At 38.8% G+C, this 72,089-nt stretch overlaps 1 long non-coding RNA gene across 1 annotated transcript; it reads right to left on the bottom strand.

Moving 5' to 3' along the window:
- Window positions 1-43,346: 43,346 nt before the first annotated feature.
- Window positions 43,347-48,520, bottom strand: LOC122228159. The gene is made up of 3 exons (XR_006206454.1): window positions 48,370-48,520; window positions 47,755-47,816; window positions 43,347-43,441 (listed from the first exon to the last, which is right to left on the bottom strand). It is a non-coding gene; the product is annotated as an uncharacterized LOC122228159 (long non-coding RNA).
- Between the last annotated feature and the right edge of the window lie 23,569 nt (window positions 48,521-72,089).

Raw genomic sequence — 72,089 nt, 5'->3', positions numbered from 1 at the left:
CTCCTTCCACTCCTGCTCCTGCTCACCTCCAGTCCATTCTCTGTTCAGGAACCAGAAGGAGCTTCCCACACCGCCCGCCCCCCCCGCCCCGCCTTTAACTTGATAGTTCCATTTTCTTTTTATTTATTAATTTGTTTGTTTGTTTGTTTATTTTTGAGAAAGAGAGAACACACAAGCAGGGGAGGGGCAGAGAGAGAGAGAGAGAGAGAGAGAGAGAGAGAGAGAGAGGGAATCCCAAGCAGGCTCTGTGCTATCAGCGCAGAGCCGGACTAGGGGGGCTCAAACTTTCTGTGAGATCATGACCTGAGCTGAAATCAAGAGTCGGGCACTTAACCGACTAAGCCACCCAGGTGCTCCAGTTCCATTTTCTTTTTAATTAATAAAATTTATTTTTTAAAGTAGTTTTAGGTTCACGGTAAAATTGAGTGGGAAGTACAAGGAGTTCCCATATACCCCCTCTCCCTACCCATGCACAGCCTCCCCCACTGTCAGCATCCCCTACCAGGGTGGTACATGTGTTACAATCAATGAACCAACACTGACACATCATAGTCACCCAAAGTCCATATTTTACATTAAGGTTCACCCTAGGTGCTGTGCATTCTATGGTTTTGACAAATGTATAATGACATCCACCATGACATGGATATCCACCATATATCCACCATTTGTCATATCCACCATGACAAATGTATAACGACGTATACCCACCACTATCAGATAGAATAGTTTCACTGCTCTAAATATCTTCTGTGCTCTGCCTATTAATCCCTCCCTCCCTACTAACTCCTGACAACCACTAGCTGTTGACTGCTTCTGTAATTTTGCCTTTTCTAGAATGTCATATAGTTGGAATCAGATCGGCTTTTTTCACTCAGGAAGATGCATTTTAGCTTCCTCCATGTCTTTTCTTGGCTTGACAGCTCATTGATTTTTAGCACTGAATAATATTCCATTGTCTGGATGTACCACAGTTTATTTATTCATTCACCTATTGAAGAGCATCCTGGTTGCTTCCCAGTTTTGGCAATTATGAATAAAGCTGCTATAAATATCTGTGTGCAGATTTTTGTGTGGTCGTAACAATTCATTTGGATAAATACCAAGGAGCGTAATTGCTGGATTACACGGTAAGAGTAAGTTTAGTTTTGTAAGAAACTGCCAGACTGTGTTCTATAGTGTCATTTTACATTCCCACCCGCAGTGAATGAGAGTTCCTATTACTCCACATCCTCACCAGTATTATTTAGTGTTGTCAGTGTTTTGGATTTTGGTCATTCTAATAGGTGTACCACGGTATCTCGTTGTTGTTTTAACGTGTAATTCCCCAATGATATATGATGTTGAGTATGTTTTCATGCGCTTACTTGCCTTCTGTATGTCTTCTTTAGTGAGGTATCTGTTCAGGTTTTTGGCCCATTTTTTAAATTGAGTTGTTCATTTCCTTATTGTTGAGGTTTAAGAGTTTAAGGTGTTAATAAATACTAGTTGAGCAAGTTGAAACCTTCAGCCCATATCTACATAATCACATATACATTAGAACAATATAAGTTTGTTCCAAATGAGACCTGTCAGTCTTTTCAGTACTACAGCTCATTCACAAGAATAGAATTAATATATAAAGAGTAATTTTTATATATGTAGCTAGTAATTAGGTAACATAAAACAGTATTTTATTCTGGCTTTCTTACTTATAAAATGACTACAGTTATAACAAAAAGTCAGATAATACTCATTTTTTTCTTTGAGATAGATATTCTGGAGAAAAGAAAATTATTTCCAATTATAATGCTATCATTAGATGTCTTGAGCCTCCTAGAAAACAATTCACGAAGAGCCCACCAGCCAGCTTTTTGTTAATTGTATAAGGAGTATGGCTCCAGCAACTACAAAGGTGGTATTTTTGCCCGTGGAGACAGAAAAGGAAACTAGTTGGTGGAGCATAGTTTTCTTTGTTCTGGCTTTATTTCACTCTCTGATACCTTTTATATTTTCCGTAAGCATGTGGATGTATAATCCTCAACAAGTTAACTGATCTTTGGAATGTGGATACCACTGAATTTTATTTTTAACAAGGATGAAAATCAAGTAGGTATTATATTAAAATGCAGTTTTAAAGAACAACTTTAAAGTTTTGTTAAATGTAAATATATCTTTGAACTATGTACTTGAGAACATAGAGGCTCAACAAGCCCCTGCTCTTGGAATTGTTCTTGGAATAGGGAGAGGGAACAGATTCTAATGAGGCTCAAATCATGTGGGAATTCTGAAAATAGCTAAGAATATGGTCTTACTGTACATGTTCTTTTTAAAAGCTATCATTATAAAGAACTTATCAAGCTGAACATACAAAAAAACAACCCAGTTAAGATATGGGCAGAAGACATGAATAGATACTTTTCCAAAGAAGACATCTATACGGCTAACAGACACATGAAAAGATGCTGAACATCACTCATCATCAGGGAAATACAAATCAAAACCATACTGAGATACCACCTCACACCTGTCAGAATGGCTAAAATTAACAGCACAAGAAACAACGGGTGTGGTGAGGATGTAGAGAAAGGGGAGCCCTCTTGCACTGTTGGTGGGAATGCAAACTGGTGCAGCTACTCTGGAAAACAGTATGGAGATTCTTCAAGAAGCTAAAAATAGAACTAACTTCTGATCCAGCAACTATGCTATTAGGTATTTACCCAAAGGATACAAAAGAACAGATTTGAAGGGGTATATGCACCCCGATGTTTATAGCAGCATTATCAACAATAGCCAAACTATAGAGAGAGCGCAACTGTCCAAGGACTGATGAATGGATAAAGATGTGGTGTATATATATATACAATGGGATATTACTCAGCCATCAAAAAGAATGAAATCTTGCCAATTGCAATGATGTGGATGGAGTTAGAATGTATTATGCTAAGCAAAATAAGTCAATCAGAAAGACAAACACCATATGATTTCACTCATATGTGGAATTTAAAAAACAAAACAGATAAACATGTGGGGAGAGGGAGGAAGAGAAGAGAGGGAAACAAACCACCAGAGACTCTTAATGACAGAGAACAAACTATGGGTTGATGGAGGGAGGCGGGTGGCAGATGGGCTAGATGGGTGATGGGTACTAAGGAGGGTACTTGTGATGAGCACTCGGTGTTATACGTAAGTGCTGAATTACTGAACTCTACTTCTGAAACCAATATTGCACTCTATGTTAAGTAACTAAAATTTAAATTTTAAAAAAGGCGGGTTGCTCTGTCTCTCTCTGTCTCAAAAATAAACGTTAAAAAATTTAAAAAAAATGGGACGCCTGGGTGGCTCAGTTGGTTAAGCATCCGACTTCAGCTCGGGTCACGATCTCGCGGTCTGTGAGTTCCAGCCCTGCGTCGGGCTCGGGCTGACGGCTCAGAGCCTGGAGCCTGCTTCCGATTCTGTGTCTCCCTCTCTCTCTGCCCCTCCCCCGTTCATGCTCTGTCTCTCTCTGTCTCAAAAATAAATAAACGTTAAAAAAAATTTATAAAAAAAGGCGGGGCGGGGGGGAAGCTATCTTTAGTTGAACTCATAGAAATAGAGAATAGAATGGTGGTTACCAGGGGCTCGGGCTGGGGAGAACTAGAGAAATGTCGTTGAAGGATACAAATTCACAACTAAAAGATGAATAAGTTTTGGAGCTCTAATGCCCAGCATTGTGATTACAGTCAACAATGTTGTATTATAAATTTCAAAGTTGCTAAGAGAGTGTATCTTAAATGTTCTCACCACAAAAAAGAAATGATAACTATGTGATGTGATAGAAGTGTTAGTTAACACTTTGGTGGTAGTCATATTTCAGTATATGCATCAATGTGTTGTACAATTGTACAATGTTACATGTCAGTTATATCTCAATTTTAAAAAGCTATCTTCCATAAGGAAATATTATGCTAAAGCTTCAATTTAGCAGCATTCTAAATAACTTTTAAATATGTTTCTATAATTTGGGGGACAGAGATGGATTGATCTATATTAAAATATTTCATTCATTCATTTATACATTCACCAAATGTTTACTTGAAACAAAACATGTGGCAGGCCCAGGTCAAAGGACTTGGGATAAAACAGAAAAATATCCCTGCCCTTGTGGAGATTATATTCCAGTAGGGGAGACATCCAATTTACCATCAATATAGAAATAAGCAAATTATGTAGTATTGAGCCAATCAAAATATTTATCGAGCACATACTAGAAACCCAGCAGTAAACAAAACAGGCAAAGATGTTTATCTCTATGTGGTCTGCTTTCTGGCAAGGGGAGATAGGTAACAAGCATAATAAAAAAGTAAATTATATAGTATGCTAGAAAGAGTTAAAGCTAGTAAGTTTAAATCCAGAACAGAGGAAATAGTTGAAATAAATCGTCTTTCCTTCTGAAAGTTTTTAGTTTCTGCATAGTCTAAAAGCAAAAACTGCTCAATTTTTAAAAAAATATTTTGGAAAACAAACAAACTTGTCCAGTTGTAAAATCTCTTTTGTTACTAGCGGGTAGATTCATTCAGTCATGAATACCTTTATTCCGAAAATATGTATCAAGTGCCCATTCGGCACAGTAGACCGCAAAAAACAATATAGACACAGTCCCTGCCATGATGGGCTAATACTTTATTTCATCCAAGAATTTCATGGAGACCAAATGGATCTGAAAAAAAAAATTTACCCTAAAGTTTATAACCACTCTTTAAAGACTTATTTTATGTTTGTTTGGTCAACCAAAAATCTCCCGAAATCCAAACCACTGCTTCTAACTGGAGAGATGGAGAAAGGGAACAGTCTTTGCTGCTGCTAATATTGTTTCATTTTCACTGCAACAAGGAAACCTCTCCTGCTCTTAAACCAAGATGTGTGAACTGAACCATGGAGGAAGGTGTCAAGGAAGGTATTCCCAACTGCATACTTAGGGGAGTCCGGGCGAAGAAATTGTAGTTTCTACAAGAATTTTTAAGTACCACCTCTGTGGCCTTCTTACTGAACACTACGTCCACATGGACTATGGTCCACATAGTCTTAATGTCCCAAAGTCCAAATAATGGAAATGATTAAGAAAGAAAATGTACCGTATCTGATATCTTAACATGTCCTAAAATGCTCTGAAGACATTTATGGTAGAATCTGTTTTTTTTGCTGGCCTACAATGTCTTCCCCCTTCTCCTGGTTCTAGCACCCCACTTTTCCTTTGGAAAACAACCCTGCTTTATTCCACATGCCAGGACTGCCAGTCAAGTAACCCAACTCCCTTGGCCAAGCAGTGTGTCTGGGGACCTGAGCCAGACCAGGCTGATTCTCCTGGGATTTGAATCCTGAGCAGGGTGACTCAAGGTCAGAAAATATTTCTAGCCAAGACTTTCCGATGGTGGAGCCCTGAAGAAGTGGTTCATTCACTCCTGCCATCTGGATCCCCAAGCTTACTGCACTACCCCCATATATCCTTCCAGTAAAATTCCTTTTACTTAAATATGCCTGGGTTGACTTCTGTTGCTTACAAGCAAAGAATTTTATTAGACCTGCCCACATATATAGATTGGAGAGTTTAATATAAATAATCATTGCACCTTGAAGAAGAAATTTGTGGAAAATGGCAAAAATGAGAATTGATTTTGTTTTCCCTTAAGTGTCATCCAGTTTACTCCTCAGGGCACAAGAGCACAGTTTAAATATAGATTCAAAAAGCATAATTTTTCTTAATGTATTGAGAAAAATTGTACTTTTATAAAAACACTATTTTAAAATAGGAATTACAAATAAGCTTACCTTTTTATATAAAACTGTTAATATTCAAATAAATTTTGTCACAAAAATAGACTCCGACCTCCCAAATGAGATCCTTACTGCAAAAATAAAATGAGTCACTGTAATAGCTCTATGTGGTTGCAATTGCTGTAGTTTCTTTACCAACAAGTACATATATGTATATGTGTGTGTAGACAGACACACACACACAAATATATATTTACAAAAACAATATTTACCTGTTTGACATTTAGGTACCGATTCCTTGAGGATGGAGAGTTTAACTATGATTGGAAATCCTCCCATTCTGTTACCTATTCAGCTCTCTGACCGTTTCCTAATTTATAAAGGGGAAGCAAAGCAGATCCAAGGGCACCTGATTCAATATAACCTTGATCTGGCTGCTGATTTTTAAATTTACTTCTGGTTTTAAATCTGGCCTAGTACAATATTTAGGTAAACCACGAAAGTTTTGCTAACTTCAAAATATAGTACTGATGATGAAAATATAGTCCAGTAACAGTAACACTCATTTGATGACCTATATCTTTTTTTTTTTTAACGTTTATTTGTTTATTTTTGAGACAGAGAGAGACAGAGCATGAACGGGGGAGGGGCAGAGAGAGAGGGAGACACAGAATCGGAAACAGGTTCCAGGCTCTGAGCCATCAGCCCAGAGCCTGACGCGGGGCTCGAACTCACCGACCACGAGATCGTGACTTGAGCTGAAGTCGGACGCTTAACCGACTGAGCCACCCAGGCGCCCCTGATGACCTATATCTTTAAGGATGGTACCTTATAATTTTCAAAACTTTTTGTTTATCATACCCATCAGATTCCAAGCAAGAAATAGAAAGTACTCAGAAGGTTCAATAGGGAGACTTTAATAAAGAGACTGATAACCGAGTGTGCACAGTTTGTACACAAAGCAAACAAAGGATGTTGAGAGAGTCAGACTCGCAAGAGTAGGTAGAAGACATTACTTCTCCTAGAACCTAAGGGCTAAGGGGTGGAAAGAGTGTTATCAGAACTCCACGGAAAGTCAAAGCCAAAGAAGAAGGGTCACACAGCTGCCGCCAAAGCTGTGGGGTGGAAACAGTGAAAGAAGGCAGAATTATCTTGCTCCTTCTTCCCACCTTCTGATCCACTGCTAAAGCCAATCAAAAGCCAGATGGCAAGGGAGTCCTGGCAATGCAGTTAGTAGGAGACAGCAAATCCTTAGGGCACAGAAAATCAGAGAAGGGGGGTAAATGTCTCTGGGCGTGGGGGAGGGATGGAGAATAACCAGCCACATACATTAACTCAGAATGGAACAGGCTCAGAGAGATTAAGCGCCTGATTAAATTTACACAGTTCATAATCCCTGATCGGAGACTTTTGAAAACAAGTTTCCAGACCCTCCAAAGCCAGTGTTTTTCCAATATGCTTTAGTTAATGGCTCAGGTGCTCATGATTGAGGAGGATTGTGTTGCTTGGGTCTGAAATAATATTTTGTTTCTAACTGAGCTACCTCAGTGAAGATCCCTAAGAAGGTCCTTTGTTACACATCTACCATGAGAATGTGGCCTACAAAGTAGATTGTCTGATAACCTGGTGGACACAGTGATGATGACTGTCCTGTCCTGATGAGGTCAATGGAGACACTGGGAGTCATGGGGGCAACAGAGAGGAATGAGGCAGCAAAGAGGGGAGCCCTAAGGCTATCAGGGAGGAGCATTGCGGTGTGGGTAAGAGCCTGGCCATAGCAGGCAGCCAGCCTGAGTGCTGAATCCACCCGTTCTCTCATTATCTGGGATAGTGGGTAATTAATCTGCGTCTCCATTTACACACCTATCATTGAGGGTAAAATACCTACTTCATTGAGTTGATATGAGGACTAAAATGATGCCTAGAAAGGGCTGAGCATGATGCTTGACACAGTAGCTCTAATTGACACTCATGTCTACCGTTCACTGGGCTCTTGCTACCCACAAAACAGACTTCGCATGATTCTTACTATCCCTCATCTTACAGATGTGGAGATGGAGGCTTAGAGAATGATTTGCCAAAGACCACAGAGCTAACACAGGTGTCAGGATCGGAATTTAAGAGCACATGCTTCTACTCCATTACACAGTTTCAGACAAGGTGGCGTCCCGTGGTTTTCCTAGTGGGTCTCAAGGCAGAAACTTTAAAAATGTGCCGAGCACACATTTTTCTTGAAATTTTCCAGGTTGGTGTAATGTGAGGAACATGAATTATACACCCTTTTCTGGTTATTGCTTTCATCAGTTCGTTGTGTCCATTGTTAACATTTCAGGGCTAGCACCAGCAATGTTAGTGTTTTTTTAAATAAAGCACATCATGCCCTTGAGGGATACGCCTTTCACCAGGGGATAATTGGTTTGGAATCCTGATGCCATTATTTATCATCACGTGGAGGTGATTTGCAAGGAATATGGCTTTGATGCTTGAGGATTGGCTTTGTGCCAAGAAGTCATTGTTGGGGATTCTGGCTGTTTGATGTTAAGATGCAATCTGCCGAGGAGCTGCCTGGGCCTATTAATAGGAGTTCAAACACAGTGTCACCAGCTTAACTACAAGGGCCTGGACAGAGAGCCTGCATAACAATTCTGAGCGAGCCAGGGTGTCATTGCACAGGACAGTGTGACCTCAGCACCATGATAAGGACTCACGAAGGCATATGAAACATGCCAGCACTTCCCTCCACACTCACTCTCACTCAAACTCACTCTTTCGGGCACTGACAAAACAGGGTACGCCACAGTTAGGTGTCTGTCTTTCCCACAGGACAGAGCTCCTTAGAGGCAGGGATTATGTCATTAATTCGAAAAGCATTCATTGAGTGTCTCTTGCCACTGTCAGGCATTGTATGAGGAGCCAGGAACCTTATTCATCTTTGCACCCAGCACCTCATACAGAGGCTAGCACATGGCAGGCATTCAATAAGGGTTGTGGGTAAAATATTGCTCACTGAGGAGGCTCAACATAAGCACTGTCACATGAATGTGATGTTTTTTCAAAATTTCCTGTAATACCCAGGCTTTTTGAATTAGGAAAATCAATCAACTTATGACAAATAGAACTGATTTTTTAAAGTTTATTTATTTTTAGAGAGAGAGCAGGGGGCGGGGTGGGCAGAGAGGGAGGGAGAGCGAGAATCCCAAGCAGGTTCTGCACTGTCAGTGCAGAGCCTGATGTGGGCCTTGAACTCACCAACCATGAGATCATGACCTGAGCTGAAATCAAGAGTCAGACACTTAACTGACTGAGCCACCCAGGCACCCCTAACAGAACTATGTAATACTTTCTTATTTTTCTTGTGGTTAAAAGCCAAAGAATGCCAGTTGATTAAATATTTGGTTATTTAACACTTAAGGCATATTTGGTGATATCAATTAAAAAATAAACTCAATACCTAAACAAAACATAAATCATTCATTGCTATTGTCTAAAAGGGAATGTGTATCTAACAGCTACCATTAAGGGGATCAAGAGCTTGGATTGATAAATGCTTTCCCTCTTACCGATATTACTTTTTATAGTGAATTAACGATACATAATTATGATGAGACCGCTAGACTACAGTCAATCATTTAAAAAATCATAAAAAAGAACCCCATATTAATGAAATGTTGTTTGTGAAAGCAACAGAAACTAAGACTGACTAAATGCAACATAAAAAAAATTATTTGAAAGATAACGATAAACCATTAACAAAGTGAAAAGCCATCCTATGGATTGGGTGAAAGTATTTGCAAATCATGTATCTGATAAGGAGTTAACATCCAAAATATATAAAGAACTTATACAACTCAATAGCAAAGGAAAACATATCTGATTAAAAGATGGGCAGAAGATCCAAATAGACATTTTTCCAAAGAACACATATCAATGGCCAATAGGCACATGAAAAGATGTTCAACACCACTCATCATCAGGGAAATGCAAATCAAAACCACAATGAGATGTCACCTCACACCTGTCGGAATGGCCATTATAAAAAATACAAGAAATAACCAGTATTGTCGAGGATGTGAAGAAAACGGAAACCTTGTGCACTGTTGGTGGGAATGTAAACTGGTACAGCCAATGTAAAACAGTATGAAGGTTCCTCAAAAAATTAAAAACAGAATTACCATATAATCCACATTTCTACTTCTGGAGAAAACAAAAACACTAATTCAAAAAGATATATACACCCATATGTTTATGGTAGCTTTATTTACAGTAAGTAAGATATGGAAACAACTTCAATATCCATCAACGGATGAATAGATAAAGAAAATGTGATACATATATATATACATATATATACATATATATACACATATATACATATATATACATATATATATACACACACAATGCAATATTATTAAGCCATAAAAATGAATGAAATTTTGCCATTTGCAACAATATGGATGGACCTTGAAGGCATTATGCTAAATGAAACAAGTTAGACACAGAAAGACAAATACCATATGGTCTCATTTATGTGTGGAATCTTAAATAAACAAAAGCAAAAACAACCAAGCTCATGGATACAGAGAAGAGGTTGGTGGTTGCCAGAGGCAGAGGATGGGTATGGGCAAAATGGGTGAAGGGAGCTAAAAGGTACACACTTCCAATTATAAAATAAGTAAGTCATGGGGGGTGTAATGTATAGCATGGTGACTATCGTTAATACTATACCGTATAGTTGAAAGTTGCTGAGAGTCAATCTTAAAAGTTCTCATTACAAGAAAAAATATTTTTGTAGCTATGTAAGGTGACAGATGTTAAGTAGACTTCCTGTGTGATCATTTCCCAATGTATACAAGTATTATGCTGCGTGCCTGAAATTGACACAATGTTATATGTCAATTATATTTCAATTTTTAAAAATCAAGGAAAAGAAAGAAAGAAAGATAATAAGTAGCTCTTAAAAGAGAAGCTCTTAAAAAAAATGTCAGGAACCAAAGGGTATTAGATAGCAGGAAGCACAGTGGGGTTGTGCGGCAGAAGCTGTATGGATATCCTGTCACTAGACCCTGGCTAACCCTGCCCCTCTGTGCAGAATGTCTAAACTGTCTCTGTGACATGGAGGTGGAGCCTATGCAGGCTGAGCTAAGATCACAGGACCGCAGCCCAGATTCCAAGGCACCGGAGCAGTGAAGATGTGGCCCCTTGAGCTTCGTAGCAAGAATCTGGGCTCTGTCTCCCATAAGCCTTATCCATTGGGACAGTCATAAAAGGCTATACCCATTATATAAACTGAGTGATTTTATTTATTTATTTATTTATTTATTTATTTATTTATTTATTTAATTTTAAACTGCATGATTTTATAACAAACCCAAATTATATTGTTTGTTATAATACCTTGTGATAAAAAATTAATGTACAAAAATCTGATGCAATAGTATAAAAAGAGATAAGTTGGGGCACCTGGGTGGCTCAGTTAGTTATGGGTCTGACTTCGGCTCCCGTCATAAGCTCACTATTCGTGAGTTTGAGCCCCACATCCGGCTCTGTGCTGACAGTTTGGAGCCTGGAGTCTGCTTTAGATTCTGTGTCTCCCTCTCTCTCTGCCCCTCCCCTGCTTGTGCTCTCTCTTTCTCTCTCTCTCTCAAAAATGAATACACATTAAAAAATTTTTTTAAATACATAAGTCAGTAAGGTTGAATAATGCCTCCCTCCCTACCCTGCAAGGATATCCACATTCTAATCCTCAACACTTCAGAACATGCTGTTTATATAGCGAAAGGGACTTGACCCATGAGATTAAGTTAAGGGTTGAGATGGAGAGAATAACCTGGATTACCTGAGCGTGTCCCATGTAATCAGAGTCCTTCTGAGAGAGAGCAGAGGGACTAAAATCAGTACAAAGATATGTGATGGTAGAAGTAAGAGGTTGGAGAGATGTGAGTAAGGGGTCCCAAGCCAACGAATGCAAGAAGCCTTTACAAGCAGGAAAAGGCAGGAAATAGATTCCTCTTAGAGTCTTCAGAAGAAACCAATTCTGCTCACACTTTGACATTAAGCTTCTAAGACCCAATTTTGGCCTTTTGACTTATAGAACTATAGGAGAATAAATTGTGCTGTTTTAAGCCACTAAGTTTCTGGTAATTTATTATAGCAGCTGTAGGAAGCTAACACAAGGGGTAAAGGGGGAATCCTAGCCATTTAAACTTACCAGTAAAACACAGAATTCTAGGTAAATAGGAAATTCCAGAAAATGGAAGATAGAATACAAAGACACTTTATGATCATTAACTGCAGCTCTTCAGTATTGTCAACACAAATGTAGTTTATTCTACCAGCCAAATTTGCTGTCAATTGTATCAACATGGTGAAATTTGGGGCATAACTCCGAAGAGCCCGTATCTTCCAATGACCTACCAGTATGACTACAAGCATATAAGTAAAAGGGTATATCTGTTAGCAAACATAATTTTTTTTCACGTTTATTTATTTTTGAGAGAGACAGAGCATGAGTGGGGGAGGGTCAGAGACAGAGGGAGACAGAGAATCTGAAGCAGGCTCCAGGCTCCACACTGTCAGAACAGAGACCTACGCAGGACTCAAACTCACAAATTGTGAGATCATGACCTGAGCTGAAGTCAGATGCTTAACCAACTGAGCCACCCAGGTGCCCCTACATTTCTTTTACAGAAGTTAAGTTTATAGAATATACTACTTTGAGCATGTAGGAGAAACAAAGCAAGAGTGGTAAATACTTCATATATTTTTAAATAACTCAGTAAGCCAAAGAAATTTATGACTGATCATTAAAAGAGAAACCATCCTTTTTAAATATGTTTTTCAATATTTGTAGTTTAGAACAAGTTCTATCATTAAAGCTATTTTGAAGGAAGAAGACTTATACCATAACACATTTTTCCCCTTTTCCCCTTAACACTCATTAAAAATTGTTTCTATCCATAAGAATACCTAGTCATTATATCCAACCTCCCTAACCTCATCCAGATCCTCTCTCAAACAGAAACTAATAATTCTAATTTTTATCCAGCTTTTTATCAAAGCCCTGTATCAAAATCAGTTGGGTCACTGAAGATAAAACATATCTCTGGCTGCCAGTTCCCTTCCCTCATATGTCCATGTGCCCTGGTTATATGTAAGGATGTCCAAATAGCCTTTACCCCCTATGGTAGCTGAGTTAAGAGTAAACGCTTTAATACTTAAATTAATCCTCTCCCTACAGGGAAGTGAAAATAGAGGGTTTCATTCTTGAAAAGTCACTTGAAAAACTAAATACAATGAAATATAATATTCTGTTACATGGAGATAAAAGAAAGACAGACATATCAGTGACAGAGATGTATTATATAAAGTGAAACAATAGTTAGCACTTTTGAAAGAAAGAGAACACATTGATAGGAAATATTCTTTATTTTACATTAGTGAGTTTGTTTTTGTGTAAAAACTAATCCTTTGTTTTCCATAGTGGGTAGGTGAGATGAAGCCGCTTGTTGCTATTCATTGAGTTTAACACATTGGACATTTGATTCAGACAAAACATTTCTCTAAGTTACATTTGATTAACCAAGTCACATTAAACTCTTTGAGTTACATAGTGGCTTTAAAAATTTTTTTTAATGTTTATTTTATTTTTGAGAGACAGAGAGACAGCGAACGAGCGGGGGAGGGGCAGAGAGAGAGGAAGGCACAGAATCCGAAGCAGGCTCCAGGCTCTGAGCTGTCAGCACAAGCCTGATGCGAGGCTTGACCTCAGGAATCAAGACATCATGACCTGAGCCAAAGTCGGACACTTAATCGAATGAGCCACCCAGGCGCCCCTACACAGTGGCTTTAATGAGTCCAAGCCTAGTATTATTCTCCCCAAATTGTAACATTTTTAAAAGCACATAATCACATCACTGACAAAAGTTACAGTTTACAAAGAATAAAACGATTATTCTCATTTCACTGACAAGACTGCTCAAATAATATTTTGACTTTTAGTGAATCTTGGAAGCAATAGTTTAGTTCATGGAATTATTATACATTGATATATTTTAATGAAATATAAATGCTTACTTTCTATGGTAGTGAAGTCAACAAGTTATAGTTCCATGTGATTCAACAGACCTGAATACTGTAGAATTGAGAAACCTCTGGTTATGCTGATTCTTGCTCCCTGGAGTTGAGTCTCACTCTTGTGCCAGAATCAATTAACTGGGGCAGGTATATGGTAAGAGCATCATTCTCACTGTGGAGGTGAGGCCCGGAACTGAGACTTGCTATGACTAGCCTGCATATCTGGTGCACCCAAAACTGGGCCTTGGCACTTGGAGCCTCTGAATTTCAGCATTTCCTGCAGCCCTGTACTTGTGCCTCACTTTCCTTGCCTGTCCTCCACTTACCACCACTCTCTATATCTTTTGGCTACTGGGGTAAATGAGGAATTGCTAGAGATTCCTACCACCCTTCCTGACTTTTAGCACTGTCATCCACCATATCCATGACAGAGCTCTGTAGAAGACCTACTGTAAGTAGGATAACTTTACATCCTGTTCAGTTCGGGTGTTGTGGACTGAATTGTGTTCGCCTAAATTCATAGGTCGAAGTGCTAACCCCTACTAACTCACAATGTGCCAGTTTTAAGAGAAAAAGCCTTTAAAGAGGTAATTAAGTTAAAGCGAGGCCATTAGTGTAAACCCTAATCTAATCTGATTGGTGTCCTTATCTGAAGAGGAGATTAGGACACAAGACAACACCTGAGGGATGAACACCCACAGAGAAAAGCCTGTATGGGGATACAGCAAAGAAGGTGGCCAGCCACATGTAAGCCAAGGAGGGAGGCTTCAAGAGAAACCAAATCTGCCGACACCTTGATCATGGACCTCCAGCCCCTAAACCTTTGCGAAAATAAATTTCTGTTGTTTAAGCCACCCAGTCTGTGTATTATAGGTCTGTTGTAGCAGTTCTAGCAAACTTGTACACTGGGGAACTTTTGAGAATGACCAAAGGGCTGCTATCAGTAAATATTCTGAGACAAGTTAAATTGGGATTGTTCTGGACAAATCTGGATCAATAGTCAAATCAGTGTTAAGCTTTAGAATAACCTGCCCCAAGGAGAGGATGGGGGAAAGAAAGAGGAAGCTGTTCCATGCTAAGGGAACTCCTGAGCATCACACAATTTGGGTATGTTTAAGAAGTACCAGGGGCACTTGCGTGGCTCAGAAGGTTGAGCATCTGACTTCAGTTCAGGTCATGATCTCACGGTTTGTGAGTTCACGCCCCAAGTTGGGCTCTGTGCTGACAGCTCAGAGCCTGGAGCCTGCTTCAGATTCTCTGCCTCCCTCTCTCTCTGTCCCTTCCCCTCTCTCTCAAAAATAAACATTAAAAAAAAAAGATTTGTGGGTTGTTTTATTTTTGAGTAGGGTCATGCCCAATGTGGGGCTTGAACTCATGACCCTGGGGCCAAGAATCCTATGCTCTACCAACCGAGCCAGTCAGGTGCCCCAAGATTTGTGATTTTGAAAAACCAGTCTGGCAGCGTGTGGCTGAGGGATCGTTAAGTAAAAATGGAGACTGAAGGAGACTGAAACTGAAGCCTATTGCAAAGGCATCAGGAAAAGATGATGAGAGCCTGCCTAAACTCAGGGAGTTACAGTAGGATGATGGGAGGAGACAAGTGCAAGGAATATAGAACCTGGTCACCAAGTACATATAGGGGACAAGTGAGAGGTTCATAAAACAAATTTGAGTTTTGGTTACTTAGTCAATGGAGATGCCATTTACTGAGACAGGAAATAAAGAGAAAGGTCAAGTTTGGAGAGTTTCTTCCTAAAATGGTTAATGGTGGCCCTGGCTATGTAATTTTTATGGGTCTGACTGTAGACTATGGAATATAATAAAGTTAGAGATAACTGAAACTAGTATTTTGAAATGTTTGTTAAAAATGGAATAAATCCCCAACTCTTCTTTGAAAAGATCAATTTAAATAATTAGTAAAATAATGTGCCAATTATGACTTTATATTACTCAAAAATACCACTAGACTGTATCAATAACTTTTATATTTAAACATCTCATGTTAATGTATATTTAGAAACTATGAGAACACTTCTCACTGGTGATGCAGGCTATCCATGTTCAGGGCAGCGTCTGGCTAAATCAAGTTTCGGCTGTTCAAGGTGGCAGGAAGATTTGGTCAGTCAACCTTGAAACCAAGCAAGTTGTTCACTTGCTTCTTGGATGATCAGTCATCGAGATCTTCCCTTTTTCATGCTTCATCAGCTTTCCAATAACTTTAGCAATAGGAGTCAGTCATTGATTCATTCCACAAATAAGTGCAATAACCCTGCCTGCTACCTGGAGAACGCTGATAGGTCTGAGGTCACAAAATCTGAGATATAACCATTGTCCTCAAGTTGTGCAGCTTCTCAAGGGAAACAAAGCAAGAAAATGGATGTTTTTGGATAGTACAGCAATTGCCTTAGTAGAAATATGCACAGGGAGCTCAATCAAATCCTTAGACAAGAAGTGGGGCCATTTCTCACTACCCCAGGCCAACCACATATTCATAGTTTTGTGTTTTTTTTCCCCACATATTCATGGTTTAAAGAATAAGGTCGTAAATCCTCATGTTGCTTAGTGGGAAGATAATGATAGTGGGTAAAGTTGATTAATTAAAAAGAAATCATATAGACACATTATTTAAAGATATGGAGCTAAGCTAGAAGAACTAAAAATAGGAAAAGTTTCGAGTGATTACCCCTGGGAAAGGAACGGTGGGAGGTGGGGTGGGGCAGAGGATTGGTGCTTTTCATTATACACCTTTCTTCTTTTTAAATTTTTAAATATTTATTTATTTTTTGAGAGACAGAGATAGACAGAGCACGAGCAGGGGAGGGGCAGAGACAGTGAGACACAGCATCTGAAGCAGTCTACAGGCTCTGAGCTGTCGGCACAGAGCCGGACGGAAGGGTTAAACTCAAGAAATGTGAGATCATGACCTGAGCGAAGTCAGATGCTTAACCAATTGAGCCACCAGGTGCCCCCTTTATACACCTTTCTATTTTACTTTTCTATCATATGCATGCATTTGATAAAAATAAGAAAATAACTATACATTTTAGCTCCTTCTTTTCAGTCACCTTCCTTTGGCTCAATCACTTTCAATAGCACCTTGCTGCCTGCACAACACTTTTCAACATTTCTTATCTTGTCATTGAAGGGACTTCATAGGTTGGTCTCCCTCAATATTATTTTTCACTGTTTCTCAAAATAAGTCCAGGCTGGTCTACTCACTGTCTCTCCAAATTTCTTCTAAGTCCCACATTTGCACCTTTGCTTGTCCTATTTTCCTTGCCTAGATTCTTCCTTCTCTCTCTGCTTCTTCAGTCTACTAAATGCCTAATGCTTAATTAGGTCAAATGCCATCTTCTCTGTGAAGTTTTATTATCCAGTTTCTTTTTTTATTATTAATTTTTTTGTTTTCATTTATTTGAGAGAGAGAGAGAGAGAGAGAGAAAAGCAGAGGAAAAGAGAAAGAGAATCCTAAGCAGACTTCATGCTCAACACAGAGCCCAACATGGGGCTCAATCCCATGACTGTGGGATCATGACCTGAGCTGAAATCAAGAGTCAGATGCTCAACCGACTGAGCCACCAGGCACCCCTATTATCCCATTTCTATAACATTGATTTTGGGGTTACTCACTTGACGCTTATATATTATCTGCCATTATTTGGTATTATACCTACTTTAGACTATAAGCTTCATAAGACCAAAAAATTTATTTTAAAAGCACCCAGCATAAAACATTTTTCAAAATTAAGTATTTAAAAAAAATTTTTAATGTTTATTTTTATTTTTGAGAAAGAGAGAGAGAGAGACAGAGTGCAAGCAGGGCAGGGGCAGACAGAGAGGGAGACACAGAATCCGAAGCAGGCTCCGGGCTCTGAGCTGTCAGTCCAGAGCCCGACATGGGGCTTGAATTCAAGAACCACGAGATCATGACCTGGGCTGAAGTCAGATGCTTAACCAACTGAGCCATCCAGGCGCCCCAAATTGAGGTATTTTTAAATTGAGGTATCTAAGGATATAACTTGATGCACACTGTAAAACCTACAACTTGTGTAGGCACCACCATACCAATTAGGATGGAGAGCATTTCCAGTGTTTTGCACCAGGTGAGCGCTTGGTAGACACCAGACTTGGCACAGAGAGGAGGAAGCAGAACCAGGAGGATGAATCTTGAGCTTGAGGCCTGTTGAAAAGGATTGGATCCTCTGAGTTCAGATGAAGTGAAAAGTCACATACCGACGTTGGGGTGGGGAGTGGTGGGGACGAGGGGGCAGTATTTAGTAAGTCCGAGCAGGTTTGAAATTGTGCAGTCATGTACTATGCAGGCAAGGTTCAGAGACCAAGAGGCAGCGGTGGAGGTGGAGGTGTTGGGGTGGCCATGCCAAAGTCAGCTTTCTTTCTCTAGTTGGGAGAATCGGCTCTCTTAAAAATCCTAGAAAGGGAAGGGTTGCAGTATGTGGTGCTCCTCAGGTCTGAAGCAATGAGATTTGTGGGGGAGAGGTTTCTCTTAAAAACATTTACTCACTGACTGACTGGCTGGCTGCTGATAAAAGTGAGATCTTGGCTGACTTGGATGTTTGGCTGTGCTATATTAATAAAATGCCCCACTCAATTCCCCACGTGGGAACTGCATCTGACTAAGAGCACATGAAAAGGCCAATAGATCAATCCTAGCACAATACGTCTCTAACATTATGCTAGATTGCTTCTACCTTATATTTCAACAGAGCTGTCGTCCGGCAGGCATCACAAGGCTCAGAGTGTCTACTGAATGTCTCTAGCTGGCTGGCTGTGCGGCATCTTGAATTTAATGTGTTCCCTTCTTGGTCCCTTCTCCCCTGTCTAGTCTTCTCCACATTTTTAAATGTCATGCAGTTGTTCACACCAACGTTCTAAAAATTTCAAGCAGTCTTCTTTGATTCCTGTCCTTTCTTTCATACTCAATGTCCGAGCCATCAAGATCTGCCAGCTGTCCCTTCGAAATGTATCCGATTTTGTGTTACACATAGATTAAGCAGGCCAAGTTTGGAGCTAGATTGCCTGGGTTTGAAGCTTAGCTCCAACACTTACTAGTGGTGTAATGCTGAAGAAGTGCTTTAGTGTCCTCATGCGTAACATGGAGATAACAATATCATAGTTTTACATGTGTTCCACGTGTTGATACATATAAAGTACTTGGAATTAAGCCCAGGTGTACTAGGTGTGCAATAAAGGCTAATTCTGCCTCTCAATCTACCTTCTCAATCCAAGCCTATCTTCTCTCACTTAGATTACTGAAAACACTAACCTCTACCCAGTTTCCCTGCTTTTATTTTTTGCCCATCTATGGTCTACACAGTTACTAAAGTGAATTTTTAAAAATATAAATCAGGGGCGCCTGGGTGGCTCAGTCAGTTGAGTGTCTGACTTCAGCTCAGGTCATGATCTCGCGGTCTGTGAGTTCAAACCCCTCATCAGGCTCTGTGCTGACAGCTCAGAGCCTGGAGCCTGTTTCAGATTCTGTGTCTCCCCCTCTCTCTGACCCTCCCCCATTCATGCTCTGTCTTTCTCTGTCTCAAAAATAAAAATAAACGTTAAAAAAAAGATTTAAAAAAATATATATATATATAAATCAGATCAAGCCATCAACCTCTACAAAACCCTCCAATAGTTTCCCAGCCACAAAAGAAATTTAAAGTTCTTACCAACAAGGCACGTGCTAGGCTGGCTTCTGATGATGACTCATCATCTACAGCTTACTCTTTGCACTGGCTTTGCTTAGTTTCTCCCTTCCTGCTGCTTCTCAGATAGGCAGGTCACCCCAGTGTGGACCTTTGCCCTTGCTGTCCTCTGGTGAGGAATGCTCTTCAGCAAGCCCTTCGCATCCAAGCATCCTTTATTTATTTATCACAGCTCCTTACAGAAGTCTTCCCAAATTACCCTATCTCCCCCTTCCCCATTTTATACTTCATCGTTTTTATCAGTACCTGAAAACACACTATCACTGAAATTGTATTGGGCAGTTTCCTCTACTCCAATGTGAGTTTTCATAGTCTATCTGGTTCATTATCCTGTCCCTGTGGCTACAGCAGTAACTGAACATCATAGGAACTCAATAAATATTTGATGAGTGAATGAATGGGTTAATTTTCATATCTTCTCATACTCTCCACCCATCCAGCCTGTGCTCCAAATTAAATACCACAGAGACATCTAGCTCAATCTAGATGAGCTCATCTAGCTCAATGTTCTCATTTTGTAGGGGGAGAAACCTATCAGCCAAGGTGAAGGCTGTCTAGGGACCACCTTCTACTCTTGTCCCAGTGTACTCTGGTATAGCATGTGGCCGGTCACCTTCTTTCATCCATACTCTATGGTTCCTTGGTGCTATTGACAACGCACAATGAGCACAGGTAACTAAAGGTTATTATTCAAAGGTCTTCTTCTCTTACCTTCTATCTCTAGGTTTTTTCATCCCCTCTCTTCCTTTTCTCCCTCCACCTTTCTTTCAGCTAGTCCTCTGAGCTCCCCTCTTGGCTAACCTTCCCCACTGGGTAGTCAAGTCCATTGCTGTGCCTTCAACTACCATCTACATGACAAGGAATCTATACCTTCCGCCCAGATTTCTCTTCTCATCTCCAAGTGACACCAGGTATCTCTGTCTAGATCCCCGCCCCTGCCCTCAGGCATCATACACTCAGTATTTCCAAAGCAGATTTTATTCTCCATCAAAATAGTTCTTCCTTCACTGCTGTCTATCCAATGAATGGAAAGGGATTGCTCAACCTGGAAAGCTCCTCACTTTGTTCCCTTCACTCTTTTTAAATTTTTTTTAAAATTATTTTAATGTTGATTTATTTTTGAAAGAGAGAGAGAGAGTGTGTGTGTGTGTGTGTGTGTGAGAGAGAGAGAGCAGGGTAGGGGCAGAGAGAGAGGGAGACACGGATTCCAAAGCAGGCTCCAGGCTCTGAGCTGTCAGCACAGAGCCCAACGCGGGGCTCAAATTCACGAACCCGTGAGATCATGACCGGGGCTGAAGTCAGACGCTCACTGACTGAGCCACCCAGGCGCCCCTTTGTTCCCTTCACTCTTAAGGACATGCTGATGCTACCCAAATAATTATTGCATTTATGTCTCTCATTTCTACTGCTAATACGTTAGTTATACCTATCATCATCTCTTATATAGATTACTGTAACAATCACCTAATTAAGTATTTTTCAAAATGTGGTTTATAACCCCTTAATGAGGCACCAAATCAATGTACTGGGCCATACCAAGCTTTAAAAAAAAAAAAAAATCTTAAGCTTACTTCTTTATACAATCCAGACATTAGCAGCATCGAATTAGCAGCAACACAGAAACATTTACTGGAAGCTTTCCTTTTTTCATAAAGTTCAAAATACTCGAAAACATTTTTAATGAGCACAAAGAAACATTTAACAAAGAAAGTCAGTCTTCTGCTCTGATACACTTAACCTGAGCGGAGGAATGTTTTATACGAATAGCACTTAGTGGATAGCATTATCAAATTCAGTGGCAATTTGGTTTTAAGATGATTTACATAGGCATCATGATTATGAAAGACTATTTCTCCACAGTGTTACTCTCCAGCAGCCATATTCATCATGCCTCCTGCCCCAAAAAGGTTAGCTCCTTGGAATAAATTCTTTCTCCCTTTCTATGTATTAGCTCCCATCTAATGGTAGTTCCATTAGCAACCATCTTGGATTTGAAATAGCAGTTGGATACTCTTACTTCAACTTGGTCCAGGTCCATGATCTGGGTGGGAGCTGAGTTTTTCACTCACTGTGAAATTTTTTCCCATGTCAATGTGTCCAATAATCATGCCTCCCTAAAATTTTTCCCCTTCAGCAAACTGTGAATTTGAACAGGAGTCATTCCATGTCTCTCTACCAGTAGCTCATCCAGGTTCCATCTTCCAGCCCTTGAGAGCAATGTGGATGGGATACAGTTCCCCTGACTGACAAGCGCAGGATGGCAAGGGGTCTCCAATGTCTACTTGGCTTAAGACAAAACAGCCGAACCTGACGTTCCCTAAGCTCTCTGGCCCTTTAGCGTTACTCTTGTGGCCTCATTATCTTGCTCAGTTGTTTTCTTGGTTGTTGCAGCCAAGCTCCAGGAGGGCTGGAACTGTGTTGGGTTCACTGCTGTATCTCAAGCACTTCCCCCTGTCTACTCCTCTGCTATTTGCATTTCTGACCATCTTGCTTTGTGGCTTCAGGGAAAACACTCCTCCATTTGTCTCAGTATCTTCCTGTCCCACGTAGGGCCAGGCAAATCGGCATCCCCAGGAAAGGTACTGCCTTCCTGTGACAGGGGACCCTCCCGTGGTCTCCAGATCTGCCTGGCCTGCCATTCCCAGTATGCTGGGCCTACCAAGGGCTGTGGCCATGCAGGGGACAGTCCTCAGCATCCTGTGGCCCAATAAGAGCACTTGGACAAGGACCACAACCAGATGAGGGGACTGCACCCTCCCTGCATAGGCTTGCTTCCAGGTGACCCCTGACTGAGGTTGTTTGTCCCCCACCCTCAACCACCTCCCCAGACCCCTGCCTGGCCACTATAACCAGAATTTTTTAAAAACATGAAATAGAATGCAATGGAGTAGTAAATATTTGAGTGCAGTACATGCAGTGAAGTCCAACTATTTTTTTATAGTTGTACGTATTCAGGGTTTACAGTGTAACACTGTGGATCATAACCAGAAGAATTGAAAGGTACTATTTTAATTTGTTACCCTGTCTCCATTTCTTCCCCCCTCACATTCACTTTCCATCCTAGGAATGACCTTTCTAAAAAGTGAGTGCAATATGGGGAATCTTTAAACTCTGTATGCCAAGTAAGGCAAAGCTAGGCTTGAAGTCAGGCAAAGTCTGACATTTAATGGTGGTGTGATAATGGGAGAGTTAAGTAAACACTGACCCTCCACCTCCTCAGCTTTATAGTGCAAATAATAGCTTCATGAATTCAGGGCTGTAGGCTACCCCCATGCCAACCACTTTAAATCATTTAGGTCTAATCTTTGCAATAATCCCAAAGTACTTCTTATTATCCTCATTTTGTTACAGAAACTGAAGCTCAGACAGGTAAAGAAACTTGCTCAATGTCAGGTTGCTAATATGTTGCTGAGTAAGGAGTTCATTTCTAGATTCTCCACGCTCTCCATGGAGCATGTATTTCTACCCATATAACGTTGCAGATTTGTAATCCCATGGCAATTTGTATTGACTGCTCACACATGCATTTAACTCAATCAATTCCGTATTTATTAAGCATCAGTTAAGTACACGGCACTGAGCTGGGGACCAGGGGGGAAAGAGAAGAGTAAAATGCCATCTGTTCCTATGGAACGTACACTTAACTTGGAGAGAAAACTCCGGGAGACACAGAGCAGCAGCAGCAAGCTTACTGGTGGTGCTCAGTACCTGAAGCACCTTAGACATTTAAAAAATTGTAGCACATGTTATTCTGTTATAAATTTAAATGATAGTTAATGAAAGAAATCAATTTATATTTTATGCAATGCCTAAGGGATCCAGAATATGGATACAATCTATAGATAAGGGCTCTACATGGATATAAATGAGTGAAGTTACTTTTTTTTTTTTTCCAGAAGATGCCCCATTTCATAGACTCAGATTATTGGAATAATGTAGTCTCTTACACTTTAAAAGTAAACCACATACATTTGTGCTTGATTTAATTATCAACACTTCTTTTTTTTTTTTTCAAATAAATTCGTCTGCTTTGCAGTTAAGAACTAATAGGGAACAGTTTTTAAAAAATCATTCTTTAAAAGGCTCACAGGAAGCTGTATACTTAGTCACTCATCAGAACAAACCTCGCCCTTCCACATTTTGTTTACTCTCTCTGCTGTCCCTATTTATTGTTTCCAATTGATTTTCCACTCCTCTAGTGAGCACCATGTTCCCAACAAAGCTGGGAAATTCAGTTTATATATGTGTTACTGACTTACCAGGTTTTCTATCAGGAGTTATTTAATATGATTAAGGTGGATGGCAGGATGGAAAGGATATGATACAGAAACTGAATGCAGAGAATGTGGATTTGGAGGGAATAACCTGAAGGTTCTGTTGCTCTCGTGCAGCCCATCCATATAGTGTGAAGGAGATGGAAGGGCTAACAATATGCCCTAGGACCTTTGCAGGGGTCGATATGAAAGAAACAGTCACCGGGCACATGAGTGGCTCAGTCGATTAAGCTTCCGACTTCGGCTCAGGTCATGATGTCACAGTTCTTGAGTTTGAGCCCCACGTCTGGCTCTGTATTGACAGCTCAGAGCCTGGAGCCTGCTTCAGATTCTGTGTCTCCCTCTCTCTCTCTCTGCTCCTCCCCCGCTCCCATCTCTCCCCATCCTCTCTCTTTCAAAAATAAATAAACATTTAAAAAAAAAAAAGAAAAGAAAAAGAAACAGTCACATCAGATTTCTCTTTGAAGTATTAAAAACCAAAAAACTGACATGAGCTATATCATTACCTTGGTTTAACACTTACTCGAAATTTATACTCTGTTATCATTTCCTAAAACTAAGTTCTGTGGTATCTTAGCTACAACCTATGAGAAAACCCTAAGAAGAAATCCTAGGAAGAATTGAGTTTTCATCTTTCTTCCTTTTAGTTTCTTTCCTTGCAAATAAAATTAGTATTAAAGCCTCTAGAACAAAATCAGTACTACTCATATCCTGTTTAGGTAAGCTAAATGACATACATGTTTATCCAGAAACCAAAAGTTCCTTTCACTTTTTTTTTCCACACCAGAGTTTCAAAGGATACCAGGATATTTCTCAAAGAGTTGGGGATTTGCCACGTAGGTGCACACTCCCAGAGGTACATGATAAATGGGATTGTCTTGTTAATGAAGCAAAGAGTTAAAAAAAATTTTAAATTCTTTAAAGAATGATCAGATCCATGATAAAATATCCGGGAAAGATCTTTAAAAACATTGTCACAAGTATGAAAACTAGACAAAACATTTGACAAGAAAAAAGACAACTTGAGCTATAATACATACAAAACTCCCAGCTGCCACAATATTCCCAGGCAGCACGAGATAACAGGATTCCATTCTTGTGATGTGTGGGAGTTAATACGTACAAAAGAAAACAATGGCTTATGCTTAGTGAAGGCACAATATGAAAATTTACACATCATTTCATATTTGACAGGAAGATTATACGGATCAGGTTTAATCCACTGTGAACTTACTATAACACATATGGAACTGGGCTCTGTGGCACTGTGAAGTAAAAGGCATTCTCTCATAGGCATGCCTATGGTTAAACTTGCAAAATAATAAGCCAGAAACTAAGAAATGGAAAATAGACACCATCCCTTCTCCAAGACAATATAAAAAGTTCTAGACCATGTGGAATAGCAGGAAAAAATTAAACTATAAAGGAAGGCACACACATTAGAAACGAAAAGCTAAGTAATAAACTTTACAAAAGTTACAGTCCGATTAAGTGCATGTTATCCTGAAGGAAGTTGATAACATTGGTTTCTCAGGTATGTCAAAGTGGAGTGACAGGATATCAGAGAAGATGCAATTACAAAGCAGAAAGTTGGTTTCATTCACTTGGAAAAAATACACTGAGTGCTTCCTATGAATACATCACCATGCTGCATGTGAAACACTCTTTTAAAAGTTAATAGATGTGATTTTGTGTCCTGTTCTAGGGTTTGCATTTTTATATGCATGATCAAATAGTTGTGAAGTGTGAATCCAATGGAATTTTATTATTATTATTATTATTATTATTATTATTAGTTTAGAGAGAGTGTGAGTGGGGGAGAGGGATTGAGGTAGAGAGAAAGAGAGAGAGAGAGAGAGAGAGCAAGAGAGAGGGAGAATCTCAAGCAGGCTCCACACGCAGTGTGGAGCCCGATGAGGGGCTCAATCCCACGACCCTGGGATCATGACCTGAGCCAAAATCAACAGTCAGATACTCAACTGACTGAACCACCCAGATGCCCCTCCAATGATATTTTTAAAACTATTTTCAGTTTTAATCCCTTTTAGAAGGTATAGAAATTTAAAATGGTAATGTGAAACAATTGCTGTACTCATGTGGGCTAAAAGTGACATATGAAAGAAAGAAGTGTAATGTTGGCTGTATACACGTGGGTAAGTGTGTATATGTGCATGAACATACATGCGTATGTGTTGAGGGGCAGCCTCCAGTTGAATTGAGCATGTTAGAGAAATTCAGCAGACATTCTCTTGTTTTCCCGCTTCTGCATCTCATAAAGCCACTCCTCAGCTTTCAGGTTCCTAAGTTATTTGGCCACTTTTTGGTGTGAGGAGTCTTTTACCAAAGGTCTTATTTATGTGCCCTGAAATGTAGGCTTATTGATGAACTTCACAAATCACTTGCTTTTGTTAATAAGGTCAAAGGTAACTAACTGATGGTTACTGGAAGGGATGCAGAGGGGGTCATGGGTTAAACAGGTGATGGGCATTAAGGACGGCACTTGTAGTGACGAGCATTGGGTGTTGTACATAAGTGGTGAATCACGAAAGTCTACACTGGAAACTACTATTTTGCTGTATGTTAACCAGCTGGAACTAAAATAAAAACTTGGAGAAAAAAAAATTTCAAAGGACATTGGCTTTGGTAACTAGCAATGTTTCAGTCTAAGGCATAATGAATCATTATACTTAAAAAGTTGAACATCACTTTCACTGTTGATATTTACAATTGATATGGTAGGTAATCACATAAAGGTTTTTACTGTGTAACAAGCCTGATCCCATATAAAACACTATTTAATTGATCGCTTTACATCTAGTTTTCTAAATAATTATGTGGGATAGGATAAAACTTCAAAATTTTATATTTTGAATAAATGTAGTTTATTGTATGTCAATTATATCTCAATAAAGCTTTGTTAAAAAATCCAATCTTAAATGTGTTTTTTTAATGTTTATTTATTTTTGAGAAAAAGAGAGAAAGAGACAGAGCATGAGTTGGGGAGGGGCAGAGAGAGAAAGAGGGAGACACAGAATCCGAAGCAGGCTCCAGGCTCTGAGCTGTCAGCACAGAGCCCAACATGGGGCTCAAACTCACAAAATGCGAGATCGTGACCTGAGTGGGAGTCAGACACTTAACTGACTGAGCCACCCGGGCACCCCAAAGATCCAATCTTAACTGTCAAGTTATTTCTGCCCAAATGAACTATGAAAATATAACTATATATTACACATACCTGGGGATAAAGATGAAAAATAAAGATAAGAAAATAGAACCACAGACATATGATTGGCAGCACAGGTCTTTCTTCTCATACTATATATGAAGTTCATGTCTCCAGTGACTTATCACTTTCAACTTTTCCAGAAACACCCAACAGTTTGCTTTCATCACCAAAGAACTAGTAACCTTCTAAATCCTCAGTTCTCTCAAGAAGCTAATGCTACAAAATTATCTCATAGGATTGTAGTTGCATAAACCAGGGAGCAGATTTAATAGCTTTTATTGATAATGGGGAAGGCAAGTGAAAGCAATGATTCAAGGACAGGAAAGACAGTTTGGTACCTTTATTTTACCACTAATATCTAAAAGGAAAAAGGCTGTTGAAAAATAGGAATTGGTGTTCAGAACACCCGTCATCCCTTGTGAACTGCGGCCAAAGTGGTATTTCAAATATGTTGGAAATGGTATCCGATCATTATCGTCCCTGCTGAAAAATTCTACAATGGTGGCTTCCTGCTGGCCACTGCCTTTAGGAGGAGTCCTTAGCATGGTTCACCAAGTGCTTTAGGATTTGACCCCTGCCCACTTTTTCAGCCTCAGTTCATCTCTCTGTCTCCTACTGAATCCACAGTCATTCTGAAAGCCTGTAAGAACCTTCAAAGCCTTTACATGTTGTAACGCAGTTTCGATTCACCAGGAAGCAGACTCCTGTGGAGTTTAGTGTTCAGGATGTTTATTAGGGAGTGTCCTTGAAATCAACACCCATGCAAGGGAGGGAGCGGAAACAGGAGTGGGAGAAAGCAAGCTGTGATGCAAGCCCCACAGCCTCAGACACCCGTGCCAGGTGCTGTGCAACTGAAATGACCCATCAGAGTGGCCTAGGTGTACGTGACTTTGGGCAAGGCATCTCTCTACAGCTGAGGCAATGCCCAAAGGGGCTGCCAGCACTGCTGATGCTGGAGGCAGCATATCCTTCCTTAAAGGAGGATCCGTGCAGGGCATTTGCATGCTCCCCTCTCCTTGGTATCCACCTTGTGTGAAGCTCTCCTCTCCAGTTCACCCTGGTAACTTCTGCTGGTCCCTCAGATCTCAGCCAGAGAGAGCACTTCTTCAGAGAGCACCCCCCAAATGCCCAAGCCAGCTCAAACTTCCACATTTCTTTTGTACCATCCTTGTCATAATTCTGATCATACTTAATTGTGATTCGTCGATGATAACTCCGTGAGGACAGAGATAACTTCCATAGTAGTCACCTCTGATCCTTAATGCCTGCCAAGTGTTGGCATATACTGTGTACTCAGTGATTACTGATTGAGTCCGTGAATGAATCCGAGGCCTAAGTGGCACTGCAAAGAGCAAACACGTTGTGCTTGCCAACACACCTAATACACCGATTTGTTGTGGCATGATGCTGAGGCAGAGACTTCCTTCAGGCTCTGGCGTCAGACGGCCCACCCCATCACACTCTAGCTGTGTGACCTGGGGAAGGTTAATTAATCTGTGTACGCATCCACTCCTCCACCTATGCTATTACTACTACTAGCAACTAAAGTATTTTCTCCATAAGGCTGTAGGGAGAGTTCAATGAAACCATCTATGTTAAGGGTTTATAATAGCTCGTGGAACGTAGTTATGCATCAGTAAAAGTCAGCTATAATCGCCATCTGTAAGTTCTTAACATCCCTCAAAAAAAACTATTAGGAAAAGTTTTCATTTTTTTGCTTTAAAATCCATGAAAAGAGTGGAAAAATTAGAACTTTGTGGATTTCCCTACACTTACTTTATGGCTTAAGCTTAGTTTTTTATTTAGTTTTATCTGTAGGGGAGGAGAATGGCATTATTTTCTCATGTACTCAGGGTCTTCCAAGGTTTTGAATAAATACTGATCCTGTCCTCTCCTCGCACAACCTGGGCACCTCATTCAATATACTGATCATCTTGTACCTTACAAATAGTGGGGGGGGGGGGGGATGTGTGCATGTATGTATGTGTGTGTTTGTGAAACATGTTTTTGCTTATGTCTGAAATGCCTTTTCTTACCTTAGGAGATTTCTACTTCAGCATAAATGGACTCCTCAGCTCAAAAAACACTTTCTGAACGAAGTCTTCCCTGACTTCTCCCATTGCTTCTCCTGCCTTTACAGGAGTAAAAGCTTTCACAGGTAAATAAGCAGTCATAAAACCATTTACACACCTGGACTGTTGTTTTAATCACCCCTGCATCGCACCTCCCCATTAGACTGTGAGCTTCCTGAAAGTACATCTTCTTTATCTTTTGTATCTGGAACATTCAGACACTCAATAGATGTTTGCTGGGTTAATCTGAATTAGAAGAAAAGCACCAAATCTCTTCAGAATGACACAAATTATAAAGAGATTTAGGTAATCTGTGATGTGCTCAAAAAAACCAGTAGGATTTAAGAAGAAGTCAAATATTTAGAGGTCAAATATTTAGCCTTTAGAGGTTAAATTTTCCCCTTCATAAATAATTTAAAAAATTAATCATCCCATACAAATATTTATTTATTTATTGAAATTATTTATGGGAAATAAATAACTGTCCTACCCTGCTTTCTTTCTTTTTTCTTTTTTTTATGTTTATTTATTTATTTGGAGAGAGAGACAGAGTGTGAGCAGAGGAGGGACAGAGAGAAACAGAGAATCTGAAACAGGCTCCAGGCTCTGAGCTGTCAGCACACAGCCTGATGCAATGCTTGAACCCATGAATCGTGAGATGATGACCTGGGCTGAAGTCGGAGGCTTAATTGACTGAGCCACCGAGGCATCCCCCTATCCTGCTTTCTTTATGGGCTGCCATGGCAACAGAATGTCAGTCGCTTACCTCCATCCTTTCACTGACATGTACTTTCAAATTCTCTCATCTTCTTAAAGAAATACATTTAGCAGCACACTTCTATGCCTTTATGACTCATTTCTGGGGGTTCTGCTTCCTCCTTTGTCTCTTTTTACTATGTGTTCTGTGTCCCCATATTCTTCCCAATTGAAACACTCTCCCCCGGGGAATTGTGAATCACCTGCCCTCTCTCTATCTAACCCCTCCACTATTATATGCTTTTAAAGATCTCCAACAGGACTTGAAGTTTTGAGGAGTATTTAAAATAAGATCCAAACAGGAATTCTGTATTTAATTCAGCATGTAAAGATGAAGAGAGCTCAATATAGGAAGATGGGCCAATGACATTGTAGAAAAGATGACAAATTCAGAGAAAATGATTTATTCTCTTCTAAGTACCAGGCAAAAGGACATGAGGAAACTGAAACCACCAGCAACCTCAAAGGGGTTAATAATAAGAGTTGTACTCGGGATACAGATGCCGCAGTGATGTAGACAACAGTACTACAGAAAGTTGTAAAAGGTACAATTAACTGAAAATGTTATTTATTACTCAGCTAGAAGAAAGAAAATTAATTCTCAAAAGAACAGACTACTTCTCTGGAAATGTCTCATTTCTTTACGTGTCACTGCATGTAGGTTTTTTTATTATTATTATTATTTGTAACGGTTCTTTCCATTTCTTGTCAACCTTATGTCATTTAAAGAATTGGTATTTGCTGGAATTTGCAATTACAAGATCATGCTAAGAATCAAAGTGCTTCTCTTAAGTCTTCATGAGATGTTTCTCATCATATCCTTTAAAAACATTAAAAAGTTTCACTGGTATGTATGTTTGAGCTAGCCTTATATATTACGGATGAAAGACTGATCTGGGAAATTCAGTGTAAGGATACATGGTGACTACAATTAATAAGAATAAATTCTGCGGTCTGATAGCATTCACATAATTTCATAATAGTTTAGTCAAAGTGTCTTCAATAACTTATTGCTCCCATTTGAAAAAATATATAAAGGGTGATGTAGTTACAAAAATCCCACTTACAATAAAAATCCTTAGGGGTGCCTGGGTAACTCAGTTGGTTAAGTGTCCAATTTCAGCTCGTCATGATCTCGCAGTTCGTGAGTTTGAGCCCCGAGTCGGGCTCTGTGCTGACAGCTCAGAGCCTGGAGCCTGCTTCAGATTCTGTGTGTGTGTCTCTCTCTGCCCCTCCCCAACTCATGCTCTGTCTTTCTCTCAAAGATAAATAAACATTAAAAGCATTAAAACATTAAAAACATTATGTATCCATTAACATAAGTATGTGTTTCCCTGATAGATTTTGAGAATCTTAGAGAAGAAAATGTGTGTTACTCATCCACATCACCTAGGATGATGCCTAAAATGTCGGTGCTTCAAGCTTCCTAAACTAAAAATCTCGGTGTTTGTCTCAGGATCTCTCCCTCACTAACTACTTCCAACAACCACAAATTTTTTTTTTTACCAGGGAAGAGAAATATCTTTGAAATCTCACCTTTCTTCACCATCCCCAATTCTAAGCTAAAGTCTATGCCCTCAAGGTCTACTGCATTGGCCTTTTCACTGATCCCACTGCTTCTCTTCTCTATATTTGCCGGTCTATCTTCCTCACTGCCTTAAGGAAACTTTTCAAGTGTCACCTATGTGCCAAGTACCTTGTTAAGCATTTCAAATACATTATCTCCCTTAATACCCACAATATGCAGCAAAGATGTATTACTGTGGTATTTCTACTTGAGGAAATTAAGGGAGATTAAGTACTTTTTCTAGCAAATATGGTGGTTAAGCGCTAGAGCTGGTATTTAAACTTTGTTCTTTCTGACATTAGCTGTCGTCACTCTCTTGCTGGTCATGTTATATTCTTGCTTTAAAAATCTCCACTGAAAAGAGTTTTTACTACTGGATCCTACTTGTAGAACAAAATAGAAACTCCTTGATTTAACATACAAAGAAAAAGAAGTCCTCCCCAATATAACTGCACCCACTTTTCAAGCCTCCTATACATCTGTCTGTATAGCATATAATAAGCCCCAGCAGGTCTGGACTTCTCACAATTCCTCAAACTTCCAGCCCTTCCATAATTCTGCATCTTCATATGTTTTTGTCTGGAATGATCTTTCTCATCTTTTCCTGGCACATTTAACCTTCAAGAGTCAACTCGTGTAAAAATCAATTGCTTAGAGAAGATTTCCTTGACTTTTCAGGGAGCTGTTTGCTCTATCCTATTGATCACATGAATGTAAAAACATTCCAAATCACATTACAACCCATTAAAGAGACCTTGTGTTTCTGATGCTTTCACTGTGAGATGTTTATTTTTTAATGTTTAGTTATTTTGAGAGACTGTGAGCTGGAGAGGGGCAGAGGAGAGGAGAACAAAAGATCTGAGTGGGCTCCATGCTGACAGCAGTGTGCCAGTGAACCCAATGTGGGGTTTGAACTCATGAGCCATGAGATCATGACGTGAGCAGAAAATCAACCGACTGAGCCACCCAGGCGCCTGTCACTGTGAAATCTTCAAAGCCATATTGGGTGTGTTTATTCAAATTGGTATCTGTCTTAGTTCAGGCTGCTATAACAAAACTACCAAAGACTGGGTGCATTAACAACAGAAATTTATTTCTCACATTTCTGGGAGCTAGGATGTCCAAGATCAATGTGCTGGACAATTTGGTTGCCGGTCAGAGCCTTCTTGCTGTGTCCTTGCATGCCTGAGAGAAAATCATCTATCTTCTTCTAAGGGCACTAACCCTATTCATGAGGGCTCCATCCACATGACCTATTTAGCTTCCAAAGACTCCACCTCCAAATACCATCACAACAGAGATTAAGCTTTGACATATGAATTTGAGAGTGGGAGGACATAAACATTTTGTCTACAGCAGTATCTCTAACACATGGTTTAAAATTTTTGCTGAAAAAGGATGGAAGGATTAAACAGTGGTAACAGAAAAAAATTTTCCTGACTTGCCCCCTTACCCCCAGGAAGCAGCTAAGAAACAAGCTTGTTGATGAAAGCAATCTGCTTAGCTTTCAAAATGTTATTGCTTCAGCAGGCATTTTGTAAAATCATTAAGAAGAAGACATAATTAGCAAAGAATAAAAACTATTCAATCTAAATAAACAGTGCAACAATAACAGCAGCTAACCTATATTGCTCAATTACTACCGAATTGTTCCGCTTTCATGAGCAAACTCATTTAATCCTTACAACAACCCTATTAAGTAGTTAATTCTGTTATAAGCTGCCTTTGGGAACTGAGGAAACTGAGGCACTGAAGATTTCCCTGAATCTAGAGCCATAAAGAAAACCGATGTCAGAGAAAAGGATTTTCAAAAGATTAAAATTTCCCATCTCTGTTCTAATTCTTAGGGGAAAGATTCAAATGAGAAAGACCTATGTATGAATAACCAGTAAGGCTTTTTAAGACTAAGCTGGCCCATAGGAAAATCTATCATGTTTCTATAGAATGTACTTAAGGAAGGCAAGTGAGACTCAAATTATTATAAGAATTAAATTAAAAGACTATGATGTAAACACAGATTTATCAAGGTAGCTTTTACAGATATATATGTAACACTATGGTACAGGTTTCAGGGATACAAAAGAACTGTAAAATATGATTCCTGCTCCAAAGAAAACACACTGTTATTGCTGAAGATGTGACTGTCACACTCAAAATAATTAGATAACAGATGATAAAATCTTACATTTTGTGGTACAGGCAATAAATGCAATTATAGAACAATAAATATATGCTAAATAGTCATGTTATTTATTTTTAAAGGTAATTTTGAAAATTAAACTGGGAATTCTTTTTCTCAAATGTTTCCAGAATCATTCCCTCCACAGAAGTTTTATAAAATGAAATTGCTACTCCTATAAAACTCCATAAAAATTAAGCTTAAGAGACAAAGAACAAAACTGAAACACAGTGCACAATTCAAGACTGAATTTGGATTAAAAAAAAAAAAAACAACAAGCTTTGTTTCATGGTGTGAGTAAAATGGAATAGCATTAGGAAAACTGCTTCAGGAAGTCAGAACACAATATAAATCAGTCAAACTTTCCATACCTTTCTAGTTGCAGGAAATCTTAAAATATCACTCCATTCTGCCTGTGTGTGCAGCAAAGGCAAAGTTTTTAAGGCATTCAAAATATTTCGTAAGGTAGAGGTTATATGTTTTATCAAATTGAAGTAACAACTTACATGTTAACGTTATTTATAAATAAGGAAGGAGAGAGTACATTATAAAAGACATAGGAAGTCTTGCCAAAAATGGAATGAAGGAAGAAACCCACAAGGGAAGGAAATTAACGAAAGTAAAGGCGAATAAAAGAAAACAAGATATTTTTTGGCCATTCAGTATTAAAAGGTTTCAAGCTTACCAAAATAATAATTAACTACAGAATCAGAACTACATAGATTAAAAAAAATTTTTTAAATGGATTTTCCAACATGCTGCTGATGTGTAGGGGAAGAAGACTTCAAGGGCTGAAGAACCGGAAGACACTGGGAAAACAGAGGCGCCTTAAGAATTTGATAGATGATGCTTTGGCCAAAAATATTTTGGAACTTAGTTCTTGAACTGAGAAGTTCAGAGTTATTAGGGCTTAGTTATCGGGCGGCCAGATAGTTCAGAATGACTTACTTAATTTAGGCATCTCAAAGGTTGCGCAATTATTAGGTCCTCAACCTCGAGAAGCTTTGCTAAAATAATTCAATGTCTTGAATTAGACCTCTAGGAGTTCATCTTATTTGCCATGTTTATTCTTAATTAAGGTCTTACTGTTACATATTATTTTATACTTGGATCTTCATTGTCACTATTTTTAATACTTTGTAGGAAAATATATATTCATCTCTCTATATTGTGTGTGTCTATCTTCCAAATAAATTGTAGCTTGTTTCCAGGATGGCTACTATCAATTTTTTTTTCCTTTTCTGTGTCTACTCCCTTGAATCTGGGCTGGTTTGTGACATTTTTGCCTAAAAGACTATAGTGAAATCACTATAAGACTATAGTGAATCATGCTACATGACTTCCAACACTAGCTCCCAGGTCTTGAACCCTCTGTTTGAATCTCTTAGAATGCTTACTGTTTAAGTTGTTTTGCTGTATGAAGCCGAAGTCAGACATGTAGAGTGGCCACAAGAAGAGAAGACAGAAATGCCCTACTAGTCCCCAGCTGTTGGAGAAATCCCAGCCCAGGAGCAAGACATGTGAGTTTCAAAGAAGCTTTCAAATGACTCCAGCCTCAGCTGACCCCAACTAAGAAGTGCCCAGCTCTGTCTGTTAACCCCCTGAGAAGTGAAACATAATAAATTATTGTTTTAAGCTACTAATGTTCAACAGAACAATACCATCATATTATACTTATTTCACTGGACCCCAAATAAATGGCTATATTTTGTTGTAATTTTTAAGGGCCATAAAATAATACAATAAAAGTGATGCATACATGAATATACTCCAGACGTTTATATAATGAAAAATGGTTACATATTCTTTTTAATAAATATACTTCATTTTTTATTTTATTTTTTAAAAAATGTTTACTTATTTTGAGGCAGAATGAGAGAAGGTGAGCATGAGTAGGGGAGAGGCAGAGAGAGAGAGAGAGAATCCCAAGCAGGCTTCTCACTGTTAGCACAGAGCCTGACTTGGGGTTCGATCTCATGAACTGTGAGATCATGATCTGAGCCAAAATCAAGAGTCGGACGCTTAACTGACTCAGCCACCCAGGTGCCTCTACACTTTATTTTTTTGGAATAGGTTTAGGTTCACAGAAAAATTGAGTGGAAAGTATGGAGCATTCCTATATACCCCCACATATTCACAGAACTCTCCCACTAGTAACATCTGTGCCACAGTGGTACATTTGTTATAATGGATGAACTACATCATCACATCATTATCAACCAAATCCATAATTTACATTATTACTCTGGTGTTGTATGATTTATGGGTTTTGACAAATGTATAATGACATGTATCCACTATTATGGTATCATACATGATAGTTTCACTGCCTTAAAAATCCTCTGTGTTCTGCCTATTTATCCCTGCCTCCCCTCTAACCCTAGGCAACCACTGATATTTTTTCTGTCTATATAGTTTTGCTTTTTCCAGAATGTCATACAGTTGGAATCATACAGTATGTAGTCTTTTCAAATTGGCTTCTTTCACTTAAAATATGCATTTAGGGTTCTTTCAATGTCTTCTCATGGCCTGATTATATAGTGTCTTTGAAAGAACACTCTCATATTTTCTTATCCCTGACTCATTCCTTAAATCCTTTTAAATTTAGTTTCTGTTATTACTCCTTTATGGAACTCCATGCGCTTAAAGGTCACAAAAGATTTCCTACTTCCAAAATCCAGCCTTTTCTGCAGCATTGACTATTGCTTCCCTCTATCTCCCTAAATTCTTGCCTATAGATTTTATGAAACTATTCTTTTTCTTCTCTTCAATCTTTCTCCTTCCTTTCATATCACCATCCCACACAGTCTTCAAGGCTAGGTACTCCCCAAAAGGCTGCCTTTGGCCTTGGCCATACCCCCCATTACCATTTCAGCATCTCTTTCTCTCACACCTATATTATCTTCCATGTAAAAATATCTAAGCATAATCTTTGATAGTTTCTCTTGCTTATTACATTCAGCCAGTTACCAAGACCTGTCAATTCTGCCTCCTTGTTACATCTTGCAATTGTTTTTTCTTTTCATTTCTTCAATCTCTTTCCTAGTTGAGGACCTCATTAACTCCTGTTTAGATAATGGCAATAGACTTATAGCCAATATATCTCTGTCTTATGACTATTGTCTTCTAGCTCATTTTATTCTGTCCTGCTAGATTGATTTTCCTGGACTGCCTTGCTGATTAATGCCTTACTTCAGTGTCATTTGAAGCATAAATGTGTATTTAGGATGATTGTGAAAAACTTGTTTTTGGACATAATTATGAGTAACTTGTAACTAGAGTAAAAATAATTAAATAAGTTAACATCCAATGAAAATGTATCAGATGAAATAAAAGGACATCATATTCAATAAACTGAATGTCAGGAGAGGATGAATTAGATATCTCTTTGAGCCAACAAATATGTATAAAATTTTGAATTACAGTGCAAGGCAGAATAATATATTATACAATAATTAAAATATTTATAATAGTACTTTTGTACTGGCATTCTATCTTTAATAAAATTTTTATTATTTTATTGAATTTAGGCCATGAGTGTTTTATCAAAATGTCCTATGTGGTATTATTTACATCTTGACAGGATGTTTTATGAAGCAAAATTTTATTCCCTTAAAATTTTCTCAAAATATGGAAAAAGCTACAAACTCATGCATAATATACATAAGTTATCTCTGAGCCCAAATGAAACATGTATAAAGAAAAGTTGAAAAAATTAGAGAAACATCAAATATTCAAAATACACTTATAAATTTTTTAAGTATATGACTAAGTTTAATTTGAGTACATGGAGGCTATAAATTCAAATTAAAATCTTGCCAAATTTTTATCCTCCCTATTGTTGATGAAGAATGTTAGAGATTTTTCCCAAATAGAAGTGCTAGGTACAAAGTCCCTTCTAGAAAACATGTCAGTGAAAACCTCATTTCCTTAATTGTATTTTATCTTACACAAAAAGGGTAATGGTCATTTTAAAATGTGTTACTTCAGCTTCATGTGCATCAGACATTTTGGAATGGAGAACCAAGGAGCAATAATTTTTAATGGACAGAATGGTATATAAAAGATGAATTCAATTGTACTTCTGCTACTTGCTTGCTGAGAGATTTCTGGGTCTTGGTCAACTAATAACATAGTGAGTTGGACTGAAAGAATACTAATAGGATGGAAAATCAGCAAAGAAAAATACCATCTAGTTGTCATCGACACTGAAACAAACGCGATCATTTACTGTCAACTTGGCATCACTGCTTTCCCATTTATGATCCATGCATTTCAGAAGAAAAACAGAACCATAGTTCCCAGAATCCTCCTCCCCAGTTGGTTCCAGGTCAGAGTCTGCCAGGAACAGGCACTTATGTGACATTGGAAAGGGAAGGAGTAGAAGCTATTATTCAAGCAGGGCAGTGACAGATAGACATGTGGGCTGACAATAGACAAGAGGTTCACGGCAGCTTATGGATGAATTCCAGCAAATTACCGTCTTTGGTTCCATAGACAATGGAGATGGCTACTGGTAGCTGCTTGAGAATGATCTGTTGTAATGCTGCAAGCTTATATAGCTGGTAGAGCTTCCTGGAGACTGAGGGAAATGGAGGCTCCCAAGAAAGTTCGGGGAGCCAACTACCTGTGCAATGCAAGCTGAGATTAGTGGCAACAGCTTCCTGGATCTTTAATCTCCCAACCCTTCCAATGCTTGTGGAAGTCTCAAATTCCCATATGAAAATTCCTATTTAGTCAACATACAGTAGCTCTTGTTTTTCTCTAAGAGCTTTATTTAATACAACGTGCAGGTTACTATGCACTGCCCACACTGTTTTGATAGGGTGTTCGAAATTACTATGAATTTGGGGTTAAGTGAAAAAAAAAAGGAAAAAAATTACTATGCATTGTAATAGAGTATAGAATTATTAACCGAAACCAACAAAACACACTACATATGAGAGACTTTTTTTTTTTTTAATTTGAGAGAGAGAGAGCACGCTCCAGAAAAGAGGGGCAGAAGAAGAGAGACAGAATGTTAAGCTTACCGTGGAGCCCAAAACGGGGCTTGATCCCACGACCCTGGGATCATGACCTGAGCCAAAATCAAGAGTCAGATGCTCAACCGACCGAACCACCCAGGTGCCCCGCGTATGAGAAATTTTTAAATTACCTTGTCATGTACTTACACATGTTTAAACAATACAGAATAGGAGCTGTAACATTTTAAAAAGGTGTTTGAACAAAAGAAAGCTTTAAAAACATTCCATATAAAAATATTAACATAGCAGTCCTTATAAAACTAAATATTGGCTACTTTCAGAGATGCAGCTTATCTGCTGGAATCTCCTAAAGAAATAACCAAACTGATATGCCTCAAGAATATAAATGTTTCTTAGGTAATATGTGCTAAATATTCTATTATTTACTGCAGATGTAAATTTTTTAACCTTCTTGATCCGTATTGTAACGGGCTTTCTAGATACACTCTAACAATCCATACTCCTACTTGCATCGTTTGAGAATGCCCGTTTCACTATATCCTTGCCTACATTATGATAATTTTTTTAGCTTTTTAGCTAGTAAGATTTCAATAGCATTTTAAAGAAAGTTGTTTCCCTTGGCCTTTGAGTTATCTGGCCTTTATAATATTAGTCTTATCTACATAAGAAAACACAAATCTAAACACCAGGAAACATGATATTATTCTTGGTTCTGTTGTGGATTTTTCAATCTGGCCAAATATTTGTGTTTTCACTTAAAAAATTTTTTTCAAAAAGGACTGTTTGCCCTTTTTATTTTTCCTTTAAGGAACCTCTGTGCTCCACGTGGGGCTCAAATTCACAACCCTGAGATCAAGAGTCACATGCTATACCAACTGAGCCAGCCAGGAGCCCCAGCCCTAACTCTTCTTTCTCAAAGTAGTTAACATTTAAAAAATATGAATAGAAGAAAGTCGATAAATTTAAATATGTTAAATTGAGAGCAAATATTCACGGACTTTTTTATTTATATCTGTTGGGACCCACTAGACACCAGGCAGGTATAAGGAACCGAGGCTTCACACTCTGGGGGGGACACAGACTAGCAATCAGGCGACAGTGCAGCTCCACTGGTCTCGATCCAAAGCACTTGGGCCACCAGTGTTTCAGAACCAACACTCTTCATGGATTTTTAGAAAAGTAAAAAAATATATAACATTTAATATGTAACACCCATGACAGAGCCTAGGGCAGCCTTCCACAAGCATATACTGTAACATTTCTGGAGTAAAACATAACATAAATAGCTTCATGCCAGTTCAGGTCAGGTTTTGCTGCCAAGTAAGGTTTGGCACGAATCATAAAATAAACTTTGTTTTTCAGAACTGCAGATAAAGACTGTGGACTTGGAAAATGGCATCATATGTCCTAGGATAGAGATAAAAACAGAGTACTATGGGAATGTATAGGGACGGTAGCCGACCCAGGCCGGCAGGGGGCAGACGCATTGGTGGAGAGAATTTATTTATTGAATTTTTAAATTTCCCATTGTTTATTGCAAATGTATAGAAATACAATCATTTGTTCTTCTGTTCAATCATCTGTAATTTTTTTGTAGATTCCATAATGCTTTTTTAAAAAATCTACATTTAAGTTAGTTATCATAATCGTTAGTGCAATAACAATTTCAGGAACAGATTCCAGTGATCCATCCCCCATGTATAATACCCGGTGCTCATCCCAGCAAGTGCCTTCCTTAATGCCCCTTACTCATTTAGCCCATCCCTCCACCTTCAACCCCTTCCGGCAACCCTCAGTTTTTCTCTGTATTTAAGAGTTTTATGTTTTGTCCCCCTCCCTTTTTTTATATTATTTTTGCTTCCCTTCCCTTATGTTCATCTGTTTTGTATCTTTAATTCCACATGAGTGAAGTCATATGATATTTGTCTTTCTCTGACTAATTTTGTTTAGCATAAAACCTTCTAGTTCCATCCACATTGTTGCAAATGGCAAGATTTCATTCTTTATGATTGCCAAGTAATACTCCAGTGTGTGTGCGTGTGTGTGTGTGTGTGTGTGTGTGTGTGTGTACCACATCTTCTTTATCCATTCATCAGCTGATGATGGACATTTAGGCTCTTTCCATAATTTGGCTATTGTTGATAGCACTGCTATAAACATTAGGGTGCATATGCCCTTTTGGAACAGCATACTTGTATCCTTTGGATAAATACCTAGTAATGCAGTTGCTGGGTCATAGGGTAGTTCCATTTTTAACTTTTTGAGGAAACTCCATACTGTTTTCCAGAGTGGCTGCACCAGTTTGCATTCCCACCAGCAGTGCAAAAGAGATACTCTTTCTCTACATCCTCGTCAACATCTGTTGTTGCCTGAGTTGTTAATTTTAGCCATTCTGACTGTTGTGAGGTGGTATCTTATTGTGGTTTTGATTTGTATTTCCCTAATGATGAGTGATGTTGAGCATTTTTTCATGTGTCTGTTAGCCATCTGGATGTCTTCTTTGGAAAAGTGTCTATTCATGTCTTTTGGCCATTTCTTCACTGGATTATTTGGGTTTTTTTGGGTGCTGAGTTTGATAAGTACTTTATAGATTTTGGATAGTAACTCTATCTGATATGTCATTTGCAAATATCTTTGATGGAGAGAATTTATAAATTGGCTCATAAGTACCAATGAAACAAAAAAAATTATTGTATTATTGTTCCAGAGAGCTTTGAGAGAGGTTGGGGAGAAGATATTGCCTGGTGATGAACTTTGAGAGACTGCTTTCAAGTTTTCTTACTTGATTGCTGTGTTACACACTGTCAGAGACTTCCTATTGCTGTGTTGCAAAGTTAAAAATGAAAACATTATTGTCTGGTCTACTCAATTCCCCTACTGATAGAATGAAAAATATTGCAAACAATACAGTTTTAAACAACAATGTCTTCATTTAAACACTCAACTATTTCTTGCAGGTCTATGCCATAGTTCAAAGTTTTTATACTTTCTTACTGTTCAGTTGGTCTCTCTGGCCCCAGCCAGGCTCTCTCCTACCCTACCATATAGGTGAATGTCTCATTCACTCCATGCCTGAAACCTTCAAGAGTTCCTTGTTGGAAAGAAAATTCTCTCCCTCTCCCTCTCATATATATATATATATATATATATATATATATATATATATGAGATATATATATCATCTCATATATATATATCTCATATATATATATCTCATATATATATATCTCATATATATATATCTCATATATATATATATTTCATATATATATATATCATATATATATATTTCATATATATATATATATATCATATATATATATACATATATGATATACTATATAGACCAGGAGTGAGATAGCATCATATATACAAACTTGAGTAAGAGCACAAATACAAGAAAGCTTTATCAGGATAGCAAACTGGATGGTAAAAGGGCAGGAAGAGCAAACAGGATGAAGATCCAAGCTCAGGAGAGATGTATGAGGCAACATGAGCCAGACCAGGCAAGAGCTTATGCTGAACATGTCACCTGGAACTGAAGCATATGGAAAACAGATCCAGAACTAGAATCCTCTTAACACGAGCCTGGAATATCTCAACATGTGAAATATTTGTGTGTGAAAGAGTCATTTCTAAAGTTTGTTTTCTTTAATATTTTTAACATTCCTTTTTTTTCCCAATATAATCTGCATAAATTATTGGCACTATTTTCCAAGGTGGGTTTTACTAAATGATGCAAATCCAGGACCTGGTCAAGAGTTTGTTATACATTAACCAATCAAAAGTGTCCATTGAGCATCTACTCAAATTGACCAGAACATAAGAAAAATCTTGAGGAGAGTTGTTAGAAAAGAAAATCAGGAAGAGTCTGAACAGTATGGTTTTACTTTCTTGCCTTCTCAGCTTATTGGATACAAAAAGTATGTTTTAAAAATCTCACAAACTTATAAAAGTTTAACAGATGTACCTTTAAAATACTTAAAAGATTTTGGGCATTCTGTGGTTCCTTCATTGCAATGTATTTACAAATACAAAATTCAAAACAACAGCTACTGATTTTTCCTGGTTGGGACAAAGTTAGGGCATTGAATAGGAAAACTTCAAAGATGATCATTTGAATTATGACTATGTAAACTAGAGGAGCTTGGCCAAACATAAAAAAAAAATGCAAAGTCTGTTTCATTTCTTGTTTCTCACCTCAAACTCTAATCTGAATGTAAGGACAGAAGGAAGGCGTGTAAGGCCCCTCTCCCATTTCGTTTACTTACACACTAAAAGATGATGAACCCTGATTCTGTTAGAGCCTCTTTATTGCCTCCCATCTTTTAGGTAAAATGTTCACCTAATTGGGAATTTATTTCAGTGACAATTAAAAAAAAATGTTTCAAGTGGAACCTAATGTTCTTAAGGTAAGGTTGGTATAAAACCTTAATTGGGAGTATATGGGCTGTGGGGCAGCGGCGGGGTGGGGGGGGGTGGCTTGTAAAAGGGGTGATTAAATTCCTTCTTTGTGCAAACATGGGACTGAACTCCCTGAAATAACCTTATATTTCAACACTGTAATAGCTCTGAGAGATAGGTTTTAAAGATTAGGAAAACAAGGCTCAGAGGTGGAACCTCTTCTAAGGTCCAGTTCATGGGAGGCCCAGTCAAAATCAGAATCCAGATTCCTGACTCTGCACAGTAGGCTTTCATACCATATATGGCAGGAAATGTATTTTCTCAAGCGGATTCTCTCAAACAAATACTTACAAAGTAGTGATTTAGTCTTCTTATGGAAGTACCTGGTGAGTATGTGCATTGGCAAGGATACAGGAGTGCACCAGTCGGCCAACCATGCCGGACGTCATGGACTACATTTATGTGGAGAAGAGAGAAATAAATAAAAGAAAGAAGTAAAATATGTGAAAGTACTATGAAGAAAACTAAAGCAAGAACAAAGGTACAAAGCAAACGGAGACTGTAAATTTAAATATGTTGGTCAGAATTACCACACCGACAAAGCGCATTTGAACAGACTAGAAGAAGAGAAGAGACTGATGAGTGGATATCCGTGGGAGGCCATCCTGGGGAGGGAAACAGGTGCAAAAACCCTGCCGTGAGAGTGAGTCTAGCATGCTCAAGGAGAAACAAGAAGGGCAGTGTGGCTGGAGCGGAGTGGGCAATGCAGAGGGTACAGGGGATTAGGCCAGGTTGTGCCAGGCCTGTCGGGTGTTTATGTGAGCTCAGAAGCCATGGGAGAGTTTTTTTAATTAATTTATTTGTTTATTGAGAGAGAGAGAGAAAGAGAGAGAAAGGGAGAACCAGCAGGGATGGGGCAGAGAGAGGGAGGGGGACAGAGGATCCGAAGCGGGCTCTGTGCTGACAGCAAAGAGCCCATTGTGGGGCTGGAACTCAGGAACGGTGAGACCATGACCCGAGCCTAAGTCGGATGTTCAACTGACGGAGCCACCCAGGCACCCCAGCGGTGAGAGAGTTGTGAGGAGTGACAGGATATGGATTACATTATAGTTGAATCATGTTGGCTGCTCTTTGAGAGCAGTCTGGAGGTGCAACTGCGGAAGCAAGACAACTGGTTAGGAATTTCCAACAATAATCAAAGTGAATGTCAGGGAGGCCAGAGAGACAGAGGAGACAGTCTTGAGAAGTTATTAATTCTGGATTGATTTTGCAGGTGGGGGTCAATAGGATTTCTTGATGGTTTGCATGTGGGTGTGAGAAAAGAGAAGAGGAGTCAAGGATGACTGCAAAGCTTTTAGGTGAGCACCTGCGTCATGAAGTTGTCATTCACTGAAACAGGGGAGGCTGTGAGAGCAACAGATTTGTGGGAAGTCCAGGGAGTTTGGTTTTAGACCTGCTGGGTTTGAGATGACATTTACGACATCCAGGTACAGGTTGAGCAGGCAGTTGGTTGGATATACAAGTCTGGAGTTCAGGAGCAAGGTTGGGACTGCACATATTTGGAAGGTCATCAGTGTACACATGTTATTCAAGCTCCAAGACTGAAAGAGGTCACCAGGGGAATGATTATGGATAGAGAAGGGGCCAGGGGACTGAACCCTGAGCAGAGGAGTCAGTGGAATGCAAGATGAACTCTTTCAAAGGCTGCTGTTTGCTCAGCTCAGATGAGGCTTGAAAACTGGTCCCTGTGCACAGTGGTGTGAATGTCATTGGTGAGCTGACTAAATGCAGTGTCAGTGGAACAGTGGTTTGCCGGAGTGGAGTGGGTTCAAGGACAAGGGAGGGGGAGTAGTTGGAGATAGCAAGTAGTCAGTTTCTATGTAAATGTCCTATTTTTTTGTGGTTGTTAACGATAAAAAAAGTTTTAGGGGCACCTGGGTGGCTCAGTTGGTTGAGCGTCCAACTTTGGCTCAGGTCATGATCTCACAATTTGTGGATTCGAGCCCTGAGTTGGGCTTTCTTCTGTAAGCACAGAGCCCGCTTCGGATCCTTTGTCTACCCCACTCCTCTACCCCTCCCTGGCTTGGACTCTCTCTCTCTCAAAAAAAAAAAAAAAAAAAAAAAAGGTTTTACTAATTATAACAAGAACTGAATTGTTACTGAATGCACCTTGTATTATAGGTCCTGTGTTATGCACTTTATACATTAAAAAAAAATTATTCCTTCCAACAAAATGTAGTTCACAAATAAGAAAAGTGATATTAAAGATGTTAACTTTCCCAAGGTCACATGTGTGGTAAGGGGCACAGTTGAAATTTGAATTTAGGTTTGTTTGACTCCAAGCCTTCATCCTTAACCACTGTGCAACATGGCCTTTAGCTATTACACAGCTGCATTATGTAGCCAATTAAATATTAAATAGCCACATAAGAGTGATTCTTTCCTGAGGTTAAAAACTAGCTTGGAAATGTTAAAAAACAAAATTTAACCAAATAAACTTCAAAGATCTTACTGTTTTTGTTCTACAATTCATGAACGAGGTGGCATACCATCTAGCAAATAAAAAGAAACTCTGAGGAACTAGACAAAACAGAAGATTTTTATAGGCAGAAGGAGGCAGGACAAGAAACTTTCTAGCAAAGATTGGATTGTTTTAGGCAAGGTCACCTTCCTTGGGGAAGGCAGGGGTCTATTAGACAGATTACCTCACTAGCGCTGACTAGGTCATTCCAGATTGACTGGCCTAAGATTCCACTCTTGGGAGAGATTGAAGCTGTCATTAAGAAAAGTATTAAGTCTTGGTTTGGTGACATGAGCTTAGCACAAGTGACTCCATTTTGGACCTATGTGTATTTTTTAACAGAAGAAGGAATGCAGAAAGGTAAACATGTGTCTTCCTCTTCGTTGGTCAAGATATTTATTTTTTATATTTTTATTTTGGAAAGAGAGAACATGAGCAGGGGAGAGGGGCAAAGGGAGAGAGAGAGAGAGAGAGAGAGAGAGAGAGAGAGAGAGAATCCCAAGCAGGCTCTACACCTAGCACAGAGCCCAACACAGGGCTTGATCCCATGACCCTGGGTAGGATCATGATCTGAGCCAAAATCAAGAGTCACAAGCTCAACCGACTGAACCACCCAGGCACCCCTGGTCAGAGTATCCTTAATCTCTGGCAGATATAAGAGGCAGAACTGAACAGGGCTTATCATTTCAGCTGTCAGCCAACTCACAAGTCACCATCCATGAAACCCTTTTCAATACAAAATGGCTTGATAACCAGTTTTAGCAATATTGCTAAATCAAATAACTTGGAAAGAAATTCAGTCCTATGAGCATTAATGAAAATGGAGGGCTGACATATGTCTATAAATCCAGTAAAGCACATACAAGGAAGGAGAATAGCTTTTTTTCCTTATCTGGTCATCTATTTGCATGATGAAAAGCAGTGGTACGTACTTACCCCTCAGCAGAGAAGGGTTTTGGAAGGGAAAAATTTTGCAATACCCTATAGGCCCACTCCCTTTCCACACCCTCCATTTAATTTTGACTAATATTTTTATTTACCCAGAGCTGTTGAACACTCTGTCTTGGGCTCAGTGGGATAAGATAAAAGTAACATCAAACTGAATTGTGATGAACCACCATATGGCTCTCAAGATAAGCACCTGAGTGTTATGTCTCTGTTCTGGAAGCCTGAGCTTTATAATTCTGTTACACCTGGGTCCAATACTTAAGAAAGTATCAAAGTATCAAATAGACCTTCCTTAGAAACTTCTGAAAATAGTATCCTATTTTTTTTGTGTGGTGCAGGGGAACAAAAACACTGCAATTCAATATTATAATCACATATTAAGGGAAGAAAACTAGAAGAGCTGAGTAATAATAAATAGTAACAAATAGGGGGGCCTAGGCAGCTCGGTTGATTAAGCACTGGGCTCTTGACTTTGGCTTAGGTCAGGATCTCAAGGTTTGTGGGACTGAGCTCCGCAGTGTGGAGCCTGCTTGGGATTCTCTCTCTCCCTCTCTTTCTGCACCTCTCCCATTCCCATGCCTTCTCCCCTCTCTCTAAATAAATACATAAATAAATAAATAAATAAACAAACATTAAAAAATAGTAACAAATACTAAGGTGATCTTACAAATTAGGTAATGTATGTAAAATCATTTGGGGAGTTTTTAAGAATTCACAAACATGGGCTAGTGTTATCAGGTAAACGAAATCAAGGGATATCATGGCTACAGCCTAGAGTCTATTGACCAAGCACTTACTTTTAGTTTTATGGAAATAAAGACTTAACAGTGAAAATCTTTGCATTTGTAAAGCACTTCTCATTCTTCTAAAAAAGCTATATAGGGGCGCCTGGGTGGCTCAGTCGGTTAAGTGTCCGACTTCGGCTCAGGTCATGATCTCGCAGTTCGTGGGTTCGAGCTCTGCGTCGGTCTCTGTGCTGACAGCTCAGAGCCTGGAGCCTGCTTCACATTCTGTGTCTCCCTCTGTCTCTGCCCCTTCCCTGCTCATGCTGTGTCTCTCTGTCTCAAAAATAAATAAACATTAAAAAAATTAAAAAAAAAGCTATATATGTACAAGGAAAGAAATTACAATATTATAACATTGTAAACTATGCAAAGTATCTCTGACTGTTAGGCCCTCAATTCTTTTTCTCAAAGGCAACCACAGTTTCTAGTTTCTTATGTACCCTTCTGTATATATACATATCTATTCATATTTCTTACCTATATCTCTGGAATAAAAATAATTCGTTCTCACCTGATAGTTTTCCTTTACTCTTTCACATTTTGTAGATTTTGGTATCGTAATCGTACTCTATTCTGAAAAATAAATGGCATTATTTTTTTCTCTGAAAATATGCAAACAGTTCATAACTATGTGAATATTTAAGTTGCAGTTTTATCTTCGAAAATTCACTTTACAATTTATCAAGGCAATATGCCTGACACCGTTAGAGGTCAAAACCTTACGATCAGTGTTTGCCCAGACAAAATCCTTAAATGTTTGCTGCTCAGGGTTCTTTCACTCACTGCACTCAGTAGGAAGTCAAAACCTGGTGAGAAAGCAGTGCTGACTAACTTAACACCGGGCTTTTGATGAAGCCTGCTTTCCTGAATAGACCTCACGGAAGTTGTGTTAGGTCACTTGCCTTTGATTCCTGAGTCTTTCTTCTTTATATAGTCCTTAAATATTTTATGAATCAAGCAAACATTTCAATACAAAACTGAAATACACAAGCTGGGGAAGGAGAAGAAAAATGAAGTTCCCATATCTTTTGAATATGAAGCTTCGATTTGAGGCACAGACATGCACTGCATGATGTTTACCATTTCATTTCTTGCCGGGTACCATGAACGTTTTTCCCTGACTTACCTCGATGCTCCAGCAAGGACAGATCTGGCCAGGGGGGTTTCATACTCCTTTGCCAGCTGGAGAACACTTCGATGACTCAGGACCTTCCTTCTGGCTACTGGTCAGTAGTCTTCCAAAACGTGTTTGTTTTTTAACAATAATCTGGTAGTTTTTGAGACCTTTGGAAAGAATAAAATGCAACCTATTACAAATGTAGGGAGGAATCTTTGAAAAATAAAGATTCACCATATTTATATCATCAATTTTATAATTTAATGGGAGAAAGGACAAAACACAGCTATTATGAATAGTTAAAATAACAGATTGCATTTACACATAGCTGACGTATTTCAGGAAAGTGTGTGTAGAGCCCTCTGACATAGGACTTCCTCTTACTCCAATGTCCCCGCTACCCCCTTTCCTAAAACAAGAAGCCATTGACCTCATTTGTTTCTAAAATGAAACTTTCTCACTGAAAACTTTTGCTATGGCTACATAATGAAAATGCAACCATCACTGTACAAAAAAAAAAAAAAAAAAAAAAAATCCCAAATATTCATATGGATTGTTTGGGACCAGGCAGGTAAAACAATAGCCAATTGCATCTTCCCCCTTTTCACCTAATTGTTTTTGGTCATGGAAAGACAGGCAAAGCTTGGCTGAATACCAATCATTCATTCTCTATGGCTTCTCTTAAGGTTTCACCCTGCAGAGTGTGCTGGAATAAAGAAGTTCAAAATGACATTAGAAATAATGCTACTAATAATAGTATTTTTTTTTAATGTTTTTAATGTTTATTTTTATTTTTGAGAGACAGAGAGAGAAAGTGAACACAAGTGGGGGAGGGGTAGAGAGAGAGGGAGACACAGGACCCAAAGCAAGCTCCAGGCTCTGAGCTGTCAGACCAGAGCCCAACACAGGGCTCGAACTCATGAACCATGAGATCATGACCTGAGCCAAAGTCGGATGCTCAACTGACTGAGCCACCCAGGTGACCCACTAATGATAGTATTTTAACTGGAGAAAAGGATTTCTGGGATTCTGTAAAACTGGAGAAAAAGAACTGAAAAATGGGATAAAATGGAGTTTGTCAGACACATAGGATACAGGATGAAAAAGATCATGGACTCAGATATAAAACAAGAATATGTTAGGGAGGGCACTTGTTAGGATGAGCACTGAGTGTTATATGTGAGTGATAGATCACTAAATTCTACTCCTGAAATTATTATTACAGTTTATGTTAACTAACATCGATTTAAATTTAAAAATAAATTAAAAGGGTCATCTGGGTGGCCCAGTCGGTTAAGCATCTGACTTCGGCTCAGGTCATGATCTTGCAGTTTGTGGGTCCGAGCCCTGCGTTGGGCTCTGTGCTGACAGCTCAGAGCCTGGAGCCTGCTTCGGATTCTGTGTCTCCCTCTCTCTCTGCCCTTCCCCCGCGCCCTGCTCATGCTCTGTCTCTCTCCCTCTCTCAAAAATGAATAAATATTTTTAAGGAAATTTTTAATTAAAAAATAAAAATAAATTAAAAATAAAAATAAAATAAGCTTTTAAGTTAGATATAGCAATACTTAGCTAATCCCAAATAATCTCATTTCAAGATCTTGTTTATATTCAACTGCTTCCTATTCAAAAGTTACATTAAAAGTCAATGGATTTCTTTTTTCTTTCTTTTTTTTTTTTTTTTTAGTCAATGGATTTCTAAGGGTGCCTGGGGGGCTCAGTCGGTTGAGTGTCTGACTTTGGCTCAGGTCATGATCTCACAGGTTTTGAGTTCGAGCCCTGCACTGGGCTCTCTGCTGTCAATGCAGAGCCTGCTTCAGATCTCCACACTCTCTCTCTCTCGCTCTCTCAAAAATAAATAAACATTAAAAAATAAAACAAGAGGGGCGCCTGGGTGGCTCGGTCGGTTAAGCGTCCGACTTCGGCTCAGGTCATGATCTCACGGTCCATGGGTTTGAGCCCCACGTCGGGCTCTGTGCTGACAGCTCAGAGCCTGGAGCCTGTTTCAGATTCTGTGTCTCCCTCTCTCTGTGACCCTCCCCCGTTCATGCTCTGTCTCTCTCTGTCTCAAAAATAAATAAACGTTAAAAAAAAATTAAAAAAAAAATAAAACAAGAATATGAAGCTACTTAAATTAAGTGAAAAGAGGGGAAAAAAAAGATGCAGTCATACCTGAGTTATGATCTCTACCTCTTAATGATTATATAAATCCAATACTGTATTTAAATATGCTACAGAAATCGGGGCACCTGGGCATCGGTTAAGCATTGGTTAAGCATCGACTTCGGCTTAGGTCATGATCTCACGGTTCATGGGTTTGAGCCCCGCGTCCGGCTCTGTGCTGTCAGCTCGGAGCCTGGAGCCTGCTTCAGATTCTGTGTCTCCCTCTCTCTCTGCCCTTCCCCGCTCACACTCTGTCTCTCTCTCTCAAAAATAAATAAAAAACGTTAAAAAAATAAAAAAAAAATAAGTGTGCTACAGAAATAAATAATGGGTTGACTTTCACTTTGCTCTACACCAAAGACAGTGTACCATGTACAGTGTAGGGGAAAAGCTCCTACTTACTGTTTCCTTTCTTTTCTGAGAGTACAGATTGTTTTTTTTCAGTTCTCAGGAGAAAAAAAACTACCAGATTTGTGTGGGCTGCCCTCCTCTCACCTCATACTTAGACCTGGTTTAAGCTTTAATCCTCGTCCCTTCAAAGAGTACAGCATTTCAATTCATTTCAGAGCACAGGATTGGTGCTGATGAAAATGGGACCAAAATAAAAGAAGAGAGATTAGTGATGCTGAGAAATGTCCATTGTGAGCACTGCAAGAACCCTGAACCAGCCAGCCAGGGCCTACTGAAGCTGCCTGCTGCTATTTCCAGGAAATTGTACTGTAAATTGTACAAAGTACAGCACTGGAACAGAAGGGAGTAGGGTATGTGTCATCGACTATGAAGATGGAGAAAAAAAAAATTCTGTGTAAAATAAAGTAAGGACTCTCCAAAGAAAATAGAGATTCGGACATTCAAATATATATGCACTTCCCACACCCACACAAACTGGGCGAATAAAAAAGAACTCCTTAAAACCTAATTCAAAAACAGTGTGCCAATTACAGGCTGTACTCTTCTACAAGACAGATAATAAGTTATATGCCCTGCCCATGACAGCGAAGACAATTGTTCCAAAGATCTGGTCACCAAACGCTTTGGAAAAAAAAAAAAAAAAAATCTGAGCATAATTACATCAGCATATGGACTCTGGAAAATTTCTTCTACCGTAATAAGTTCAGATGGACATTTCCTGTTTCACGTTTCTAGTACACGTTGTCTTTTAGACAATAACAGTGTGAAACAATAGTTTGGCATGAGTTCAACGCATACTAAGAAATGCCCTGACCCTTGAAGGCTGGGATGAGTCAGCCTTAAATGGCAAAGAGAATAAAATTTGAGAAGCCGACACATCTCTGACTTCAATCTTGCAAATTCCTTTACCAGTAAAGAGTTCTTATGTTTAACATTTACATTTAGACAGACAGCATTTAGGCTTGTTTCTGCATAATCTGGCTTTGAAAAAAATTGTTTGTAAGGCAAAACTGCAATACAGAAAAAGGATATGGTGGCAATTCCTCTCAAACTGTTAACAAGGACCAGCCTTTGCTTCCACTATTCAACCTCCTGCCCCTCTTCTGCGTAGTCAGTCCAAGTGAAAATGGGCTTCCCTACCACTCATCAAGCCTTGCAAACCCCTGGGAATCCTTACCCTTTCGATGGGCCTTACTACTACTTTGAACACCATGAGACAGAGCCAGTCAGTACTGGGCCTCTCTTAAACTTGGTAGTTCTCACATCCATCTTCTCTGACGTTCGACTGGGACCCTCAGTACATGTTGGCATCAAAGCAACCTATGCCAATTTAACATTTGGACCAGTCATTTCCAATGACATCTCTCATCTCTAATGTTCTGCCACTCAGTTAAGAAAGTAGATGAAGAGGGCATTCTGATATCAGGCCGAGCCTGCAGAGGCTCCAACAGTGAGACCAGCATTAGGAGGGGCAGAATCTGAGATGAGAAGTTGCAAAGTGGTAAGGATTGACAATGGGGGGAAAGGGCAGGCAATGACAGGAGGGTTGTCTTTTAGCCAGTGCTACAGAATTACCAGGATGAGAGAGCCAGAAGTCATCCTTGACCAACCCTTCTCTTTCACTTTCTACATACGACCAATCCTCAACTTCGTCTCATTTTTTATTCTGAACGACAAAAAGACCTGCTATTTTTCCCCCTAAATAATTCAGTTTTATTTCTTAAACATTGTAAACGATCTATGTCTATTTTCAAATTTCAAAATAATATAGAAAGATACAGAGGAAAAAGTAAAAATCATCTCCAACTCCACTCTCTAGAAATAGGCACTGTTTTAATATTTTGTTGAAAAGCCTTACAGATATCTCTCTCTATATATATATACCCATGCACATTCCTGCACACTCATATAGACATTTTACAGAAAGTGAGGCATATTATACAGAGTTCAATAATCTTTTGTTTTCATTTAGTAGTGGGTCATGAGTGTCTTCCTATTTCAATTAATATAGAGTTATATAATCATTTTTAGTGGTTGCACAATATTCCATTGAGGGGATATATCATAATTTATTTAACAAATTTTCCATTGAAGGAAATTATTATTTTTTTCATTTTTGACTGTTATTGACAGTACTAATACTAACATCTTGTACATGGTATTATGAGACCTTCTTTTACTAATCTGATAATGAAAAATAGCTCTCATCTTCTCATTTCTATTTTTTGATCTTTGGTAAGGTTTTTAACATTTTGCAGACCATTTATATTCTTTGACAAATTGCTGTGTCTATTTTTTCTAGTAGAATGCTTTCTCTTGGTGAGTCATAATCCTCTTTGTATATTAAAGATATCATCATTCATAAATGTGTCACCCATTTTTTCCCAGTTTGTTCTTTGCTTGTTAAACTTAATTTTATGATTATTTTTGCTTAAGCATTCAATTTTTACAGTCTAATTTATCAGTAACTTAATTGTTGATTTAGGCCTACCGATTTAATCTCCTAACATTCCTACCAGCACTACTCAGATCCTTCGTCATCTTTCTCTCAGATAACTAGAAGAGTCCAAATTGGCCTCCCTCTCTTTGCCTCCTAATATCTACACTCCACGCAGCTGTCAGAGTGGTCTTTTTTAAAAAATATTTCAAGGTGTTTTATTTATTTTTGAGAGAGAGAGCAGGGAAGGGGCAGAGAGAGAGGGAGACAGAGGATTCGATGTAAGCTCTGAGCTGAGAGTGGAGCCCTACGTGGGGCTTAAAGTCATGAACCATGAGATCATGACCTGAGGCAAGGTCAGATGCTTAAGTGACTCAGCCACCCAGGTGCCCCAGAGTGGTCTTTTTAAATGAAACTGTGGCCAGGTCATCTTCTGCTTAAGACTGCTCAGTGGTGTCTGTCTCAAATTGGGTATTCATACAGCTCTTCCAGAAGTCGAGGAAATAACAACTAACCGTGGCAAATATTCCTGGAGCATTATTTATTTGTGAAGATTTTTAAAGAAGAAAGCACAATATTTTTATTTTAAGAAAGACACAAATATATTATAGAGCAGGATTCAAACTTCAATCGAATTTTTAAAATAAACCAGAATTTTCAAAGGAATATCAAGAATTTAAGTGGCGATGGTTTAAAGGCAATAGATATGGAGAACAGAGCTTAACCTCCTTCACATGTGTGGCACGGAGGACCTTGCATTCACCAAAATCCATTGCCTTTTCCTTCCAATTGCATAGATTTCCCAGCCTCCCTTGGAGTCGGGTGTGATTATGTGATTGAATTCTGGCCAGTGGAATGTGGGAAGTCAGGGCGGTCATATGACTTACTGTCCAAGTCAGGACATGGCTAAGAGTGAAAGAGGACAGTATTAATTGTTGCCCTGGGAATTCAGGCATACATTGGGACATATGATCATCACTGGGAGATGTGATGTGTGCCTTCCCAAGATGGGTCCAGTCCTAACTCCCCCGTCTCTTCTATAGTCGGCTAGCAGATGCAGAAGCTGCTAGCAGAAGACTCAATGCTCTGGCTAGAACCAGAGGGTGGAAGGCTTGCACCAACTGCTTCCAGGAATGAGAACTTCACTCCTAGCATTTCAGACCCTTGTTGGTGACACCAGTTCTTATCCTGCTAGTACAACACGGAGCACAAGGTTTCCCGTGGTGTGGCCTCTCCCCAGCCCTCCAGTCTTACCTTTCATCACTCTCTAGCTGGAACATAAGCTCTAGCAAACTGAATGGCTCTCGCTCATACATTTCCAAATACCTGTTAAGGTGTCAGTCTCTGCCACTAGTTAGAGAACTTCTTGACAACAGCAGCAGCATCATAGATTTCACAAATATCTTTTGGATGAGGAAATATTTAGCCACATAAGAAATGAAATCTTCCAATAGTAGCATTTCATGTCCAGAAACAAAACCATCAGAACTATACAGCTCATGGAAGATCTTATATCTGCAAAGCCATGTTCAAATTCAAGATTTTGGAAAAGGAGCTACACATTTTTGTAGCCCTCAAATATGAATGCAAAAATATCCTTCTTCTTAGACTTCACCATTCCTTTATCTTCATCTCTTCCCCATCCCATATGCAAACACACACACACACACACACACACACACACACTCGCTTACCTCCTCCTGGGGGAATATTTGACTTAATTAACAATAGTAGAATAAGTTTGAAGGAAAATAAAGAATTAAGATTCTAAGTTCAGATCCTAATGCTAGCCAATAATCCCTACATGAGGTGCTGTGGCCCAGCAGGGGGATTTACCGCTTCTGCTTCCCAAGATGATTAAGAGTTGATGTATAATTGACAATGATGTACACTAGAGCATGTTATCAAGAAAGGGGTTTTGCCTGCATGATTTAATTAACATTAATGGTAGTTAAGCTGCACACACAGACCATAATGTTCTTTTTGCTCTAAGAGAAAGGAGGGGCTTTCACTACCTAGATTGTAAAATATTGATTAATTCATATATACTCAAATATTCATCTAAAAATGGAATAATTCAAGCTGTCAGTCCTTCCCCCTCATCCACATACAAAAACACAATGGCAGTCCTGAGAAGAATAAGAGTGATGAGGGGGTGGAAACAAGGAAGGAGGGCAAGAGCAAAGAGAGGAAAACACAGCAAATGAAGTATGTCAAGCTACACCCACAGACACACAACACCCACACAAAATCATGCACACTAACACACACACACACACACACACACACACACACACACACACACAATACCCACTCTACTAATTAATGCAGCTTTGCTTTCACGTCAAATATTAGGGAAACATTAATTAGAGAGAAATCTCATTAATCCATTTCCCAGTTCATTAATTATGCATCAATGCCAAGTTTTTGTTGGCCTGACATAAAATAATCCTATTCCAATGAAGATCTCATGCTGCATATTACACTACAACTATGGGGCTTTCCTGACTCTTTGGGATCGTATTCGGGATCCACTCAATTCATATGTTGTATATATTTGTGTCCTCTAATAAGTATTCTGGGATTAGGACATGTCTGTCCTTTAAGCTAACAACTATTTTTCAGCTAATACTTCATCCATCTTTGTCACAGTTACATTAGGAATTCAGCATGAAAAAAAAAGCAACACAACATTGTGAATATAATTAATGCCACTAAGTAATACACTTAAAATGGTTAAAATGATAAATTTAATGTGATATATGTTTTACCATAATAAAAATATTTTTAAAAAACAAAGGAGAACAGATATAGATTTTTTTAAAATTTTTAATGTTTATTTATTTTTGAGGAAGAGAGAGAGACAGAGTGTGAGCAGGGGAGGGGCAGAAAGAGAGGGAGACACAGCATCTGAAACAGGCTCCAGGCTCTGAGCTGTCAGCACAGAGCCTGACACGGGGCTCGAACTCATGGACCACGAGATCATGACCTGAGTCGAAGTCGGACACTTAACCAACTGAGCCACCCAGGCTCCCCTGCGATTTTTTAAATTTATTTTTAAAATTTTATTTAAATCCAAATTAGTTACCATACAGTGTAAATAATGGCTTCAGAAGTAGAATTTAGTGATTCATCACTTACATATAACACCCAGTGCTCATCCCAAAAAGTGTCCTCCTTAATGCCCATCACCCATTTAGCCCATCCCCCCACCCGTAACCCCTCCTGCAACCCTCAGTTTGTTCTCTGTATATAAGAGTCTCTTATGGTTTGCCTCCCTCTCTGTTTTTATTTTATTTTTTCTTCCCCTCTCTTATGTTCATCTGTTTTGTTTCTTTTTAAAATTTTTTAAATGTTTATTTATTTTTGAGAGACAGGGAGAGAGAGAGACTGTGAGCGGGGGAGGAGCAGAGAGAGAGGGAAACACAGAATTGGAAGGAGGCTCCAGGCTCTGAGCTGTCAGCACAGAGGCCGATGCAGGGTTCGAACTCAAGAGCTGTGAAATCAGGACCTGAGCTGAAGCTGGACGCTCAACCAACTCAGCCACCGAGGCACCCCACCCCCATCTGTTTTCTTTCTTAAATTCCACATATAAGTGAAATTGTGATATTTCTTTCTCTAACTTATTTCGCTTAGCATAATACACTTTAGTTCCATCCACGTTGTTGCAAATGGCAAGATTTCATTCTTTTTGATCACCAACTAATACTCCATTGTATATGTATACCACATCTTCTTTATCCATCCATCCATCTATGGACATTGGGCTCTTTCCATACTTTGGTTATTGTCGATAGTGCTGCTATAAACATTGGGGTGCGTGTGTCCCTTTGAAACAGCATTTTTGTATCCTTTGGATAAATACCTAGTAGTATAATTGCTGGGTCATAGGGTAGCTCGATGTTTAATTTTTTGATGAACCTTCATACTGTTTTCCAGAGTGGCTGTACCACTTTGCATTCCCACCAGCAGTGCAAAAGTGTTCCCCTTTCTCCACATCCTCACCAACATCTGTGGCTTCCTGAGTTGTTAATTTTAGCCAGATAAAAGCTATAGATTTTTGAAAAAGTTAAGCTATAGGGGGACTATAAATATAAAAAAATTAGCTTATGACAACAAGTACTCCCAAAAGACCTCAGAATGTATTTCCTTTTGTGCAGAGGAAATATGAGTTGAACTTCAGAGCCCAGACAAACTCACATGTGCTATTTGCAAAGAGATTTTGGAAAAGCAAAGATGTTTGGCCTCAACAACAAATATTAACTGAGCATCCATAAGAGTTTTAGCACTGTACTAGTTAATTTGGGACTACCTATATTTAACTATGTTTAGTCTCCTAACATATTCTTCTCTATATTCCTAGCTGATTCCTAGAGGGACTGGATGGCACTACTCCCTCTGACCCAACTACAAGTAAAGGTTAAAGGGTTTACTAGACTTGGAGTAAGTAGATAAAAGTTAGGAGCTTCTTCCATGAATGGTTGGGGCTACTCTTTCTACAGTGAATAAGTCTCACTTTTGAGGAGAGTTTCAGATCCATAAAGTACTCCATACTTACTAAATACTAAAGTGTCACACTTTCAGTGGGTACACGGTAACTGTAACTGACTCAGTAACCTGTCCCAACCCTTTAATCAAGATATCCAGTATTAAATGTCACCAAATCCTGTCTTCAAGGTGCAAACTGATTGACTCTGGAGTCTGGAAAAGAATTTTCTACTTAATATCACACAACTGAATTTGCTGCAAAAATGTTATATGGAGTTAATCTGAGGTGAAATTTGGGCCAGTACATCAAAATGAGATTGAAATAAGAAAGAAAAGGGGCGCCTGGGTGGTTCAGTTGGTTAAGTGTCTGACTTGGGCTCAGGTCACGATCTCACCGTGGTGGGTTTGAGCCCAGTGTCGGGCTCTGTGCTGACAGCTCAGAGCCTGGAGCCTGCTTTGGATTCTCTCTCTCTCTCTCTCTCTCTCTCTCCCTGTCCCCCCTCTCCCCGCCGCCCCCGCTGGTGCTCTCTCTCTCTCTCAAAAATAAATAAACATTAAAAAAACATTTTTTTTAAAAAAAGAAAGAAGAAATAGAAAAAGATACAATAAAGTCTCTCTTAACAATTATTTGATTCTTCTAATTCTTCACCATGGAAATATTGCTAATTTGTATATTTATTTCAAGAAAAATAAACTACCAGTACCTGAAGAAAATTACACACAACTGTTAGTTAAATCCCACTAGTTAGTTTAACTAGTTGTTAAATCCCACTAGTCACTTTTCCTTAAACTTCCTACAAGTCTTAATCTTATCTACCATTTTTACCAACAAGCTGATTTACCTAAATTCTCTTCTTCCATTTGTATACATATTTATCCAATCTGCCTTCTCTGGTGAGGGGTTGTTGTCTGTGATCAGTCCAGCCTGTAAGAGACCAAGAAAGAAGATAGAAGATAGAAGGTAGAAGATAGAAGATAGAAGATAGGAGACACAAGATAGAAGACAGAAGACAGAAGGGGCACCTGGGTGGTTCAGTTGGTTAAGCATCTGACTTCAGCTCAGGTCATGATATTACAGTTCATGAGTTTGAGCCCTCCGTCGGGCTCTGTGCTGACAGCTCAGAGCCTGGAGCATGCTTCACATTCTGTGTCTCCCTCTCTCTCTGCCCCTCCCCCACTTGCTCTCTGTCTCTCTCTTTCTCAAAAATAATAAACATTAAAAATTTTTTTGAAAAAAGAAGTTAGAAGACAGAAGACAAAATTGCCTTTTGTGCAGCACTGAATCCCGTGTGGAATGAGACAGAAAGCACCAAATGTTATCTTCAGGAAAGACTACTGAGAGAAGTACCTCTCAGCATACAAATGCTCATCAAAGCAAGTCAGAAGGTGCGTCGCAGATTAACAAGATCCTTGTTGGGGAAACAAGTGGCCAGAGAACAAGAAGCAGCAGCAGGTCCAAATGGGTGAGCTGCATTTTTGTATGTTTCTTAGCATAATGCTGTGTAAGCAGACCCAATTTATCTGACCAAGAGGGTTAGGACAGATGATGTTCTAATACCCTCAACATGGATCAACTAATATTTGTGTAGCATTTTTAAGTTCCCCAAGAAGTTTCAATTGTATCATCTCAAATGTCCCTTGAATCAATCCTGTGATGTAGATATTAATAATATCCACATTTACAGGTTGAAGATAGGAATGAAGACTGTCATTCCACTATAGAAACAGCATCTGGAGCTTGGCCTCCACTCATCAAGTCATCTAGAAGCCACCATGTCTCTGTCTAGATGCACGTTGGAGTAGCCAGTCTAATAATCTATTTCCTGCTGACCACCTACTGACTGGATAGTCAGAGAAGCATCTGTAATAAGAACTGCACTCAGGCTGAGAGGACAATGAGATCTGGGAGATCTTGGTGAACCTTCTGAGATCTCAGTGTCTCACTTAAAAGGTCCTAAAAGAAAGCTAGTGGGAAGGAGTGGCCAAGTATGAGACCTTATTAAGTTGTCCGCTGATAAATCTCCAATTTTTAATGGAAAGATTACAGAGTGGGATGCCTGGGTGGCTCAGTCAAGTAAGTGTCCAACTCTTGATTTTGGATCGGGTCATGATCTCGTGGTTCACAGGTTCGAGCCCCATGTCGGGCTCCACGCTGATAGTGCGGAGCTTGTTTGGGATTCTCTCTCTCTCGTTTGGGATTCTCTCTCTCTTTCTCTCTCTCTCCCTCTTTGCCTTTTCCCCACTCGTGTTCTCTTTCTCACTCTCTCTCTCTCTCTCAAAATAAATAAGTAATCTTAAAAAAATAAAATAAATAAAATTAAAAAGTGTTAGGGAATAAATCATTTTTAAAACTAAAGAAAGGGGGCACCTGGGTGGTTCAGTCGGTTGAGCATCCGACTTCGGCTCAGGTCATGATCTCACAGCTCGTGAGTTCGAGCCCTGCATTGGGCTCTGTGCTGACAGCTCAGAGCCTGGAGCCTGCTTCTGCTTCTGTGTCTCCCTCTCTCTCTGCCCCTAACCCACTCACATTCTGTCTCTGTCTCTCTCAAAAATAAATAAACCTTAAAAAAAATTTTTTTTAAAAACTAAAGAAAGGTTACAGAGTGATTTGGGGCATATAACTCAGAAGCAATGGAAAGGGTTTAAGAAAATTCTCATTTAAACAAACAAAAAGCCCTCCTTCCAGAGCTATCTACTTATGTACATGAATAAGGCTTCTTAGGATATACAACTACAAAAATAAAACTAGAGGTTTTATTGATACCAAACGTCTCATTCTAGCAAAAAGCAATAACTATTCATGAATAGATACATTAAGTGTAAAAGAAAATAAAAGCCCTAAAATAAAAGGAAAAAAAGGTAAAATTTGAAAAATTTAAAGCCTAATTCACCTCACAGCCATCTCATTGAGATGTATTTCTAATAAAATTATGTATACCTTTAGATCAAATAGTAAAACTTCTTTTGATCAACTGTATATTAATAATAATTGTAATGGTGACTCATTTCAGAAAATGTTTGGGCCTCATGGTTACAGGAGATATTTTTAATTTTAAATCTTAATCTATAGAAATATTTTTGTTGAAATAAAACATAATAGGTTCATCAATAAAAGATATTCAAGCATAAATATATATTATATTAGAATAAAATTCCATAGGTGAAGTGGAATGAAAGCATAAGTTTAAGGGGGAAAATGACAAAAAAATAAATAAATAAAAAATAAAATAAAATGCAATAAAATGCTCAGATTCAGTATTAAGGAGGGCACCTTTTGGGATGAGCACTGGGTGTTGTATGGAAACCAATTTGATAATAAATTTCATATATTGAAAAAAAGTAAAATAAAATGCTCAGATTCATAAAAAAAGGGGGGAATGACATAAATATCTGTAAAGAAAGCTTAATGATTTACTTTTTAAGTGGATGGTTGGAGTGGTAAATTGCCATGGTATTTAGATCATGTTAATTACTATTAAGAAAGTAATATAGCAGGTTTATTTTTTCAGTAGAATTTTTACAACATGAAGAAAATTTCATCCTCTGCAATTATTAGTACCATAATAAAAATTTTCAGCTGTCATCAATGTGCAAGAGGGGCACAGGGTGCCTGGGTGGCTCAGTCTGTTAAGCATCCTACTTCAGCTCAGGTCATGATCTTGCGATCCATGAGTTCGAGCCCTGAGTAGGGTTCTGTGCTGACAGCTCAGAGGCTGGAGCCTGCTTCAGATTCTGTGTCTCCCTCTCTCTCTGCCCCTCCCCCACTCACACTCTGTCCCTCTCTGTCTCTCAAAAAAGAATAACTGTAAAAAAGTTTTTTTAAGAGGAGCACAAACCTTTTCAAAATTCTCTTAGGCTGTATGTGAACGGGAAAGTTTAAAGATCACTAATGTCATAGGAACACATCACTTTGTCTAACACATACAAGAAATGCAGATTTTTCTAAAATCTGATGTAGGAGGCAGAATATCTAGCCAAAGAGTACAAACTCATAGCAATTCATTATTAAAGCAAACATAACTACTGAAATATGTATCTCAGCGAATTCATGTCTCCTACAATTGTCCGATTCTTTCATGACTACATTTGAAAACCAGTTCATTGGGTATATCAGGCAAGAAATAAGAATGTGAGAAGCTGATATAAAATAATCACAATTTTGTGATTTGTAGTGATAAGCCACACTATGACAGATGAAATTCTGTTACATAATAAAGGAACAGGCATACACATGATCACATAACCCTTGACCCCTAATATAACTCACCTGGCTCACACGTGGGATTATATCCGTTTTCCAAGAGTTACTCCTAATGACTAATCGGGAAGTTACTTACCCCATGGAATGGCATACACCTAAATAAAAAGGCTGACATTGTGCACAGGAACAACAACACATCAAACAGGAAATGACAATCTCTACATGTTTTAATTTATCTTTGGGGCAAATTGACAATAAACCATCAATGTTAAAATGGAACTGAATTTTAATGAAAATTCAGGGGGAAAAGTATTTAAAACAACTTTGCTGGGGCTATTAGAACATGGAGTTCTGTTACAGAAGTGCTTGGAATAAAGCTTGATAATCTAAACACATTGAAACTCCCTAGTGTAAAACTCTCTAGGCTAAATTATGGGAAAAGCCAATGTCGTATCAGCACCAAACAATCGTCCAGCATCAGAATGAAAAGAAGGAAATGTTGTTCTGAATAGCTTGCCAAGGCTAAAGAAAAGTAGAACAGTTGCTGAAGACGGATTGGTTGTGAGTAACAGACCAAAAGGATGCATTCTAATTTGTGTTTGCCACTTCAATTTTGAAACAGGTCATTCTCTTTAAACTTAGGGTAAATACAGCTGCATTAGAGAAAACCAGAGACAGGGAACGAGAAAGAGAGAGGGAGAGAAGAAAAAGGATGTAACAGGTGACAGTGAGAAAAGCATTTTAGTTTTTATGTTTCTCTCAGTCAATATGTCCCATAACCCTTTATAGGTGTATGAATGCTGTTTTCCCTTTTTTAATTCTTGGTGTGAGACAAAGATTAGGTTAAGTATAAAAAAAGTAATCAGGATACTCCCAAAGTAAACCAGGGATTGACAATGTATCTCTTATGTAGTCTTTAGTACGTAAACTTTGCTTTGAACAACTTGACTGAGTATCCAAAGGAAGAATTTGTAAGCAAAATTACTTGACAATTTAATATAAGGCAGTGGCTACCAAACTTTTTGGGTGGAATGATTTTTAAGGTTATTATAAGGGAAATTTTCAAAAAAAAAAAACCCACAAAGTTTAAGGGAAAGCTACACTAACTCTCCATGTATCCGTCATCCAGCTTTAAACAATGATCAACTCATGACCAATTTTCTGCCATCTACCCCAGGCTATTGCAAGGCAAGTTTAAGATATGAGATGATTTAGTTTTGTTTTTAATCTAAAACATTTGAGGGTACTCCCCTGTCATGTTACAGTGGTTGAATTTTAATATTACTCAGAGTAATAAAATGTACATGTATATATGGATTATTGTCCACTCCACACCCACTTCTTTGCTATGACCCCTGTGCTACCATTCCCAGAGGTCTGCAGCCTATGGCGGGGAAACTTCTGGCATAATGACAATAGCTGTTAACAGCATTGAGAAATGTGCTTATTTACTAGCACCTTTACATATACTCACAACACAAATACAGCTAATATTTCTTTATTTCTCAGGAATATACTTGTCACTACAGGTTTACAAACAAATTATAAAAAATTGTGTTAGAATTTTTAACAGAACTTTTTTCTTCTTTGCCCACTAACCCGAGCATTTCTTGCCTAACATAGAACAAAGAACTAACACAGGCCACTGCTTTCTAAAAGTTGTTCCCCCAACAGCTGTTTAGGGGCCTTTATGACATTGACATCACCTATGAAAAAAAGTCCAGATCTTTGTGGGCTGGAAATCCTTGCACAATACAGCTTGAGAGTTGGCATGCTTGTTGGCAGGCTCCCCAAGAAGCTAAGGAACAAACGAGCAAAGACTGTGTTCACACACTTGGAAGTGACAATTCCACACCAGAAGCCTTGGTACACCCTGCACATTTCCTTTCTAGAAAAGACTAATAGTCAATGCTATTAGGCCAGAACTCCTCTTATACATGAAATTCGCTTTTGTAACAAGAACAAAAAGGAAAAACGCTTCCCTCTTCTCCATATGAGAGGGATAATTTCTTTAATTTCCTTGGTAAGGGGCATGAAAGCAAATCTTTCCTGGTTTCTGCTTAGAGCACACCTCATGTAGTACTCATTAATGCTAAAAGGATTTACATATTTTAAGAATAGTATACTGTATCTCACAATTATAAATATCATTCAGGAAGTTTGTGAATGGATTACTGGTAGACATTCAATCCGGGTCAATTTCAACCCCTAAAACACTTATGTTAAAATGAACAGAATTATCTCCACTAAATCATATTCAACACTAATTTTAGCTGCATAAAGAGAAAAAATATGAGTGTTACATTTACACTTTACTTGAGAAAAGCAATCCACTCAAAATGAATTATCTTCCTAGTTTTATGGGATATTCTGTTTTGTAATTATACATTTCTGAACAAAAAATGTCATCATTTGAAGATTCCAATTTTGGCCTTATTTTTCTAAACATGTCCATCATGGAGCTGAGTGAATAGAATACGTAAGACAGCAAAGTCTTGCTTACATAGTATAATGTTTTTCTAAAACAGTTCAGATGTGAAAGAAGGCAATCTGGTTTTCAGCCAGGGAAATTATTATCTGCTTCATATGTACCGTATTAATTAGATTAACCCAAATCCTAGTAGTTTGCATAATTGTATTTAATTTGCCAGAGGGGTCAAATTATAGCATTGGACCTCTGTAATGCTGTTTAGTCAGCAAAACCATATCACATTCTAAAGAAACTGAAATGCATTTGTAATCTTAGAATAATAAAATGCGGTCTTCAGAGTCTCAATTTGAATAGAACTCCCCCCCCCCCCCGCCCCAGAAATGCACCTGGCAAATATTTAAATTCATGAAATATGGTTAAACATTAATTAGAAGTTTATTTACTTCACCCCCTTCCAGTTTCCTGTCAATTCCTCAAGTGTATTTTCTACTCATGTAGCTAAACTATCATTAAAATATAAAATTTCAGACACTGAGCTTCTTTGTCCATTAGTTCCTTCTTATGGGCTTAATATGTTTCCTCTATATTAAATAATTTTTTTTCACTCCTCACTTCTACCCCTCAGAAATAGGGTGGAATATAAACACAAAGAAAGCAACTGAGGAAGAACTTTTGGAACTTGTTTATAATGGGGACCAGAGGATCACTAAAATTCTAAGAAATAAAAAACGTGCTGTATAAGAATGTCAGGATGTTTGGCTAAAACAACCTTCTTCCAGATTTTATTGAATGTTAGACATTCAAAAGGTGCCCAAGCAAACTTTGCAGTATTTGGTATTCAGTGACTTTGGCTTTCTCTGAGCCACTTGGTCTCCCACCAGCCACCCTGAAAATCCACCAGCCGGGTCTACTCTGGAATTCTGTATTATAAAAAAAAGCTTGGCCCAGTTCTGGGTTAGTTCTCAGCTGATGTAACCCCTGTTTAAAGCAGTGATATATTCAAACACAGATTATCACCAGAACCACTCAAGGCACCTTTGACAAAATACAGATTTCCAGAGAACCAACTCAGGTTTACTAAATTAGAATCTTAGAGGTGGAGGTTAACGTGGTGGTAGGGTGAGACAGAAGCTAGGAATCATATTTTTTAAAAAGTTTCCCAGAGAATTTTTTTAATGTTTATTTGTTTTTGAGAGAGAGAGAGAGGATGAGAGGGAGGGACAGAGACGGAAACAGAGGATCTGAAGCTGGAGCCTCACTGACAGTGGAGAGCCTGATGCAGGGCTCGAACTCACCAACTGCAAGATCACGACCTGAGCCAAAGTCAGACGCTTAACTGACTGAGCCACCCAGGCGCCCCTCCCAGAGGATTTTTTAAAAACAGTTTTATTGAGATATAATTTGTATACCATACAATTCAGCCATATAAAGAATACAATTCTGGAGTTTTTAGTATATTCACACATATGTGCAGTCATCACCACTGTCAATCTTAGACTGCTTTTATCACCTCACAGGAAACACCATGCTGTTTAGCTACTATTCTCCTATCCCCCCATCCCCACCTTCAGCTCTAAGAAACCATTTCTGATTCTACAGATTTCCCTATTCTGAATTTTCATATGAATGGAATCATATAATATATGATTTTGTGTCACTGACTTCTTTCCCTTAGCTTAATGTTTACAAGGTCCATCCAAGATGTAGTGTGTATTAGTACTCCATTCCTTTTTATGGCCATATAATATTCCCTTGTATGGATATACCACCTTTTGTTTATGCATTGGTCCACTGATGAACATTTGGGTACCCAGAAGATCTGCTCATTAGTCCTACTTGGTAACTATCAATAGAAAAGGACCAAGTGTTGACCTCAGGGCAGTTCCAAGCTCTCCTCACAAAGCAGCTGAGGGTTTTGTACTGCAAGCGGGGAGAGGAGCATGTCCTGAAAAGCAGGACTGAGGATGGAGTTCTGACTCTGCACTTAGTCATATGACCTGGACAGTGTCTCTCTCTTTTCCTTTTTAAGTTTATTTATTTTGTGTGTGTGAGAGAGAGAGGGCTAGGGACAAAGAGAGAGGGAGAGAGAGAACCCCAAGCAGGCTCCATGCTGTCAGTGCAGAGCCTGATGTGGGGCTCCATCCCATGAACCGTAAGATCATGACCTGAGTGGAAATCAAGAGTCTGATACCCAACCAACTGAGCCACCCAGGTGCTCCTGGGCAGTGTCTTTCATTCTATCTCCATTTGCTCATTTGTAAAATAAGAACAATGATTTCTACTTTATGGAATTGTGAGGATACATGGGACAATCTGTGTAATGTGTCTAAAATTGCCTACATGACAATTTTATTTTGTACATTTAGTATTTTATATATGGCAGCAATTATTCTTACTTTCATTTTCTGGGTTGAAGTAAGCCAAAACAATGCTTACATATAGAATTATAGAGGTTGGATAGATTATTTTCACCTAGAAAATAAATTATTATAAATAAAATAAGCCTCTCCAAGTCATAAGTAAAAAGACAGATTGGAAAGTGAAATTCCTTTATTTTTTTAACTGAAGTCAAAGTAATGAATAAAGACCACCTTTTCATTGGAAAAAAAATAGTTGTTTTTGTTTAAGAGTACAAATCAGGGGCATCTGGTTGGCTGAGTTGGTTGGACGTCCAACTATGGCTCAGGTCATGATCTCACAGCTCCTGAGTTCGAGCCCCGTGTTGGACTCTGTTTTGAGACCTCAGAGCTTGGAGCCTGCTTTGGAGTCTGTGTCTCCCTCTCTCTCTGCCCCTCCCCTGCCCTCATGCTCTGTCTCTCTCTCTCAAAAATAAACTTTTAAAAAATTTAAAAAAAAGAGTACAAATCAGATTTTTCTTGTTTCATTGCATTTTCAAAGTCTACATATTCTGCACATTCTATGAATCTTTTGAAAGTTCTACCCATATAAGTGCATGTATGGATATATGTGCACACACACACATGAACACACATACAATTACAGTCAACACTTACTGAACCCTTGACATATGCCAGGCGATATACTTTATGTGCATTCATACACATATCCTTCCAACAACTCTCTGTGGTCAGCTAAGGAAGTTGAAGCTCAGAATTGTTAGGAACCTTGCTCTGGATCATATAGCAGATGAGTAGCAGAGCCCAAGCTCCTAACCACGACACTTGTAGTAGTTTTTCCTCCATATGTTTGTATGTAAGATTATGGAAAAGATATTTTTTGTGAACTACAGAATGATATTTCTACAGCTTGAAGGAGCCTTTGACAGTTACTAGTGAAATCCCCTTAATCTACAGGTGAAAAGACAAAGCAAGGCATTGAAATGGCAAGCCCAGTATATTTAGTTCAGTCTCCTATCTTCCAGTCTGGTCTCTGCACTGCACTACACCATCCAGGCACGAAGGTTCCATGTCGTTTCTTAAAGGCAATGTATTATGAGAATGCCAAGCATGTTTAGGGTACTTATGCTTTTATGTGTGCCTTAAGGATCCTTACCTCACTCTCCTGCTGGAAAATTCCCACCCATTCTTAAGGCTCAGCTCAAATGTAACCTTTTCTATGACAATTCCTTTCCTTTTATAAAGTTCAGTCCTGGTGTCCTTCTTTTTGTTCCCAAAGTACGTTGCACTCCTTATACTATTGCATTTTGAGCCCTGTTTAAAGTTTGCACCAGAGAAAAGCAGCATTGTAAACCAGCAGCACTGGTTTTCAAAGAGCTCTGTGGTACCTCTTTACTAGAGACCCAGGGATTGGGGAAGGAAGGAGCTCCAGGTTTCGCACTCTGATTAATCAAAGAAGTTCTGCTTTTATCTGTTTGGTTTATTTTCATCCCAACTTTGATCTATTTGGCTTATTTTCATTTCAATAATAAGATTCTTGATAGGAAAGAAAAAAGTTGAAAACCACTGGCATAGTTGAAAGACCCTGAGCTTTGGAGTCAGACAGGACTGACCCTGAGTCCCACTTATGCTACTGCTATCCCAGCTGCACATTCTTGGTTCCAATACTTAACCACTTTGGACTGTAGTTTCTACATCTGTCAAACTCTGCAGTGTTGGCTGGAGGGTAAATAAACTGTGTGTAATAGAATTGTGCTTGACACACAAAGCCTGGATAAATTATTCCCTCCCTTATTTGTTATAATTATTTCTTTATTTCCCTGCAGTTTGTAGGATCTTTACATTCTTTCTACCTAATATAGCCTAGCTCAAATAGGCATTTAATGCATGTTTTATCAAGGGAAGCAAATGTGATGGGATACTAAACTGTCTTCTTTTTCCTTTTTTTAAAAATAGCTTTATTTAGGTATATTGGAAGGTTTTTACATCCCTGTCTCCATAATTCATAAAAGGAGGGAAAATTAGTCAGGAGATGGGATCCTATAACAAAATAGTTTCAATATTGAGGATAGGGGTGGATTATAAAAAGCTTTGAATGCTATGTTAAAATTTTAAATTGAAAGTTTTGAAAGGTAGAGGTGTGACAATAATTTGTTAGCAAAAGAGATAATGTAGTACAGTGATTTTTTTTAAGTTATTTTTTTTAATGTTTATTTATTTTTGATAGAACACAAGGAGGGGGGAGAAGAGAGAGAGGGAGACACAGAATCCGAAGCAGGTTCCAGGCTCTGAACTGTTAGCACAGAGCCAAATGCAGGGCTCGAACCCATAGACCATGAGATCATGACCTGAGCTGAAGTCAGTTGCCCAACCAACTGAGCCACCCAGGCACCCCAGTAGTACAGTGATTCTTAACAGAAGGTGCTGGAGTATATATATAGTAGTTGAAAGTGTGGAATATGAATTCAAATCACAGCTCTGTTACTTATTAGCTGTAGGACTGTGAGCAAGTCACTTAATCTCTTTCTTTCATCGGTAAAACTGGTTTAACAATAGCACTTACCTCAAGTGTTGATATTCAGATTAAAAAGTTAACATACATAAAGTACTTAAGATAGTATCTGGCACATAGTCAGCAGCATATAAGTGTTATAACAATGATAAGAGGTAGCTTTATTATTATTATTATCACATGCCCCCTAAAGGCACATAAAAGGAAGATTACAGAATCACTTGGTCCACCTTTGAGGATTCAGAATCATCTGAGATTCTTTTATAAACTTAACAGAACTTTGTGTTGGGAGGAAGTGCCATTATGAGGCACTCTTACTATTAGAAGTGTATTGTATTCCTCAAGTATGTTAGGACAAATAAAAAGTTGAGAATCTCCTCTGTCCTGACAACATCGAGGAGGGGTTGTAGTGGAAAGAGTCTGGAAGTAAGGAGACGAGTGAGGAAGTTACTACAATAGTCCAGGAACTTAAATCAATAGTCCAGACAAAAGTGAAACACGACCACCAGGGAAGTCTGACTTAGAAATGTCTTGGGGGGCGCCTGGGTGGCTCAGTCAGTTAAGTGTCTGACTTCCACTCAGGTCATGATCTCGTGGTCTGTGAGTTCGAGCCCCACATCGGGCTGTCTGCTAACCTTTCAGAGCCTGGAGCCTACTTCAGATTCTGTTTCCCCCTCTCTCTCTGCCCTCCACCCTCCCCAACCCCTCCCCGCCACCGCTCGCACTCTGTCTCTGTCATTCCCTCTCTCTCAAAAATAAATAAACATTAGAAAACATTAAAAAAAGAGAGAAATATCTGGATTAAATCAGATCCTCATTGGAGACTGCCTAAAAGTAACTTTGAGGCTCTTAGGAGGCCTAGAACTAGCCCTTTCCATTGATAGGATACTCCAAGGTTTGGAATGGAGTGAGTTCCCAGTCGGACCATTTACTCCTGGAGACTTGCTCTAGTTCAACTTAAACATCTAAGGCAGTTTGTAGGATCCAAATATCAGACTATGATGTCAGGAGGCCAGGAAGCTTTCTATGCTGGTTGACATAGTGACCCAGTTAGGAGAGGCCAACAGACCTTCTAGCAACAGAAAATATTTCCAGTAAGCCATGCTTCATGATGGAGGCTTTCTTCAACTGGCTTCAGTTATGAGCTGTTAATCAGGAAGCATGCAATTTCAAGAGCTATAAACCATCTATAAGGGAAAAAGTTTGGGAGGAGATTTTGCTGGAAAAGAACCCCAAACATGTGTAAAGTATGGTTCTCTCCTAGAGCCTTATTCTGAGTCCCCTCCATGTGCTTCCTTATGTGTGGTAAGCAGAATAATGCTCCCCCATCATCCCCAAAGATGACCACATCCTACTCTCTGGAACTTGTAAATATGTTGCCTTACATAGCAAAAGCAAATTTGGAGATGTGATTGAGGTTATAGACCTTGAATTTGGGAGAGTATCCATCCACATTACCTTGAATAATCCAGGTGGACCCAATCTAGTCAGAAATCTTCTTCCAGCTGTGATCAGAGAGGAACAACAAAAACTCTACCCACCACTGCTGGCTTTTAAGATGGAGGGAGAGGGCCATGAGCCAAAGAATATACTAGCCTCTAAAAGTAGAGAATGGCCCTTGGTTTACAGCCAGGAAGAAAATGGGGCCTCAGTCCTTCAACCACATGGAACTGAATTCTGTCAACTCTTGAATGAGCAGGAAAGTGAACTCTCTTCTAGAACCAAGAGAAAGGAAAATAAGCCTGAGGACACTTTGATTTTAGCCTGGTGAGACCCATACTGGACTTCAGCCCACAGAACTATAAGATAAAAACTTTGCATTGGGTTAAACCACTAAATTTGTGATAATTTTTATAGCAGCAGTAGAAAAACTAACACTTCACATTACTATATTTTGGAATAAAAATTATTTCCAGTGGGCTGTGGAAACAGAAAATGTAATTTAAAAGTAGTTATTTTAAATTAAATATTAATCTGTTATTGCTACTAAGTGTGACTCTATTTCATTTTAATTAGCTTATGGCACTATGGGGAGTTTTTGACTGTCATGAATATGTTCCTCTTGTTTCATGAAAGACACTCACGGGATGCAGGCAAATGCTCTTCTGACTGTTAGGTTAACTAAAGTTAAGTGAGCAAATACCCAAATGTTTGAGAAATAGGATGTAACTAAAAGGAATCATTAGGACAGCAATTCTTGTGCTATTAAATAGCTACAACATGCATAGGCTTAAGCAGTAACACTAAGACATTGATGACCTTGCTCAAGATGGTGACATAACTGGACCATCAAAGGCATACAAGGGCACTCAACACAGTGAGGAAAGAAAAGATTTTGGGTAATCTGGAGAAACTGATTTTAAAAATCATGCTTGGGATTGTAATATTTTACTTCAAACATTGCCAGTTCCTACTGATCTTCCTCTCTAGTGTCTCAAACACCTTATACAATGAACTCTAAGATCCTATCTGTGTTTGGCTGATGAAGTAACAAACGTGATTTTAAATAAAAGAACTATCACTCCAAGATTAGATTTAGATTTTCTCCCATAAAGGATTTTCTTGAAATAACATTTGTTGCAACAAAATTTGAACTATAATGCTCATTCAGTTCCATAATACCTGGCATTACAATTCCCTTATTTAATACAGTTGACTTTCCATATGGAATTCTGTCTCTTTTTAATAAAGATTCTATCATGGATTAGATCTCTGCTTAAGCTTATTATCTCATC

The sequence above is a fragment of the Panthera leo genome, chromosome C1, assembly GCF_018350215.1.
Source record: "Panthera leo isolate Ple1 chromosome C1, P.leo_Ple1_pat1.1, whole genome shotgun sequence".
Lineage (NCBI taxonomy): Eukaryota > Metazoa > Chordata > Mammalia > Carnivora > Felidae > Panthera > Panthera leo.
Note: the sequence above shows the minus strand (reverse complement) of the source record. Positions and strands in the feature narration are given on the sequence as shown.